General features: G+C 32.6%; 1 protein-coding gene across 1 annotated transcript; it reads right to left on the reverse strand.

Moving 5' to 3' along the window:
- Positions 1 to 4,551: 4,551 nt before the first annotated feature.
- Positions 4,552 to 57,989, reverse strand: LOC139494400 (uncharacterized). Its single transcript, XM_071282563.1, has 17 exons — positions 57,919 to 57,989; positions 56,714 to 56,758; positions 55,883 to 55,965; positions 54,628 to 54,699; positions 53,876 to 53,990; positions 52,992 to 53,089; positions 21,484 to 21,555; positions 20,652 to 20,814; positions 18,498 to 18,580; positions 16,928 to 16,999; positions 15,267 to 15,372; positions 13,074 to 13,171; positions 12,015 to 12,086; positions 9,471 to 9,624; positions 8,823 to 9,035; positions 7,635 to 7,756; positions 4,552 to 4,707 (listed from the first exon to the last, which is right to left on the reverse strand). Exons 1-17 carry the CDS (start codon positions 57,926 to 57,928, stop codon positions 4,552 to 4,554), a joined length of 1,734 nt encoding a protein of 577 aa, XP_071138664.1. The 5' UTR covers positions 57,929 to 57,989.
- Between the last annotated feature and the right edge of the window lie 2,959 nt (positions 57,990 to 60,948).

The raw sequence follows: 60,948 nt of genomic DNA on the forward strand, positions 1-60,948 counted from the left end.
TCTACGTTGGCCATTCTTTTTTATGAAGCAAAGTAATACCAACTCTTTCAATTTGTCTTTTAGTTTGGAATGTGGAATACTTGTGTAAAGAGTAGAAAAGTCAAATGTTTTAATACTGTTACAAGATGAAAGAGAGTTAGATTGTATGTACTCTAAAAGATCTTTGGAATTTTTAAGTATCAACATCTGATTCACGCAACCTCTAGAATAGGCAGTTTCACAATAACTTTGAAGCCCGTTCAATAGATGTTAATAATTTAGAAAGAGGTTTCGTGGAGCACTTGGAAGACCCAACATACATAACTCATGTACCAAAACCAAATTATAGGCATTCACATTTCAGTATAACTTTCGATCAGGCTGAAACATATAGTCTTGTTTCCTGCTGCTGTGCAGAAAAATATGGTATGTGGGAAAATTATTATTTTTTTTTCATTTTATTTCTTTTCTTTTTTTTCAAAGATAGACTTCTGTCTATATAATAATATGACAGGTCAATAAAGTTATGTCACGCTAATATTCACTGCCGTTTAAGTTTAGGAATAAATGTAATTCCAAGGGTAAAGTAATGTCTTCAAAAGGCACCAGTCAGGGTTATGTCAGGAAAACGTTAGTATCTTCATTTATGAAGTTTTACGGCCGGCATCAGTAAATGCTTATCCGTCACAATGTAACAGTGACACAAATGCTACGAGACATGCTTCCATCGTCATAAATATGGCTTGTTTCTCTCCTGATTGTGACACACTGAATTGACTTTGTTTTAAATCAGAAGGGTGCAGTTGACAGATCAGGAACTGCTTACCTTTCCGAAACACATGAGTTCACTGCTGGTTTTAAGAGCAGGTCGTGTGGTCCATGTTTGTTTAGGTTTCAGTGTTTCTTGTTTTGTTCTCTGTCCTTGTGTGTTTGTTTTCCGTGGTTTGTCTGTTCCTTCGATTTATTTTTGTGTTGATTACTCTCTTCGTATGTTTGTCATTATTATATATTTTAGTTGTTTTCAAAAATTAGAGAACACAAATAATGACATCCATAACAACAGTGAGCCGTTGCTCAAGTTACAGTTTAAGAAAGCCAGAGTGGTTCCCAAAGTTTTAAGAAGAATAACCCGATAAGGTCAATATATGTTGTGTACATTTTATTATTTTGTACAGGTTATTACTTGTACAAAAACTTTGTACGAGTAATTACTTGTATGATGCCATTTTGTACAGTTATTACTTGTACAAGTATAATTGTACCAATAATTACTTGTACAATCTTTTTACAGAAAAAGATAATAACTTCTTTAAGTTACAGTGAATATCACTTCTAACCTATCATTAGAACCGTCAGAATAATCTGGCATGAGCTGTTCTTAACTGTCCTAGAACAGTTCTACCCTAGAACTGTTAAAAAAAACCTCTCAGAATCAATTTTAGGTAAATCTGATCAAATCAGTTATAGGTAGAACTGTCTAAAACTGTTCTAGGTAGAACTTCTAAATCAGTTCTAACCGTAGAAGTGTCAACAGAACTAACTAAATCAGTTCTAACCCTGGAACTGTCAGCAGAACTGTCTAAAACTGTTCTAGACCAAACATTTCAGGATTGTAGAACAATTATAAATGACGTCCAATTGGAATGTGCTGTTCAAATCAAGTTCATCAACTGTAAAATATTAAATGAAAAACGTCTACTTTGCCAATGATTTTTATTTTAATTTCTGCTTTATTCAAAACACAATACTGCCGTAAGAAATATTTCGAAGTGCTTAATTTGGCTTCCTTTACACTAATAAAAGAGGGGCCAGAGGAACAGTCAAAAACATAAATCGAAAAACCACTGAAAACGCCATGGCTTAGAATGAAAAAGACAAACAGGCAAATAATAGTACACAAGAAACGATATAGAAAACAAACTAGAGGTTCTAAAGAGCCTGTGTCGCTCACCTGTATTTACTGATGCTTTGGACATCATGTAAAATAAGGTTAAAATCATTATTTATAGTATAAGATATCATTAGATACTATAATTATATCTAAGATAATAGCAAAATTACCATAAAATTACTAACTTAGGGCAGCAACCCAACAACTGGTAGTCCGATTTGTCTGAAAATTTCAGGACAGATATATCTAAATCTGATAAACATTTTTGCTACCAGTCAAATTTGCTTTAAAAGAGGGACGAAAGATACCAAAGGGACAGTCAAACTCATTAATCTAAAATAATCTGACAACGGCATGGCTGAAAAGGAAAAAGACAAACAGACAAACAGTAGTACACATGACATAACATAGAAAACTAAAGAATAAGCAACACGAACCCCAATGCTCTAAATGCTTCAGATTCAGAGATATAAACCAAAAACTGCATTTTACCCTATGTACTATTTTTAGCCATGTCTGCCATCTTGGTTTGCAGGCAGGGTTATGGGACACATTTTTAAACTAAATACTCTTATGAGGATTGTGTACAAGTTTTGTTACATTTTGTCTTAGTAGTTTCAGAGGAGAAGATTTTTGTAAAAGATTACAAAAGCAAACGATATACAGACAATTAATATATAACACTTACAGTACTTGCAATCTTACTGTTTGACGTGAACTTGACTGATCGGTGAATGATCGGTGACGGATGCTTGACTGATCGATGAGTGATCGGTGAGTGGTGACCCATAGGATCCGTCAGATTAGTCAAATAACCTATGTGAGAGTTACACTGACAACTGTCACCGATCGATAAGTAAATTGAATTTATGCACGGATCAGACGAATACGTATATATTTAAATTCTTATGTAAACCGAACTCGACAGTGTTTACAATCGATAAACGCGTACCTCTACGAAAACACCCTAATTTACACCTTAATTTGTAATAACAGTAGTTTCAATAAAAAAGTGAAAATAGTATAACAGAATAAGACGCTTAAAGCGTTAAATTGATTGTGTTGATTAATAGTTTTGCAATAAATATTGTTAACATCAGAGACATTTAATACATAATTGTATTATATGACTCTGTTAACAAACTTATTCCTACGAAAATGGTTATTAATGACCGCAATTGGATTTTTGAACTTTTTAAAGTTTCGAATAGGTTGTTTTTAAAAGAAATTAAAAGAATGTCAATAAAGTAATATTAACATTTTGTTCTAATTGTTTAGAATTACCAATTATATCTAAGATAATAGCAAAAAACTGCAAAATTACCATAGAATTACTAACTGAGGGCAGCAACCCAACAACTGGTAGTCCGATTTGTCTGAAAAGTTCAGGACAGATATATCTAAATCTGATAAACATTTTTGCTACCAGTCAAATTTGCTTTAAAAGAGGGACGAAAGATACCAAAGGGACAGTCAAACTCATTAATCTAAAATAAACTGACAACGCCATGGCTGAAAAGGAAAAAGACAAATAGACAAACATTAGTACACATGACACAACATAGAAAACTAAAGAATAAGCAACACGAACCCCAATGCTCTAAATGCTTCAGATTCAGAGATATCAACCAAAAACTACAGTTTACCCTATGTACTATTTTTAGCCATGTCTGCCATCTTGGTTTGCAGGCAGGGTTATGTTACACATTTTTAAACTAAATACTCTTATGAGGTTTGTGGACAAGTTTTGTTACATTTTGTCTTAGTAGTTTCAGAGGAGAAAATGTTTGTAAAAGATTACAAAAAATTGAAGAAAAAATGGTAAAATTGACTATGAAGGGCAATAACTCCTGAAGTAAAATCGTCTTCGGACCAGGTGAGTTTAAAATGAGCAACTCGAACCCTTCCAAAAAATGGGGATGATTTCAGGTGCTCCGGAAGGGTAAGCAGATCCTGCTTCACATGTTGCACCCATCTTTTTGATAATATTATTACAAACCCGGTAAATAGTCTTAATTCGGTAGGTCACATTCATACTTAAAAATTGAACACAACACGTTTAATAATTCTATGCGTCCGGAGCGCTTTCTGGATTTATCTTCATCAGGAACGCTCAAAGCCAAACATTTGAAATCCGAAGATGTATACGTACTGAAACCGTTGAAGAGCTATATGACAAAAATATCTAAAACAAATAGCCAAATTCATCTAAAGTCAACTTTGCCTGAGGAAGTTGAAACCATAGTTTCTTAATAATTTTCTCTCTGTATCTAACGCATGTGAATACCGAATTGCTAGAAAATCAAGTTAATCATTTCATCATAATTATTTTTTTGGCTTAACTGTTTTGCTTCTTTACAACTTAGTTTTGACTTTTTTTAGTAATTGGTCATATAGTTGTTATACAAAAAGTACACATATGTTAAAAGTTTATACCTTTAGGTCTAAGTCATCAATTAATTGTATTATATTTGATTAAAGAGAAACGATTAGTTGGGAACATCAAATAGTCCAAGGTAGAATAATGATTTGTACAAGTGATTATCTTTTTCTCAGTAAAAATTGTACTAGTAATTACTTGTACAATGGACTGTGTACAGGTTATAACTTGTATAAGAGCCAATAAAAGTAAGTGGAAAAGTAATCAAATATCACTTCATTAATTTCACTTAATCTAAGTATTAAGTATGTCCTTGTATGTGGATATCTTTATGAACATCACCCAATAAGTTTGAAGCGATACATCTGTAATCTCTGACATCATAAGGTGAAAAGTTCGATATTGTAAGAAGGTGTGTTGTGGGATCTACATGCACATTAGCTCCCAATCGTCTACCCTGCAATTAATAAAAAAAAAGTATGTAAAACACGTTAGAATAGTATAAAAGAGAATTTAGTACAGTAAGCATTGACTTTCTATGAGTTTAAATGTCCGTCTGGTATCTTTCGCACCTTTTTTATTTTTAACTTAATCATTAAAAGAGAGGCAAAAGATTTCAAAGGGGCATTCAAACTCGTAAGTGGAAAAATTAACTGATAGCGTCATGCATAAATGCAAACGATATACAGACAATTAATATATAACACTTACAGTACTTGCAATCTTACTGTTTGACGTGAACTTGACTGATCGGTGAATGATCGGTGACGGATGTTTGACTGATCGATGAGTGATCGGTGAGTGGTGACCCATAGGATCCGTCAGATTAGTCAAATAACCTATGTGAGAGTTACCCTGACAACTGTCACCGATCGATAAGTAAATTGAATTTATGCACGGATCGGACGAATACGTATATATTTAAATTCTTATGTAAACCGAACTCGACAGTGTTTACAATCGATAAACGCGTACCTCTACGAAAACACCTTAATTTACACCTTAATTTGTAATAACAGTAGTTTCAATAAAAAAGTGAAAATAGTATAACAGAATAAGACGCTTAAAGCGTTAAATTGATTGTGTTGATTAATAGTTTTGCATTAAATATTGTTAACATCAGAGACATATAATACATAATTGTATTATATGACTCTGTTAACAAACTTATTCCTACGAAAATGGTTATTAATAAACGCAATTGGATTTTGAACTTTTTAAAGTTTCGAATAGGTTGTTTTTAAAAGAAATTAAAAGAATGTCAATAAAGCAATATTAAAATTTTGTTCGCATTGTTTAGAATTACCAAAATTAATTATCCTTTTTTTCATCAAACATTATACTATATTATTTGAAATCAGTGATTTTTACTATCTTCAGAAAAGTCTGCAATTAGAATTGCACCTTCTGGCCAGGTGAGCGAAAAATAGACTACATTTTTTCAATAACTGATCCTTTCATTTTGTTTTTTTCCGAGTATGTTTGGAAAATAATAAAATCAAAATCACGATGTAGACACCGTTATAATAATAAACAAAATGTAATATTGAACGCTCGATTTTCATGAGTCGCCATTTTAATTTAATTAATCGAAACTAAGATTCCGTAATTTGTATTAGTTTATCATTTAACGTATTAAAGTTTAGTCCGTCATCAAAGTCGATCGGCACTATCCGTCCTATCAGTCCGATCAGTCAATTACTTTTACTATAAGTCTGATGGATGGCTCACGTGAGTTTGGCGCGAACTTAACTGATAGGTGACTGATCGATGACCGCTGATTGATCGCTGAAATAGTTACGCATAAGGTTGCAAGTACTGTACAACCACTTCGTTGTATTGTGCAATAAAATGAAGAATGAACAACAACACGACCAAAAAGTAAAATACAGACGAAGGCCAACACATCGAGAAAATCCCGCACCTGAAGCGGAATTCAGCTGGCACTTAAAATGTGTAAGTTCGGTGAAAATGGACGTCATAATTTCCGAAACATATAAATGAACTAATTAGAAAGAACAAACAAACTTAACGAAGACAGAAGTCTCCAGATTTTGTCCGAGCATAAAGTTGATGATTTTTCCAAAGGAAACGATGCTACGACTATTTATCTAAGATCAACACCAAAAAATATCAAAGTTGCACATTCAATGTAATGTAGCACTATAATGGTACTAAATTACATTGAGCTTAATTTATTTGATACATGAACATGATTCACATTTGATGAAAAACAATTATTTATCATGGATGGGACAGCAGTCTGCTCTATGGTCGGGTTGTTGTCTCTTTGACACATTTCCTATTTCCATTCTAAATTTTAATTAAAAACAAATCATATATTGTAGTTCATTAACAATTTTTTTTTATTAATGTAAATACTTAAAGTTAACATGCAACTATGTTAAAATTGATTTAAAAGCACAATATCATTTGACATATTTGTTTCATGTAAACCAGTCTGAATTGAAAACAAAGTCCAAACCTATGCCTACTTTGGATCACACCGCAATTTGTATACATGTGGATGCAACGGTATTTGAAAGGCAATATAATTTACCTCAATTTAGGATGGATTTTGAGGAGTCGATATAGAATGAACAAATCATATTAACCCGTAGGCAAATAAGAATCAAACCCAAATGAAAACAAAATAACCAAGTCTTAATTGAATTCAACATTGAGACCTATAATTGCGTTGGGTAAAAACCACAATAGTGTACATCTGATACTTGTGCATGCAAAACAAATTGCTTTGCAGCACAAACAATATTTTCCAAAAGACTAAGAAAAAGTGAAAAAGTATATTTTAACAAAATCCATTTGACTAGCAGGTCAAACAACGGACGATGCTAACCCTGCTGACTGTCTTTGGTTTTTGCAAAGAAAATGGACCACTAGATGGAACAAAATAGATCTTAATGATTAATTGAATACCAAACAGAAAACGATACACTTGTGGAAAAAAATATATACCTCATGTATTTGTATATATATACGACGCAAAATTCATTAGTTCTTTCAGAAATGTGAGTTTTAAAGTGCTATGATTATTTTCCATATTTTGTGCTCTTTTCCCTCAAAAAGTGAATTAAAATACTAAAAATCACATCATTGTATTTGAATCAACAGTTTTAAGGACGTGATCGGCCATTTACAACATTTTGTGTATGCTTTTAAAAATATTACATAAACAAATCAATCTACAATATTTTATCATTCTTCAAGTAATCAATCAAGCATTATTTGAAATTGCCAATCTTATGCTTTTACAAATCTGCTGTCAAACAATATTCTCTTAAATATTTAAAAAGACATTATGACACTCGATACACAAGTCTTTTTATGTATGTGTAATTGAGATAAAAGACAAACATTGTTTACCTTAACTAAGAAATCTATTGCTGGCTTAGGATTTCCTGTTGCAATGCATTGGATCGTAACGGTATCGCCATATTTAATATTCGTTGGTTGAATAACAGTTTGTGTAATAATTGGGGCCGTCACTGAAAAAATAAATAAATAAACATATGAAAGATCATGAAATGTCAACATGAGTAACAAGAAAAATGTTTTTTTTCTATTAAGATGCATATTTATTAACTCCTCGTCTTTCTTGATCTTATTTTCGATAATGATTCATGTCCCAAATTTGCTTATTTCTATAATGTGACGTCATTTAAATGGCGAATATGATGTGTGACGAATGATATTTGGAATCTATATGATTAAGGATAAGTAACAATTAAAGATCAATATTGCCTAGACATTGTCAATAAATTATCAAAGAATTTGTAGCAAAAATATACTTTTCCCGACTGGTTAGTTTTTGTTAATTGTTTTTATAATCATCGAATTATTATCGAATTCTCAATTCTTCACAAAATTAAAATTTGATGATGAAATCACATTTTTAGCTTCTCTTAAGGATTTACTTAGGTGAAATTAAAAAACTAAACTTGATTTTAAAAGAGGTTTGTGTCATGATTAAGCATTTTATAGGAAGGATGAGTATAATTTGTTTAGCATGGTGTAGATCCAGGGCCGCAACGCCAAAAGGATTCAACTTATATCGAATACTATCAAAAATTTCATTTCATTAAATACCATTGCTATATTTTGTGGTGTAAATTTGCTTTGTATGAAATTGTTATTCGAAACACAAGACATCGGAATGACTGAGACGCATATAGTACAATTTAATTTTTTTTATATTGTTATGCACTCGCTTATCTGACCAATTTGATTCCATCATGAAAGGATGAGTCTTTTGTTGACAAACCGTGCGTCAAGAGTACACACTCTTAACCCAGATATCTTTAATTCTGATAAAATAGGGGTGAAAGATATCAGAGCGACACTCAAACTCACAGATCGTAAAATAAACTGACAATGTCACGGCTTAAAAGGGAAAAGACAAACAGACAAATAATAGTAAACAAGACACAACATAGAAAACTAAAGACTAAGCAACACGACCCCACTAAAATCTGGGGATGATTTCAGCTAACTTCCTACTGTTGAAATCAATGCGCCACTGATGAGTCTTGTGTAGCAAGACGCAGGGCATACCAAATCGAACAGCCTGGTACCTTTGATGAACTATTTCAAATACTACTAACGAGGAATAGGCGTTGTTGGCGCCATACTTGTAGTAGTTGTGGTTGTAGGAGGAGCTATTGTTAATTTGATGGTACTTGCTAGGAATAGGCGTTGTTGGCGCCATAATTGTAGTAGTTATAGTAGTTGCGGTTGGAGGAGGAGCTTTTAATGATTTGATGGTTCCTACGGAGAATAGGCGTTGTTGGCGCCATAGTTATGGTAGTTGTTATAGTTGTGATAGAAGGAGTTGCTATTGTTAAATTGATGGTACTTACGCGGAATAGGTTTTGTTTGTGCCATAGTTGTAGTAGTTGTAGTAGTTGTGATTGAAAAAGGAGCTATTAATCATTTGTTGGTACTTGCAAGGAAAAGGCGTTGTTGGCGCCATAGTTGTAGTAGTTGTAGTAGTTGTGGTTGAATGAGAAGCTATTGTTGGTTTGATGGTACTTACGAGGACTAGGCGTTGTTGCAGCCATAGTTGTAGTAGTTGTGGTTGTAGGAGGAGCTATTTTTGATTTGATGGTACTTACGAGGAATAGGCGTTGTTGGTGCAATGGTAGTAGTAGATATAGCGGTTGTATTTGGAGGATGAGCTATTGTTCATTTGATGGTACTTACGAGTAATAGGCGTTGTTGGCGCCATAGTTGTAGTAGTTGTGGTTGGAGGAGGAGCTATTGTCGATCTGATTGTACAGTTACGGTTACATAATTCTGTGTCACAACAAAATGAACAGATTCCCTGGGGATTGCTTTGCGCAATTGTTGCACATTGCTGAAAAATAAAATTGTTTTAAGTTTAGTGTGATATATGTGCAGCAAAAAATTGAACCTTTAGTTTTTCATTACAAATTTTATTTATTACACTATTAGTTATTACTTTATGATATGGTAAAAAAATCAACCCCAAAAAATCGATTCGGTTTAGCCCCAGATGACGTTTAAAATGTTCATATCATTGAAAAAGCTCCAAATTATCTCCCTTTGGTGCAAAAATGCCATTTTTTGGCATTAAATTTGAAATATATTTTTTAACTCATCGGTGACCTATATTCTTATTGTTTTCATATAAGCTGTACATAAACTAAATATTTGTAAAATTTAAGCGATTTCTGTAATTAGGTTATTTTTTTATTTCGATATTACCTCTATATCTCCTATTAGTTCAACAGAAAAAAGGACATTAACAAAAATGTATGCTTCTTTCAGAGGCATATTGTGAGCTTAAATGAACAGTGACCCATTTTTTTATTTCATTTTTCTTTTAAGTATATGAAAGTACAATTCTTGGTGTTTATTGTCATTTACAATTTCATTTGTTTGTTTTTAAATACCCTTAATAATTATATCTAATACTTATCATCATCATGATGTTTGGGGTAACCAGGGTACCTAATAAGCTATCAAGAGACTTCTCAGTATTGTTGTAATATACAATGTACAGTATCTACTCAGTCTTTCAACCACAGGAACATCGATAATGAAAACATGCCACAAAACAGCGGTACACACTTTTAAAACATGCTTGTGTAATTTTACATGGTGTATTGTTTTGAATTTTAAACGATTGGTATTTGTAAAATTAAAAATAAGCCTTCGCACAATTTACTCAATTCTTACAGAAGTCAATTCGCGGCATGTTGCAAGAATTGTTTCTTTCTCTATATATCCCATATACCATCAGTGTCAACTGACATTAAACATTTCCCGACTTTAGTTAGGTTTGCGTTATTTTGAGCGAGTCATAGTTCATAAAATATTTGGATAGCAAATTCATGTCCATAACATCGAGAGTGTTACTTGTATAAAAAAATAATGTTGTTACTTTTTCAAAATAAATATATATGTGAAACATATGCATATAGACTTTTAAATTGTACGAAATTATATGTACATGTTTTTGTAAGTATTAAAAAACAGGAATTGCTATTTAAAAATAAAATAACATAAAAGTTCACGCTGACTAGGCTAAATTTAAATGGCTTTATTTATGAGGTATATATTCACATTCTCACCCTAGTGATAGTAACATACATCTTCATGTGCCCATTGAAAGTCAGTATGTTTACAAAGTTTCTTTAATTAACAGTAAGCATATTATAATGAACATCAAGGAGTATATTACAGTATTTGTTAGATTTCTTTGCCAAGTAAAAGTTATAATGTGTTGATATTACAGCGAGACTGTACTCCTCAATTTACAAGTGTAGCCAGATTGACATATTGCAAAACTGTTGGCTAATAAAGGCAACAGTAGTATACCGCTGTTCAAATTCGTAAATCGATAGAGAAACAACAAATCCGGGTTACAAACTAAAACTGAGGGAAACGTATCAAATATAAGAGAACTGCATCACAACAGAAACACAACACCACAATGTACACACAAAAACGAATTATAAGGTAAGAATGGCAATTTTTCTGACTTGGCACAGGGCATTTTATGAAAAATAGTGGGTTTTAACATTAAAATGACAACATTACACGACAGGGCTACAATAAATAAATGTGAGAAAATATAGGACAGAGTTCGAGAAACAAACGAATAATAGCCATCAAAAGGTGCCAGGCTAAAAATATGTATATGCCAGACGTGCGTTACGTCCACACACAACTATGCTCAGATGAAAAAAGTTTGAAAGTCAAAACAAGTACAAAATTGAAGATCGACGAGGACCAAAAGTTCCGAAAAGTTGTGACCAATACGGCCAGAGTTATCCGCCTGGGACAAAAACATCATTATTATCAAGAATACTACATAGTTTTACAAACAATTAATTTTATAAAATAACTTTATAATATACATGATTAAACTGAAGTGGTGACTAGTATATAATAAATACGAATACATTACAAAATCACAGCCGTGTTAGCTAAAGCCATTACAATGCCAAAAGTGACTTCACACTTGAATTGCTAAAACGTGTTCCGAAAATTAAGAAAGAATTTGGATGAAATCCAAGATAAGATTTGTATTCTTATCCGGTGTTAGGGACCTTAACCTTGTTTTTGTTTCATGTTGATACCCTCACTGTACGTTTTAGATAACAGCATAATCATTGTTCCTTTTTCTTTCTTGTGATCTTGTATGAAGAACTAATGCATTGGTATATATATATTTTTTTTCTCAAAATCTTCATTAAAACCTTTCTACATGCAACATACCGTTTTCTCTGAACAGCCATGACTCCAACGTGGTTTACCAATCAAATTTTGTGTTTGTTTTATAGAGCATGCCTGTAATGTTATTAAAAATGGAAAACATAAATTAATATATTCTAATTACAAACAGTCCGTTCTATATTTATTTATGCTGTCATCTGCTCTTTCTTTTTATTACTTTATTTTGTATCACCCATAAGGCTAACATGTTTTTGACATCTCACCATTTTGACCTTCATTCAGATGTGGTATATACATATAGCTATATAAATCAAACTAAAGAATGTTTACCGGGTTTGTGAGCAACACGACGGGTGCCACATGTGAGGCAGGATCTGCTTACACATTTGGAGCCCCTTGGATCATCTCAGGTTTTAGATAGATTCGTGCTTACTCTTTAATTTTCCATGTTGTGTTTTGTTAACTATTGTTTGTCTGTTTGTGTTTTTCTTATTTAGCCTTTGCGTTGTCAGTTTATTTTTGATATATAAGTTTGAAGGTCCCTCTTTTAGATATAGTTTATACCAATGCATTTAGATTTGGTATATTCCCTTTTACTTAAGATGTGCGTATACCTATAAATTTGGGAGATATGGGTACATGTAATACCTTGATTTAATGTATTCTCTAAAAATTAAGAAATGAGGTGTATGTCTTGGCCTATACGAGATAATTAAAAAATGTTGCAGTGTTTTCTTAGAACTTTAACAGATACAATGTACTCAAATGACCATTACAGATTCCGTGTACAAATGTGTAGTATGGCTTTTGGAACTTTTATTTCCGAGGATTGCAAAATGTCCCTTATAAATTTATAAAAAAAAATGAAGACATATTCAAATTGAGAATCAACCTGTGGTCCTCCAAAATGGTAAGACCTATTGCTTTGAATTTCATTAATCAATTCCGTCTTTGAATGTAAGTTTTGGAAAATTACCATTTATGAATTTGTTATGAAATGCTGAATTAATCATTTCTGGGTCTCTTTCGATAAAATTTACCAAACTTAGTTATTAAACGAACAAATAACAAAATACGTCTTGTTATTCAGTCATACATTACCGAATCTCGGTCACAAAGTGTAATGTGATTGCATTTATTAGCATCCATCGCCAAAGGGCAGGAATAACATATGGTTGATCCTACGGGAAGATTAACACCTGTAACAGAATAAATATAATTTAATATTTATCATACTATTTGGTATTATAGGATACACACGACGGGTGCCACATGTGGTGCAAAATCTGCTTACCCTTCCGGAGCTCATGAGATCACCCCAAAGTTTTGATGGGGTTCGTGTTGCTCAGTCTTTAGTGTTCTTTGTTGTTTTTTGTGTACTAGTACTTGTCTGTTTGTCTTTTTCATTTTTAGCCATGGCGTTGTCAGTTTATTTTCGATTTATGTGTTTGACTTTTCCTCTTGTATCCTTCGCCCCTCCTAATACCTTTTATTTAAAGACATACATGTAACAGCACGTTGTGTGTTTCTTTACATATTGTTACAATAACCTTAAAACATATTCATTCGCAATTTTAGGTCCTTATTGTTCTTCAACTTCATACTTTATTAAGGCTTTTGAACTTTTTTGATTTGAATATCACCGATGAGTCGTTATATATAAGACTCGAGTATGGCGTGTAAAATTTAAATCATGGTATCTATAATGAATTTATTATCCGCATGCACATATCCTAACAAATAATGACAGATTTTGGCTGAATTTTTAATCATAATAATAAATTTATTACTAATTTAGATTATAACAATGTTGACTGCTGTACCAATATGCGTCACATTGTCACCTTTTATGTCTTATTATTTGCTTAAACATTGTTGTCAATATAATTGATTTTTTAACGACTGTCATATAAGCGAGAGGACTATAAAACTATGTTTAATCCACAATTTTCTATATAAAAAAGGACTTTCACAAGTCAGAATTATGAGAATTGTTATTCATTGATTTTGTCATTTAATTACGGATTTTTCGTTTTGTATTTACAAGGGAGTTTTGTGTTTTTGTTATATGACTTTTTGTTATGATTTTCATCTGAGAACCGATGCGTCGAATAAAACTTCAACCAAAATGATGATTGTGGGCGAGTATAAGGATACAAATTAACTCATCATAGATACCAGGACTAAATTTTGTATGCGCGTTTCGTCTACAAAAGACTCATCAGTGACGCTCGAATCCAAAAAAAGTTAAAAAGGCCAAATAAAGTACGAATACATTGAAACAATAAATCATAAACTTGTGTTTTGCATATAACTTAGATTTCAGGATATTGTGAGAAAAGTGATAGCACGCTTTTTTGTATATTTTGGATTAATTGTATCAATTTCTATGCATTTATGAAATTACAGTAGCATCAACATGAAATGTCTAAACTTAACCGACCACAGTCAATGTCCTTATTTATTCATCAACAATTTCAAAATTCATAGTACAATGATTTTTTTCAGTCTTTAATAATCATTTGTTTTTTTCTGTTATATTAGTGACATTAAATAGGTGAAATTAAAATTACAGATAATTACTAAACATTTTAGTAAATACCTGTATTTCAATCTTATAAGTAATTACATGTATTCAATTGTTGATTATCAATGATTACATTACCTGTAATTATTTGGTCATTTTTACAGCTATTTACTAACTTTATATTTTTGTTAGATTTTGATAATAAAACAACAAACAATATGAGAAAGTAAAGTGTTCGAATTGTGGGGCTCACGTTATGCTAAGGAATCCGATGTCTTTCAAGACTGCAAGCTCTTTATTTACAGTTTGTGTATTGAAACTGGCAAATGATTGTGTTATAATTTTTTAAACTCGCCGAAAATAATATACATTATGCAAGACAATGATCGAAATCAATCGAATGACTTTAATAATTCATGAATTATCGCATCCAAACATGAATATTGTAGCAAATTAACACACAATGAATGCCTACCTTCACAATGAATGTAAAATATATAATACAGGTTTTCATTGACAATTGAGTCTTAATTATTTGCTTGTTTTGATGTTGAATTATTTAGTAAATACAATTCGTTAAGAAGAAGGGCTACCGTTGGTTCCCATTGGAAGATTTCTAATTGACAATGAACGGTAAAGACTTGAACTATTTCCGTCTTTAAAAGCTTGACAAGGAGCAATATTGACTTGAAATGTGATCCTCTCTTAAAACTTGACAATCAACGGTAAATACTTGAAATGTTTTTGTCTCTTAAAGCTTAACATACGTGCACCACATTGGTTCATATTGCATAAATCTTTATCATCACAGCAATGACGGCAAATAAACGTTTCATCTCCTTTGCCTGGACCTAGTGGGTTTGCTATACATAACTGGAAAAGAAAAAATAAATAAAAACAAAGAATGTTGTTTGCAGTCAAATCTTAACATAAATGTCAACATCAAACCATAGGTATCGTAGAAACTGTCATCATGATGGAACTTACCTTTAAATTGAGGTTAACAATACTATATGGATTGATACAGCTGAACAAAGAGAGGATGACGTAAGAGGTCAAACTTTCAATTAACAGCGATATAGTCTGGTATATACTTCCTTGAGTATCTTTATCACAATAATTTTAATTTTTGATGTAACGCTTCTGCTGATTGGCTGAAGTTATTATGTTTATCAGCTCATAGACATATTTTTTGTCATGTGACCCTTACGTCATCAATATTTTTCCATGGTTTAATCCGGTTTAAAGTGGAATTTAGATTTAAATTATGAGAAATTACTGTGATATTTTTTTGTCTATTCGAAATAATATTAAAAATGTGGTGCACAATTTTAAATTACACGCTACGCGGGTTATTCAGTGTGCACCACATTTTTTATGTCATTTTTCATAGACAGAAATAATATTACAGTCATTCCTTGAATAATGTACATATTACAATAATTGCAAATATTTTGTGAATGTTATTAGGAACCTGTATAGCTAACTGTTTGCCAATGCTCCGTGTTGAAGACCGTACTTTGACTTATAATGGCTGTGACTTGGATGGAGAGTTGTCTCATTTTTCACATTTTTTCTTCTTCAGATAAGTTTTGATTATTAATATCTACAAGTAGATATTGAAATCTTATATGCTCCACTTCAAGTTGAAGGTTCGATTAGATATGTAAAATGATATGGTGGAATGCTGCTAAAAGCATGTTTTTGTTTAATAAACACTACATGTTATTTGCTTTATCGAAACCATCCCTGTTGTTACGCAACACAACACATGAGAAAATACCGTAACAATTATGTGTGTAACCTTTTCAAGCATGATCAATACAAGGCATCCATTTCGTATCTAGCTTTCCATGAGTTATCAATGCGCTTATTATGGTTAACAAGCCTACATATCGCATTATAATAAATCTTGTGTATGACATGAACAATAGTGTCTTTTATTAATTAATAATAAAATTAGAATGCTTGGTCTGACCATTTTAAAATGGAAAAGTATCATATTGTATTAAACTGCAGAATGTGTCAAGTAGATTAATTGAAGTATCCAAAACCTTTAATAAAAAAGGACACTACCAAAGAATTTCAAAATCGAACGGATATAACTAGTATTTATTTGTCAAACCTGATGTTGCGTATATTTTTTATGGGAATGAGTAAAGGAAAATTTTAGATTTTGTGTGAAATAGAGATAGATATACAGGCAGACAGATAACGATACAGTATAATTGAAAAAGTCTTTTAGACTACACATATGATTATTTACACAAACGAGATATATGCCCTACCCAATACTAAAAAAATCACATAAACTGCATCTTAATTAAAGGTGTGAAACTGCAAAGCATTCCAAAGTTTCCTAGAAAGCTACAACTTCTAATGGATTAAACTTGGTAAAATGTTTGTGACAGATATAGTGTGCAGTTACCTGACGGTCTTTGCATCCTACGTTGTAAAAAATGATACCATCATTTGTTACGTATCTCTCCACTGCACAGACCTATATAAAGACAAATAAGATTTATAATTACTCCTCTTTTTAAAAGTTGCACTTTGTAAATACAGTGTTTCACAAACCAAGCCTCTTTTGTTGAGATATATAATATTCAAAGGTATTTTGTTTTGTTAACGTCCTGCTTCCTAGACATTATCGCTAAGTTTACTCTCAAAAAGACATAACCTTGAAATGATACAAGTATCAATATAAACGAATAGCGGCCAAGTTTAATTTTGAAAATGGCCGAATGTGAATGGAGGAGTAGTAGAGTATTTTAGTATAAGTTTAAAGTCTTAAAATTTCTGGGCATAAACATGATAAAGATGTTAAAATTATGCCGCACAGCCCAATTTAGATTCTAAAGAAGACCCAAAGGAAAAGGAAGGATAGTACAGAGGTTGAATTTAAACTCTTAGAAGTTCAGGGCATATATAAGTTATAAATATGCCGCACTGCCCCATATTGTGATCGATGAAAAAAATAGAAGTGTATATGAACTCTCCGTTCTAGGATATATTGTTTTACGAAACTTCATAGTAAAAGTGGTACAGTTGTAGCCCTAATGGAGTTTGTTTGGGAGATAAGTCAGTATAGTTTGATCTAATTTCCTTGGTATGTGAACTTTATGTCGTGGTTGAAGACAAAACTGCTATGTCGAGGGTGTTTGATTTTAAATTTGTAGTTTCATGAAAGTTTCATAACATATTATTTTTAGACTGTTTTACGCTCTTTTATGGGGTCACACATAATGATAATACTATGTTTCCACAATTCTGGAAGTTCGTACCCACGAAAACAGTTATGTATACAACAGTCAAGTGATACGCACAAAGAAATTCCATAAGACTAACAGAGCTGCATCGTGGAAATTTGTTTTGTAAAACATAAAACATATAGAAATTGACAGAATATGAATATGTTGCTCTGTCTTTAATTTTCTATTTTGTGTTTTGTAAATTGTTGTTTTTCTTTTGTTTTGCCTTGGCGTTGTCATTTGCTGTCTCTGTTTTTTAGTTTGAATATGACCCCCTTATTATCTTTTGGCTCTCTTTCATAGTGAATAAATTAATCTCTTGTTTAATATTCAATTGGTCAAGTGTAGTTTTGGATTCTCCAAATCATTTCCTTGTTGGATTTGAATTCAAAATAGATCAGATACAGTTTAAACAATAATGATACTAATTTTCTATTCAGCAAATTCACCATGCTCGTGATAAAAACATTTGGAAGAAGGTGCAACAACAACTGGGGAAGGAATAAGATCTTCGAATGAGGAAGACTCATTTTTTAAATAAAAAGTATTTAAAAAAGTTTGTAACAGCATTTTAAATGACACAATATCCATATTTTGTTGTTTTGTGCCGGTGATAAACTAGGGAACTAACAGTCCACCAGCAGATGCTTAATGACACCATTTGTTTTTACACCAGATGCGCATTTGGATAATAAATGTCCTCAGTGATGTTCAAGGTCAAAGTATTCAAAACTCCAATACATTTACCTCATGGTCGCCACATTCTGTAACAATAGTAGTATCAAGTGGCGACGTTAAACGAACACCTTCAAGGCATCGTATTTTAGCATCTGCAAATATAAATGACAAAAATGATGATAATGCAATTCGTGTGTAACAATTATATTTATTGGACGTTGACAAATATTTTGAAGGGTTAGATTCCACGTTCTACAACTCCGGACTTTTAATTCTAAATTTGTTTGGTATGGAAGTACAAAAAAAAAACTAAACCCAACACATTTTGTGCCTCAGAATTTCCTGTTTATCAACATTGAACCCATTTAAATTCGTACAAAAAGTATGATTACGTGTAGTGTTTATTTTTTACAGTTCCACGGACTTTTTCATTGATGGTCTTTTTTAAACCGAAATATTTATCAAATGGAATTTATGTTTAAACGTTGCATTAGAATGAAGATAACTGTATTGTATTTTAAGATCTGCCTTCGTGAAACTATTCTATTGTCGCAAATATACGTTTGCCTAGCCTCTCTACGCGTCGCTAGGTAAACTCGATTTGCGACAGTAAAATATACGTTACAGTCATCTCCAATCTCCAAGCAAACCCATTCATTGTATATAACAATAGCAATAATTTTTTTCAAATGTTGTACGTAACATCACACACATATAAACATATTTTTTTAAGATAAGTAGACTACAGCTTCTCAAATCAGGGGAAGCTATTGTTGATCTGATGGTACTTACGATGAATAGGTGTTGTTGGCACCAGAGTTGTTGTAGTTGTAGTAGTTGGGTTGTAGGAGGAGATATTGTTGATATGACGGTACTTACGAGGAATAGGTGTTGTTGGCGCCAGAGTAGTTGTAGTTGTAGTAGTTGGGTTGTAGGAGGAGCAATTGTTGATATGATGGTACTTACGAGTAATAGGTGTTGTTGGCGCCAGAGTTGTAGTAGTTGTAGTAGTTGTGGTTGGGGGAGAAGCTATTGTTGATGTGATGGTACTTACGGGGAATAGGTGTTGTTGGCGCCACAGTTGTAATAGTTTTAGTTGGAGGAGGAGCTATGGCTGATTTGATGGTACTGACGAGGAACAGGCGTTGCTGGCGCCACAGTTTTAGTAGGTGTGGTTTGGGGAGAAGCTATTGTTGATTTGATGGTACTTACGAAGAATAGGCGTTGTTGGCGCCATAGTTGTAGTAGTTGTAGTAGTTGTGGTTGGAGGAGGAGCTATTATTGATTTGATGGTACTGATGAGGAATATGGGTTTTTGAAGCCATTATTGTAGTAGTTGTGGTTGTAGGAGGAGCTATTGTTGATTTGATAGTACCTACAAGGAATAGGCGTTGTTGGCGCCATAGTTGTAATAGATGTGGTTGTAGGAGGAGCTATTCTTGATTTGATGGTACTCACGAGGAAAAGGTGTAGTTGGAGCCATTGTTGTAGTAGTTGTAGTGGTAGTGATTGGAGGAGGAGTTATAGCTGATGTAATGGTACTTACGAGGAAAAGGTGTAGTTTGAGCCATTGTTGTATTAGTTGTAGTAGTTGTAGTTGGAGGAGAAGCCATTGTTGATTTAATGGTACTTATGAGGAATAGGAGTTGTTGGCGCCATTATTGTAGTAGTTGTAGTAGTTGTTATTGGAGGAGGAGCTATTGTTGATTTGATGGTACTTACCAGGAATGGGCGTTGTTGGCGCCATATTTGTAGTAGTTGGGGTTCTAGGAGGAGCTATTGTTGATATGCTGGTACTCACGAGGAAAATGTGTAGTTGGAGCCATACTTGTAGTAGTTGTAGTAGAAGTGGGTAAAGGAGGAGCTTTTGCTGATATGATGATACTTATGACGAAAAGGTGTAGTTTGAGCCATAGTTGTAGTAGTTGTAGATGTTATGGTTGGAGGAGGAGCTAATGTTGATTCGACGGTACTTACGAGGAATAGGCGTTGTTGGCGCCATAGTTGTAGTAGTTGTAGTAGTTGTGGTTGGAGGAGGAGCTATTGATGATTTGATGGTACTTACGAGGAATAGGCGTTTTTGAAGCCATATTTGTAGTAGTTGTGGTTAGAGGAGGAGCTATTGTTGATTGTGATGGTACTTACAAGGAATAGGTGTTGTTGGCTCCATAGTTGTAGTAGTTGGGTTGTAGGAGGAGCTATTGTTGATATGATGGTACTTACGACGAATAGGCGTTGTTGGCGCCATAGTTGTAGTAGCTGTAGTAGGTGTGGATGGGGGAGTAGCTACTGTTGATTTGATGGTACAGTTACGGTTACATAATTCCGTGTCACAACAAAATGAACAGATTCCCTGGGGATTAATGTGTGCAATTGTTGAACATTGCTGAAAAATCATTTGTTTTATGTTAAGTGTAATATAAATTTTCCCATATAGCCCGAATAGTATCAATATAGTTTTTCTGGATGAAATCAGAGTACTGCATACTTAACAAAGTGACGTCTTGATTTTATTGTATGCGTAAAGAAGGTTGAGTATTCAAAATATTTGTGTTCTTCTACAGTGATCATGAATAAGTGCACCAAAAAGCGCTGCTTTGTTGATTACACGTGGCAAGTATTACATAATCAAGGAACAAGATATACTAACACCTAGAAATCTATTTATGCTGAAATGTATTTATTTTGAATGATAGCTATTTCGATCAGTTGAGTTAAACAATGTAACATTTAAGTTGAACTATGACTTTGAGATTTTTAAATGAAATAGGAACATGCCATCCTTATTTTGGGTGTTATATTGTGTCACTAACTTTTTGATACATACATGTAGCTATCATATTAGTTCCTTGTCACTTTATTCCTTGAAATATTTCTACTGTGGACACATTTACTGCGTAGATGTTAAGTTAACAGGTTTTTTGAATTCTTGATACCAGCCTTCAGATAACTTGTCATTTGTTGAATTTTTAATTCAGTGGTTCACCTGTATCCACGGAATCCACGCAAATGGCATTCAACGAACAATAATGAATATACAGTAGATGCAACATACCGATTTCTGTGAACAACCATGCATCCAACGAGGTTCACCCAGCAGATTTCGTGTTTGTTTTATAGAGCATGCCTGTAATATGAAAAATGCAAATTTAAATTGAAAATTTCAGGTTTAAGGTAAGGGGTTTGTTTACATGAAAATATTCAAAATCTGTTAATTTCCATACCTTTACATTTATTTAATGTCATCGTGTTCTCTTTTCCTTTTTTTATTGGAATTTTCGTTATTTTTTGCAGATTCATGTTGTCTTTTTTCTAATTTTTTGAACGAAAGGAAATCTAACAGGTGTTTAGTTTTGCATCTGACTGTTAGCCTGGGGAAAAAAGGGGAGGGGGGCTTTTGAAGTTCACATTTGTGCATGTAAACTCCCCAAAAAACCTCGATAGTTTAACCATCAAGTATAACATAATCTTTTCCGGTTTTAGTTCATTGACCTTGTTTAGCAACAGGAAATATAATCAAAAGATCTCATTTAATCTAAAAAAAGTAATCTCCCCATAAACAAATAAATGGCTTATTTGAAAAAGTAATTCTAAAAGCACAAATAGTTGGTATTTGTAAAAACATTTTCGATAATACAATGACTAACCAAGTTTTCTTTATCTAAATAAACAGTGTAACCATTAAAATTGAAAATCTGTCTCGAAATTTGCAGATTTTTGTACTACCTTAATACAATTGAGAATGTAAATGGAGAATGTACATATAAAACGACAACAACCCGACCATAGAGCAGAAAACAGCCGAAAGCCACCAATAGGACTTCAAACCCGGAGGTTAAAGTCATATGAAACCTCAAATTAAAAAAAAATACGCATATAGTTTTAAAAACTAAATGGATAGTTTTCATTATACAACTTATGTACATATACATTTTTCTGAGGAAAATTCTTTAATTTGTCCACATTTAGAAGAAGTTTACTTATTTTTAATTGCTTGCTGCCAGGAAGCAATTCGCCGACATATTTTCCGTATGCATAGTGACCTAAGCGTAACCCTCCTCGTAAAAATCCGGTGATAGCAATACGCATGAATCTGTCATTAAAATAAACAATTACCTGATTGTATATGTTAAACACGTGCTAAATACCCATGCTTTTTGTTGATTATTTACTATAAGGTGACAATCGGTAAACTACGACTTCAAAACACGGCATTTAATGAGTAGCCATATTTGTTAAATCATAACAGACAGAGAGAAAAAAAAATTACGATTATACGATATGTTTGCGTAAAAAATGATAAAAATGTGCACAGAGGACTAAGTTTATGATATATACATGCATTGGTTCAAGAATTGGATAAACATTATTGTTCGCCAGTCACTCGTTTCTTTTGACTTTAAGTACATTTACCTTGTTTAGAAACTGCAAATCTTGTCATAAGACCTCATTTTTTTTATTTTTTTTTACCTACTATATATATCTTTTTCTTTAAAGGAATCAATAAATATACAAACAAACTTACCGAATCGCTGTCACATAATGTCAACTGGTTACAAGTGTTCGAACTTTTACTTAAAGGACAGTCATAGCATAAAGTTGATCCAAACGGCTTGGGAAAATCTAAAACATGTTTAAAAATGTATGAACTGTCTATATACAACTATCTCATTTGAGCTGTGGTGGAGAGTTGTTTCATTGGCAATCATAACTCGTCTCCGTATTTCATATAGACCTACCATAAATATTTTATAGCCTTAGATGGAAAAAACACATCATGCAACATGTGTACAAGGCTTGTTAATTTAAAAGTCTGACGCACTATTCGTCAACATATCTTTTCATCGAAACGGTGACATATATATAGCTGCTACTTATATGATTTATAATAACTGTTCAAATGTTACAGATATCAGTCATTCGAGCAACTAAATGTAAATTTGAAAGAAGAAAGCGACAACGATTGCTATAAAACCTCTCTAAAATTTAAACGGACAAAATCAATGTATCAACCAACGAAAAGAGTTTAAAACAACAACACACTCATATTTTTGCATTTGTACTGACATTTTTCATTGAAAATGGTGGGTTAAACCTGGATTATATCTATCCTAACCTAATATGTATTACCCTTGTTTGTAGTAAAATTCCCAAAATATGGTAAATATGTTAGTCTTGTATGATTTTTGATTTTAGTTTCTTGCGTATATTCGGAGTTTAGTATGACGTCCATTGTCACTGTACTAGTATACATATTTTTAAGGGGTCAGCTGAAAGACGCTTACGGGTGCGGGAGATTCTCACTACATTGACGACCCATTGGACGACTTCGGCTGTTGTCTACACTATGGTCGGGTTGTTGTCACTTGGACAAATTCCCCATTTCCTTTCTCAATTTTATTTTCAAGCAACCCAAACACACATTTTGAAGCAGACATTACGGTATGGGTTTTCAAATTGTCAAAGGCCGTAGCGGTAGTGTATATTTGCTTACATTTACTTCGTTTGAAATTACAATTATAATGGATAGTTGTCTCTTATCACACCTCCTTTTTTTGTTTTATTAAAGGTGAATGTAACACCTTTTGTATTGCAAACATACATCACAGTCGTGTTGAAAGACTAAAACAACTTCCTATTTTTTTTTTATAATTAACAATATAAAAAAGAAGATATGGTATGATTGCCAATGAGACAACTATCCACAAAAGACCAAAATTACACAGACATTAACAACTATAGGTCACCGTACGGCCTTCAACAATGAGCAAACCTCATACCGCATAGTCAGCAACATTTATTCCGATACGCACCCAAATGATTAACGATTGTTTGTTTGTTGCTATACGTTTATTGACCAACTTTTCGTAATCATTGAAGTTAACTATTTGACAATTTTGGTTTGATGTCTATATTTGTTTTGTTTAACTGATAATAATTAAATATTAAAATAGCCTACTTGCAGAACCACAGTGACCTTCCAAATTACAGATATTCCTGTCACTACAGCATTCATGACATGTGGTCGTATCTATGCTTTTTCTAGCACTCCGTTTTCCGACTACAGGTAAACGTGGGCCTGATGAGGTGCAACTCTTAAATGATGAATGGGAAAACAAAAATTACTCACAATAATATTTAACAGTAAAAAAATACGTGAATCTGGTTACAAACAATAATATGTCTTCCGATGTTGAATTTTTCTTCAATTATCACGTATTCAGTCTGTAAACAATACTCATGACATTGCAGAATTAAAAATGGTGTCATTCTGTTAAATTTTTAAGATTCTAAATGTATTCAAGGTTCAGCTGCCGATTGCATTGTATAACATGTATAATAAGCACAATGCGATTTTATATCTAAATGAGTAAAAGAATAAACATGATGTAGGATAAACAAAGGCAACAGTAGTATACCTCTTTTTAAATAGTAATATAATAAATTGATCGAGCGAATACAAATCCTGGTCACAAACTTCATAGGAGTAAAACATTTATAATCTACCAGTCAACAAAAGAAAAGATACAAGGCAATGTATTTTCCTTTCATAATGAAATTGGATTCACTGCACCGAAGTAAATATCTGTCCAATTGGTCTTATTTTACAAAGCGTTATTTTACGGTAAAACTCTTAATATAAAATGTTTTAATTTTTTAATTTCAAAAATCGTATTTTCATCCAAATATTAAAAAATCAATATAAGAACTTCAAACTTTAAAACGAAACCGTTACGTGGTTTATTTACAATTTGGAAAGCCTTTGCAGATATTTGAATACTTGAATCTCATCTTCGAAATTAAATGCCCACTTTTTCATCATTTTCGGCAAAGTAAATGTAACCCCTGTGTTCAATATAACTCTCTATTTTCTAACTTTTCAATTTTGTCAGATTATTTAATGCATTTGTGTTGTAAATGAATGTTAATTGAATAATATTACAGTTTGTCCTATTTATTACATTTTATGATAAGTTTGAGTCCAAAGTTGTGGATCGTTTCTTTGGTTGACTACTATACTTTAAGTGCTACACGTGTTCTTTACTAAATGATAATTATTTGTATTATGATTTAACCAGTTGATTTGCCGATTGATACTGATGGTTCTCTTGAAACTAGTGCCTTATTTCTAGATTGTCGGCAATTCCGAGCTTGACAAAAGTTGAATACTTATATACACCATGCACCGTATTGCAGACCGTACTTTGACCTATATTGGTTTATTTTACAAATTCTGTCTTGAATGTAAAGTTGTCTCATTGGCACTCATACCACATCTTCTTATATCTACATACATTGAACTATCAAATGTGTTCTGTGTGTTGTTGTGTTTCCGTCTTTATGAACTACACACCATATTAACCTTCTTGAAAAATCATTCACGACATAAAATAAATCATCCTATTATAAAACACAGTTACCTACTATATATAGTGAGTCATCATTTCATTATGATATGCAGCAAAAGAAAAAATCGAAGAAAGGCAAAAGTAGCAGTCGACATTAAAAAAAAACACATGAAAAGAACGTTTCAAAGAAACTCACATGTATAAAAACACATGTAATGTAGGTACGCTGGAAGGGTAAGCAGTCCAAAGTCCAAAAATATATCTTCAATGTTGAAATCATCATCTTTTAAATATGTGTTATTCTATGCCTCATTTCTGATTGAATACTTATGATATATAATACTTTGAATGTTCAATCAAATAAAATCTTTTATCTTTCTATATTTCTTTTTGGAATATTTGGTAATCATTGTCTTCCCGTCGATTACCAATCTGCAAACCCCTAAAGATGACATAACTTATCGCCGTGCTATTATATTCCCATACACGTGAGAGGTTTAGCTAGCTATAAAACCAGGTTTAAACTACTATTTTCGACATAAGAAATTTCCCGTACGAAGTCAGGAATATGACACCTGAAATCTATCTTATAATCATACATTTAAGCTAACATTGTTAAACGGTTACTTACATTGAGTGGTTTGCAACCAACATTGTATAAATGCCAAGTTTTTTGTCCGTTACTGGTTTCATATTTCTCTATATAACACACCTGAAACGTTGATACAATGGAAATGAAAAACTATTGTATTTTATTATCTTCATCTTTATCGTCAAAAATCGACATACATACCCATAAACGTTAGCAAAACTAATAGATCAGTAAGAAATGGCAATTCTATGCTACATGTTCATTTTAATACTTAAACCCTGTAAAATCGACTTAAAAACCAAATTAGGTATTAATGTTAACGACGCATTCCGCACCACAAATATGTTTCACGTTGGCGTATTTTAATATTTTAAATATCACAGTGCTATCTTTTGGGAATGAAAACTTGCATTATATTATTCAACTGTATGTACATTGTAACAGGTAACACTCATTTTTAAGACTTCTTCACATCCTGTAGAACAAAACTTAATAAGTATAACTTAAAAAGTGATATTATAGTATTTTTGTGTTCAAAACAAAATCGAATACATAATTAACTTTTGATAGGTACTGATTTTCATTGTTTATGTAATACGAAAACGGGTAAGCTTAAATATTTAAATTACAATTTCAAGTTAAGGAAATTGAAAAATGTAAAAGCAGTTGACCAAAGCATATTTCCTTGGCTGAGGAACATTTGCTCGCAATCTAAGGTAATATTTTTCTCTTACGATGCCCTCATGAAATATCATTTTCTTGGGTGAACATATCTTCCTCAGGCACTGTTTTGATGTGCATTAAATATTACAATTCGACTTATAACGACCAAAACTCCTGTAGTGCTTACAGATAATTGCATACTAGTATTGTTTATTGTTGATGAAAATTACTTCGCCTACAGACAAGTTGCCATAATTACAATCTATATGTTATGAATTAATCTGTAAAGTTTAGCAACCTATATCACACGAATCTTTTCTTAAAAAAATTAAGAATAAAAAGATGCTAAATAAATTAATATATTATTTGCGGTCATGAAGGTTTGAGCATTCTTATTGAAGGTAACTCCAAAAAGCGCTTTAGACGCATGCAAGTAATCAAGTGTTCTCAAATTTAACATGATTTATTAATAAAAAAAATAATGACATAATACCTCGTTTGTACTACACTCAGTAACAGTTGTACAGTCATATGGCTGTGGTATACGTCTACAGTCAAGACAAATTATTGCAACTGAAATAAAGAGTCATTTCACTGTCACTTTTACAGTCATTATTTATTGAATAAAATAATACATTATCATCGGAGACAAAACATTATACTGAAATAATTCTCGAAATTATGATCATAGCTTAATTGCAACAATTTTATTCGATCATTCGTAATGAACCTATCTTACATATTTATTGTCCGCAACCACTTTTGTGAATTTTAATCAGTTTGCATTAAATTTGACATTATTGGTTTAGTTGGGGCATAAGAAAACTCAGAGAACTCATGCTTTTCACAATTTCGGTGATCTGTATGTCACTTATTTCAACATGAATTCAAACATAAGGTTACTGTGAAAAAAACCCATAAAACTTAATAAGAAATTAGATCTCATCATCGTCCTGTTACTTTATAAATATTTTTATATGAGCGTCACTGTTGAGTCTTATATAGACGAAACGCGTGTCTAGCGTACTAAATTATAATCCTGGTACCTTTGATAACTAATTATACATCAAAATGACACCACTAAACGACAGATCTATAATACAAACAAATCGGAGAAAATACAGGACAGAGAAACATAAGGTACCAGGTTAAACATGTAATACGCCAGACGTACGTTACGTCTACACAAGAATAACCATTGACGCTCAGATGAAAATAAAACTTTGAATGCCAAAACAAGTACAAAGTTGAAAAGCACTGAGGATTAAAAATTCCAAAAAGTTGTGACCAATACGGCCAGGGTTATCAGCTTAGGACAAGAACATTCTTATTATATAGAATAATTCATACTTTTACAAACAGTTATATAAAAGATACACATGATTTAACTGCAGTGGTGACTGTACAAAAATAAATCCTTCTTTCAAAGGCAGATTGTCAGTTTAACTGAACGGCGACCCCATTTTTAATTTCATTTTTTTTATTAAGTATATGATAAAATACATTTATAAAAAAATATACCGAAATCCAATATTAAAAAAAAAATTATACCCGCGAGCCCCCTTAATAGCACGAAATTCCATAATATGAGGATGCAATCTAGATATAGAACAAACTAGTCATATGTAATTCAAAAACGAAAAGCTTAGTTCGTTGACAGAATAGACTAACACCAATAACTACAATACAATTATACTCACTGGATGATCTCACGACAAAGTAGATAATTATCAACAAACATATACCTATAGGGGTATAAAAATTACAATTACAGTAGGTACAACCACGATTTAAGGATGTTTGCTTGTCATGCTTTGGATTTTTTGTCAGATTTTCGGAATCCTCTGGTTTTAACCATTTAAATGCATAACAAAAATTGCCCATGAACCCCCATTTTTTTTATAAATCTTTTACATGTATAATTATAAGTAATTTGTAAAAGTCTTATAAAATCTTATTATTTTTCAATTGTATTTGAGAACATTAACTGGTTAATGAAAAAGCTATGAAAAATCAAGAGAAAACATTTTCCCGCCAAAGTTTCAAAGGCTTATATCTCGACAACAAGCACATTGACCCCTAGTTTTTTTTTTTTACGTTTTTGATTCCTCAATCTATTCCTTATTACTATATACTAGTTTTATGAAAAGTTACTTATTTTGAAACTGAGCAGCGAACATCCTGTAGGACAAAGCAACAATTCTCTACGAAAACAAAAAGAAGATTTTAACAAAATATCAAACAGATATGCATATCAATTGTTTATTTTTTGTTAAACGATATTCTAAAGTATGGCGCGATTGTATTGGTTATCTAACAAAGTGGGGAATGCTTTTGATAAAGGTACCATACTAAAGTTAGTTAAATGTTGATATCCAATGACGAAGGTTATTATATAGCAAGGAACATGTAAAATCCAAACAAGAACCGATGATTTACATGACTGTATATTTTTGTTTACGAAATAAACTGTAAATCTAAAGTCTTATCATAATTAATCATTTAAATTATTCAAACTAAAAATCATCCGAATCTGACATTATCAAGATGCTTTATTTCTTGATTGATAACATATTTGTTACGTTCAGAGAAAGTGTTTTCCAACAGGCTGTCGGAATTGCAGTGTGATTACAACTGATACAATTAAGTCGGCCTCATATTTTGAGTTACACCTGGAAATTTACAATGAAGGTCGATTGAAAACAAAACTTTTCGACAAAAAAGATGATTTCAGCTTTCCAATTGTGAACTTTCCTTAGAAAGGATGTCACCGGGGATAGTTTTAACATTTAAAGGTTAAAGGTTTACAATCAGCATACATTTTAAAGTACTTTTGTAAGATGTTTTTTTTTTCATTCCTTTCCAGAATATCAATCTAGAGGTGATGTTATTCACATTAGACAATTTGTAATATCCCCTATAAATATAGGGTTCGTTTTGCTCGGTCCTTAGTTTCCTATTTCATACTTCGAAGATCATGTTTTCGTCGTGTGTCATATTTTTGTTGTTATGGTACATAGTATAGTGGCGATTTTTTTCGAGAAGTATGTGGAGATGTGTGACAAAAAAGTTTTAATATTGCATTTAAGAATCGTTTGTCGAAAAATACAGAAAACTGAGTAAAAATAGTGTACAAATACTGTAAATTAAACAATGTACAATATTCTTTATATGAACATTACAAATAAACAGCAAAACATAATGGATGTTCAATCAGAAAAGGGGAAATCCTTAAAACATAATTAAAGACCCAAAATTATCCACGATACATAAGAAAAGTGCTGTACAAATCCAATAATATGACAGTTGTTATCAATTCATTTCATGTGTTTGGGATATGATTTTGACACATTATTACGAAGTACGAACTTTCTGTTTTGAAAGCTTCTTGGAATTTGGTATGTTTGTTATGTTTCTTTCTTTAGAACAAAACAGTCTTAAGGACAGCATTTTTACAAAATAATTCTTTTTAATACAATTGAGATTTGAAATGGAGAAAAATGTCAAAAAACAACCCGAACAAAGAACAGATTTTAGCCGAAGTTAACCGATAGAACTTCAACGCAACGATAAAATCCTATACCAGGAGGTAGGACAGAGCTGGTCTTTAAATAAAAATGTGTATCAATTCAGTTGAATGAACGTCATACAAAGGCCAGAGGCTCCGGACTTTGGCCAGGCGCAAAAATGCGGCGGGGTTAAACATATTAAGTGAAACCGCAGCACCTGCATACGGGGTATGTATCTCTCAATTGATACGATATTCCCGTGCTTGCATTTCCTATCATGAATTTCTTGATAGAGAGTTGCTGCTAACAAGGAAGCTATTAAACCAAGAGACCCTAATGGTGAAGTTGAAATCATTTCTTCGTAAATTTTACGGACGCCATCACGAGTTGGTTGACCGTTATTGAATATATAGAAAAGAAGATGTGGTATGATTGCCAATGAGACAACTATCCACAAAAGACCAAAATAACACAGACATTAACAACTATAGGTCATTGTACGACCTTCACCGAGCAAAGCCCATACTGCATAGTCAGCTGATATCGGATATGTTCCTTACGTCGTAACTGCAATCCCCTTCCCTTTCATGAATGTGACCTACCAATCTAAACTATTTACCGGATTTGTTATCACATAAGCAACACGACGGGTGCCATATGTGGAACAGGATCTGCTTACCCTTCCGGAGCACCTGAGATCACCCCTAGTTTTTTGGTGGGGTTCGTGTTGTTTATTCTGTAATTTTCTATGTTGTGTCATGTGTTCTGTTGTTTGTTTGTCTATTTCATTTTAAGCCATGGCGTTGTCAGTTTGTTTTAGATTTATGAGTTTGACTGTCCCTTTGGTATCTTTCGTTCCTCTTTTAAACATTCTAAATATAAACAACATGTTTTCTGATTGTGTTTAGCAATAATGGAAAAAGTATTATACCGCTGTACAAATCGATTGAGAGAAAACACATCCGTGTTACAAACTAAAACAAAGGTGAACACACCAACTACAAGAGGAAAACGACGAATGATCAGAAACACTGAAGTGCATCAACAAACCGAAACGACAATGCAACACATTTTTTCATTTATACAAACAATTGTGATTTACTTATTACATTGAAGATAGTTGCACATGTAAAAACAAGAGCTCTTTATAAAACGTTCAGACTTACGTGTCATTCTGTCTATCAGTTTATGAATTATGATAGCATTGGTCATAAGAAAAGTCAGGATAACTTAGATAAGACCAAAATCTATTATGATAACCATTAAAATAAAACTACTGCATATCGTTCTGTTAATTGGAACATATCAAACGAGAAAAAGAGCCGTCTGAAATAAGTCTTATTTAAAATAAGTTTACTTTAATTTATAAATTATTATCTGGATGAAGAGTTGTCTCGTTGACATTCACAACACCTCTTCCTATCTACTACTAATAAATAATGTAGTAAATGGATTGTTTTTTGACAAATGACAAATGTACCGAAACATAGACAGTATAGTATAGTAAAAGTGTGCACTTCCTACTACAATCAACTTACTTGGCACAAAGCTTTCTCTAATATTACTCTTTGATTTTCAGATAGGTAGGCATTTGAAAAAATGTCTTACTTTCGGTAAAATTTAAAATGGCGGAAAGTATACTTAAATCAGCCCAATATGGAAGGCTGGTATGTAAAAATATGTTATAATAATGATTTTACCATTATATTCGGCATAAACAATTGTTATGTGCTACTTTTTTTATATATTTGAATTTCATTTTTGATGGATTAAAAGTCTTTGAAAGCCCTACTTCCGGTAAAATCCAATATGGTAGACATTGTACTAATTAGCTTATTTATTTTGGAGGATAATTGAAATGGGCTTGAATGTATTGCTACTATTATCATATTGTACGGTAACCTTTCTTTTGTGCTTCTCATTGGTTTAGATTATTGTATACGAATGGATAGCAACTGGCATATTCCTGACTTGGTACAGGCATTTTCAAATTAGGAAATCGTGGATTGAACCTAGTTTTATAGCGCTTAACCTCTCACTTTTATGACAGTTGCATCAAATTCCGTTATTTTTACAACAATGCGTTAACAAAACGGACATAATCGGTAAAATAGTCAGAATACGGTTATATTTATGAATTTACTGTTTACAATTCTTTTAATTACTAAGGCGTTTCTACCTCAGGCATATTCCACCTTTGGCAAAAATTTTAGGAAGTTTGGTTCTCAGTGCTCTTCAACTTCGTACTTTATTTGTCCGTTTTAACATTTTGGGATTCGAGCGTCACTAATGAGTCTTTTGTAAACGAAACGCGCGTCTGGCGTATATACTCAATTAAGTCCTGGTATCTATGATGAGTTTATTTACAGCCTCTTGGTCGATGCCACTGCTGGTGGAGATTTATTTCCCAGAGGATATCACAAGCCAGGTAGTCAGCACGTTTTGTTCTGACATGAATGGTCATTGATACAGTTATATTTATAAATTTACTGTTTACAAATTTTTGAATGTTTTTAATTACTAAGGCTTTTCTACCTCAGGCATATTTCACCTAAGCTGTATTTGGCAAAACTTTTAGGAATTTTGGTTCTCAATGCTCTTCAACTTCGTACTTTATTTGTCCTTTTTAACTTTTTTGGATTAGAGCGTCACTGATGAGTGACAGTTGCTAAACATTTTTGTGACAACTACGTATATATCAGGTTGATGCATAAATATGAATGTCATGGATGTAATTTTGGCAAGATATATAATAATGCATGTATATATGTGTATATCCATTACCAATATGGCCACACAAAAAAGAATGTGTGTTTAGTGTCGCATGCTAAAACCGGAAGGTATAAAATGTAGTTTAGTTTTTTTGAAAAAAAGTTTATTATTTTTTTACATTGAATCATTTGTTAGCAACATTATGACTTTAACAGTGCTTATTCAAAAATGATTTAAAAAACGTAAAGATAGGGGATAAAAGTGAGGGGAGGTAGTGGTAATTTTAGCACATATACATTTTTGTGTGGCGTTGTTTCTCTGTCTATCTGTCCGTCCTTCGTCCTCCGTCAACATGTAGAACGGCTAAAAAAAAATCATTATTTTGAAAGAACCGTTAGGTAGTTGTTTTCATCGGTAATTCGTACATTTTCCCTTTTATCTTACTGCCTAATGTTTTCGAGTATCAACCTACTGGCTGTATCACTGAAAATATTAGGTAATACATTGTGTGACGTCATAATTACTGATAAACAGAATAATAGGTAGTTTCGTTTTTGATACTGACTATATCATGTGGAATATCTAAACTCGCTATAACGGGCTCGTCTAGATATTCCACATGATATAGTCAGTACCAAACACAAAACTACCTATTATTCTATATATAATTATTGATGGGAGTTCCCTTTTGATTTGTATTAAATTCAGAGTTTACGTAGTTTTTAGACAATAACTTACTTTTAAGTACTTTGTCTATATGCCTTTTTATGTTTCGTCGATACATATATGACTTGGCTCTGTACAAATACACCACGTCATTGTGTTGTACTTGGTTCATTTGTGTATAGTCTTGGCTTTAATATTTTACTAATATGCTTGTTCTTTGTGCTATTTTGTGCTTCTTTGTTACATGTTGTTTTTTTTTTCTTCATTTTGTGTGATAAGGATTATAACGCAATGTTGACGGCTGTATACGTGACATTTTTGCCTATTGTGTCTGTTTGTTTTGTTCGGGCATCGTTGTCAATATAACGGAATTTGATGCGACTTTGTCATGCAAGTTAGAGGTTTAGCTATCTAAAAAACAAGGTTCAATCCACTATTATCTACAAAAGAAAAATCCTGAACCAAGTCAGGAGTTCAGTTTTTTTGTGATTTTACTTTTTTTTCCAAAAATCGATTTAAGTTTTGCTGTTCATGTTGCTGATTTTATAGTTGGCTAAGTGATGTTACTTTTTTCAGATCTTTTAAATAAGTTCCCTTTAGTATTTGCCCATACATTTCTGATACGACATTGAGAAGTCATTGAAGTTATCGCAATTATTCATGGCGCAGCTGTTCATTTGTCTCTTACATCGCAAACATACATGACATATGTACCAAAACCCAATAATAGGCATTCACATTTCCCTATAACTTTCGATCAGACTGAAAAATATAGTCTTGTTTCCTGCTACTGACAAAAATAGGATAGGTGAGAAAATTATTATTTTATTTTCATTTTATTTCTTTTCTCTTTTTTTAAAGATAGACTGCCGTTTAGGTTTAGGAATAAATGCAGTTCCTAAAGTAAAGTAATGTCTTCAAAAGGCACCAGTCAGTTATGTCAGAAAAACTGTAGTATCTTCATTTTGAAAGTTTAACAGCCGGCATCAGTAAATGCTTATCCCTCACAGTGTAACAGTGACACAAATACCACGAGACATGCTTACATCGTCATGAATATGTCTTGTTCCTCTTCAGATTGTGACACACTGGATTGACTTTTTTTACCTCAGAAAGGTGCAGTTGACATATCAGGAGCTGCTTACCTTTCCGAAACACATGGGTTCACTGCTGGTTTTAAGAGCAGTTCGTGTGGTCCATTTTTGTTTAGGTTTCAATGTTTCTTGTGTTGTTCTCTGTCGTTGTGTGTTTGTTTTCCGTAGTTTGTCTGTTCCTTCGATTTATTTTTGTGTTGATTACACTCTTGGTATGTTTGTCATTTTTATATATTTTAGTTGTATTCAAAAATTAGAGAACAAAACAATGACATCCATGACAACAGTGAGACTTTGCCTAAGTTACAGTTTAAGAAAGCCAGAGTGGTTCCCAAAGTTTTAAGAAAAAATACTTGACAAGATCAATATATATATATACTTAAATATAAAACAACTACAAATTACCCCCCCCCCCCCCCCTTTTCAAGTTTTTCGCAATTAAATTGATTTAACTTAAATGTCTATAAATAACAAGACAGTATTATCTGTTATTTATATGGTCCGCAGTATTTCCCCCGCCAAAAGTGCACATAAGACAGGCATATTTGGTTGTTAACAAAACACAAACACAAATATGTCCTCAGGGAATTCAATTGATTTCTGAATAATACTGCTATTAATAATTAAGTTTAATTAAAGTTCAGGTACAGTAAAGTATTTATATTTCAAAAACGTTTACATACAATTTTTACTTTTTAAAAGCTGATTGGATATAGCCTTGTACAATGTAAATAAAGCAATCAGTTGTCAATGAACGTCCCTTGAGATTGCGGTTTTCACAGAATTAAGCACGGATTACGTTTAGGTCATCGGACCCAAATGAATTCCTGATTTGTCCTTTAAATCTTTAGGGTCGGGTAGAAGAAAACACGACTATATTTTGAATGGCCTCGATAGTTGTGCAAGATTTTTTTGAGAAAAAAAACTCAAGTACTTTACAATTAAATTCATAAAATATATAAAAGGAGAGTATGTCAGGGTATAACAGTCAGCAACTTCATGACTAAAGCTTACCAAATCAGAGACATTGATGATATATCCTTCGTATATATTGTCAACATGCTGATTACGATGCCAGGGGTAGTCGATGTATCATATATGCCAAGCTGTAAATTGTTCCTTATGTTTCGTTTGAAAACTTGAATACATTTAAAAGAAACCGTCAAAGTGGTTGTCGTTGTGTTTTGTCTGCTATATTTGTTTTCGGTTAATTGTTTTGTTATGCAAATATGCTGTTAGTTTTCTCGATTTACATTCTTTATTTTGGACTTTTATAACCAACAATTACGTATGAGTATATGCTTTTAATGATGATTGCCTGTTATTGCTTACTTTGTTGGATAGTTGTTTCATTGGCAACCATACAACATCGTCTTGTTATTTTTATTAAGATCTGTTAATGATGCCTAATTAAGGTCTTTCCTTTTACTAAAGGGAAAGACCTTACTGTATTTCTTCTGATTATTATTATTCTTCTTGTTCCGCCAAACTTTGACAAAATTTCCCTCCGTAACCGTAAGACGTGTCGCTTTCATGTTCACACTTTGTATCGGTGTCATGAATACCTATCCGGAACTCACCCTGTGAGTCGAAATATTTTGTCGGTTCGGAGTAATCCCTCCGAAACCCAAAAACCTTGTTATCGTTCCAACACCGTAACCGTAATAGGTAGAAAAAAAATGAAGGGTGAAATTTGTTCAGGACCAGAGCCCGGTTCTTCGTTACATTTGGATCGAAAAGATTCAACGACTCATTGGTAGGGTTATGCCCCTATGGAAATTAACCGGTGTCGGTTGGCCACCAAAACTCAGAAACCGTAAGTCGTAGACACATAGGATCTTCACCAATCATCATCATTTCATGTATCTTTAAAAAATACCTCAAGGTCAAATTTGTATGTTGACCTTGACCTTTGACCTAACACCTTGTTATGGGATAATCTCAGAAACCATTATACTTACAGAAGTTTTAAATGGTGGAAAATGTTTGGGTCATTATGGCGCAACTTTGTTACATTTTGACCAAAGAGATTTGACCTTTCTATAAGGGGCATAACCCCTGTTTTAGGTTTTTGAAAAGACAAAATCAGCTTTTACTATATAACCAAAGGTCCTAGACCCTTGGGGTCTTCAGTAATGGCATTGGGGACCAATGCCCTTGACAAAGGTCAAAAGGTCAAAGGTCAAGGTCATGTCCCAGATAGCGAATTTAGTGTTTTTAACCTTATTTAAAGGATTTTTAGTGTGTTTTCGAGCTTTTTAAGGATGACCTTGACCTTTTCAATACATTCTACGTCTGTTGGAACATATATTTTACATTAAAAAAGGAAAGACCTCTCAATTGTTCAAGAACAATTGACAGTTTAATTTTCAATTGTCAATGTTCTTGCCTGAAATGATTGATTTGACAATTGTTATGAAGTATTATCATGACAACTTCAATTAAAATGTTGTTGTGATCAGATGATTTTGTGCAGAGTTATATTATGGACCTTTGACTTGAATAATCAGTTTTACACTTTTTTTAAATTGGTAAATGCATGTATGTAGTTTTATAATGACACAAAATTACACATCAAGTACACATTTTGTTCCGTTCTGATTCAATCAAATAATCTAATTCGACACTTTTGTTTATCATGCAGCTGATGCTTGTAGATATATTGACCTGCTATATATTACAATACATTATGCCACGTTATATATTAACATTTTGCTCCAGTATAATTATATGTTAACCGGTAGGGGACTATGTATAGCCATGCATGATGCTATACTCTGTCACTCTCATTTTGTTTGTCATAATTGAAATTCATTATTAGTGCCAATAGAAAATACATATATTATTCCTATTATGATATTTACCTGTGTTCTGAGTAAAAAGGTGAAGTTGTATTGGCATTTCGAAATACATTGAGCCAATGAAAATAAGTGGAAAAGTAATCAAATATCACTTCATTCATTTTTAATTTATATTTATATGATACTAAAAATAAAAAAAAATAAAAATTTTGATACTTGAACTTACTTTGATAGTTTTCCTTCGCTTCAAAATTGCCAACCCGTGTCAAAAATAGCCGACTACCCAGAATGTGGTGTTCTAGACGGTGTTATTGTTTAAACTTTTTGTTTGGCGATCTCTTTGTAATTCAATTGTTAAACATAAATTAATCTTAGTACAGAAGTATTTACTACATGAACACAATAACCTTCAAGAACAACATTTTACTTTAAAAACATAGTTAAACACACGTTCCTGATATTTTATAAATCAACCAGCTAACAAATTCCCAAAGAGTAGAATCTGTTAAATTACCAGTTACTAACTACTGAAAACGCCTCAACGAAGACAAGTACACGAAATATCACTATTGTATGTATTTACATTTGTTGTAAGAAATAAGGTGTATTTGTATTGGCGTTTTGTAATACATTTAGCCAATGAAAGTAAGTGAAATATCACTTCATTTATTTTCAAACAACCAATCTAAGTATTAAGAATGTCCTTGTAGGTGGATATCCTTATGATCATCACCCAATAAGTTTGTAGCGATACATCGGTAATCTCCGTCATCATTAGGTAAAAAGTTCGATATTGTAAGAAGGTGTGTAGTGGGATCTACATGCACATTACTGCCCAATCCTCTACCCTGCAATTAATAACAAATATGTAAAACATATTAGAATAGTATATAAGAGTACTTAGTACAGTAAGCATCGAATTTATATGAGTTTGAATGTCCCTCTGGTATCTTTCGCACCTCTTTCTTTTTTTCTTAACTTAATCATTAAAAGAGAGGCGAGAGATTTCAAAGGGGCATTCAAACTCGTAAGTGGAAAAATTAACTGATAGCGTCATGCATAAAAAGCAAACGATACACAGACAATTACTAGTACACTTACAACCACTTCGTTGTATTGTACAATAAAATGAACAATGAACAACAACCCGACCAAAAAGTTAAATACAGACGAAGGCCACCAAGTGGTCCTAAACACATCGAGAAAATCCCGCACCCGAAGCGGACTTCAGCTGGCACTTAAAATGTGTAAAAGTTCGGTGAAAATGGACGTCATAATTTCCTAAACATATAAATGAACTAAGATCAAAGAACAAACAGAACTAACGAAGACAAGAGTCTCCTGATTTTGCCCATGCGTAAAATGGATGATTTTTCCAATGAACTCGATGCCACGACTATTTATCTAAGATCAACACAAAATATTATCAAAGTTGCACATTCAATATAATGTAGCACTTTAATAGTACTAAATTAAATAGAGCTTAGTTGTTTTGATACATAAACATGATTCACATTTGATGAAAAATGAAGTATTTATCATAGATGGGACAGCAGTCTGCTCTATGGTCGGGTTGTTGTCTCTTTGACACATTCCCCATTCCATTCTCAATTTTAATAAGAAAAAATTAAATACTGTAAATGTAGTACATCAACAATTTTTTTTTAAATAATGTAAATACTTAAAGTTAACATGCAAACATGTTAAAATTGATTTAAAAGCACAATATCATTTGACATATTTGTTTCATGTAAACAAGTCTGAATTGAAAACAACGTCCAAACCTATGATTGCTTTTGATAAAAACCGCAATTTTTATACATGTGGATGCAACGGTATTTGAAAGGCCATATAATTTACCTCAATTTAGAATGGATTTTTAGGAGTCGATATAGAATGAACGAATCATATTAACCCGTAGGCAAATAAAATTCAAACCCAAACGAAAAACAAAATAACCAAGTCTTTATTGAATTCAACGTTGAAACCTATAATTGCGTTGGCTAAAAACCACAATTGTTATACATCTAATATTTGTGCATGCAAAACAAATTGCTTTGCAAGAACAAACAGCATTTTCCAAAAGACCAAAAAAGTGAAAAAGTATATTTTAACAAAATCCATTTGACTAGCAGGTCGAACAACGGATGATACTAACCCTGCTGACTGCCTTTGGTGTTTGCAAAAAAAAATGGATCACTAGATGGAACAAAATAGATCTTAATGATTAATCAAATAAATACCAAACAGAAAGCAATACACTTGTGGAAAAAATTATAGACCTCATGTATTTGTATATATACGACGCAAAATTCATTAGTTATTTCAGAAATGTGAGTTTTAAAGGGCTATGATTAACTCAATATTTCGCGCTCTTTTCCCTCAAAACAATGAATTAAAATACTAAAAATCACATCATTGTATTAAAAATCAACAGTTTTAAGGACGTGATCGGCCATTCATAACATTTTGTGTATGCTTTAAAAAAATATTACATAAACAAATCAATCTACAATATTTTATCATTCTTCAAATATTCAACCAAGCATTATTTGAAAATGCCAATCTTATGCTTTTACACATCTGCTGTCAAACACAATTCTCTTAAATATTTAAAAAGAAATTATGACACGCGATACACAAGTATTTATATGTATGTGTAATTGAGATAAAGACAAACATTGTTTACCTTAACCATGAAATCTATTGTTGGCTTAGGATTTCCTGTGGCAATGCATTGGATCGTAACGGTATCGCCATATTTGATATTCGTTGGTCGAATAACAGTTTGTGTAATAATTGGGGCCGTCACTGAAAAAAGAAAAAAATAAACATATAAAAGATCATAAAAATGTCAACATGAGTAACAAGAAAAATGTTGTTTTTTCTATTAAGATGCATATATATTTATTAACTTTTCGTCTTTCTTGGTCTGATATTCTATAATGATACATGTCCCAAATATTCTTATCTATATTATTTCTATAATGTGAAGTCATTAAAATGGCGAATATTATATGTGACGAATGAGATTAGGAAGTTTATGTGAATAAGGATAAGTAACAATTAAAGATAAATATTGCCTAGACATTGTCAATAAATTATTAAAGAATTTGTAGCAAAAACAGACTTGTCTCGACTAGTTGGTTTTTGTTATTTGTTTTCATAATCAACGATTTATTTTCGAATTCTCAATTCTTCAAAAGTTAAAATTTGGTGATGAAATCACATTTTAAGCTTCTCTAAAGGATTTACTAACTAGGTGAAATTAAAAAAAATCTCAATTTTAAAAGAGGTTTGTGTCATGATTAAAGGGAAATTACACTATTGTTTATACGCATCGCTCTCGGCGCCGCCATAGTGTCGTAACTGTATTATGACGTCGCCGTTTTCGATTCCGCCGTAAAGATTGCTAATAAATTTATGAAAAAGCGAACGCTCGAAGGGATGTTCCACTAAAGCAGGAGAAATGATAATGGACATATCATATTTTTTACAACTGATATGTTGTACTAGCGAGTTTCTAGATTGTATTGGGGTTTACCTGCGGAATACAAAATAATGGGCAAATACTGCAGAATAAAAGGCAAAAAAAAAAAGATTGAATGATGAGGTGCTAAAATATAAAGAATAACAAATATTGGAAACACAAAATAAACATTAATAAATGAATGACCCACTTTCCAGACCATTATGATAAAAAGGATCTACCAATACAAAACACATAATCATCATGAATAATCAACACTAAGAACATTTGAATTTCATAGCATATTCAATGTAACTTAGTACCCTCTCCGACCATTTTCTCGATATAGAAGTTGGTGACATATAATATTTTTTTTAATTTTCTGATGTATATGTTCAATATCTAATTGAATTCTAAATTTCCAAAAATATTATGGACTCATCTTGACATTAAGTGCAAAAATGAAAATGCTACTTGAAGTGGACAAAATGTATGGCCAAAAAATAGCCGAAAGTGGTCATGAAATGGCACAACTTTGGCAGCGTATCGCTGCGATGCGGTAAGTAGGGTTCAGCGTATATTTTCGGTGGGGGGAGGTACATATAGACCAAGAGTACCAGCATGTTAGCGTATAGCTATCGGAATCTGTAGTTTTCTGTTCAAAAGAGGGTTGTAAATAAAAACAATGAGTTTCAACTTACAGTTTTCTCATATCACATGCATGCAACGTCATAACTATTATAGTCTTCTATACTACATGTATAAATAATTCGTCAAACATCTCATTTCATATAAGTATTTATCCGGCTCACCCTGTCGGGTTTTTACAAAGCAGAGTCAAATTCATATGTTCTAGTTCTGAATATGCATTTAACTTGCCACTGGACGTAAATTTGTGAAGTACTATTTGAAATCGTTATTTATTTCACATGTGACGACAGAAATGATCTAAGTGTCGTCCATCTTTCCCAAATGTTCCTTTGATATCTAACGCCTCTGAACCCTGAACAGTTGGGGCAAGTTTGGATACAATATTAAAGCTTGATACGGTCTAAATTTGGATTGTAATAAACATTTTGACATAATATAGGTTTCTGACACAAATAAATGTGGTCAAAGGTATTTAAAATCTATTGTGCAATACTGTGCAATTGGAGATTTCTTTTTGAGATGTTTCGAAAAATTTGCAAAAAAAAATGAAACGCCAACCCCTCCCCTCTTGGAGTAATTACTACCAAACTCAATCCCAGCCTTCCCTGTGTGGTATAGAACTTTGTAGTACAATTTTAGATAGATCCATAACGCAAGTTATTGTTAAATAGTAATTTTAGTAAAATGCTTGTTTGTGGCCCCTAATTCCTGAACGTTTTGAGCAATTACATGTACCCCTTAAATCAATTTCAGCCTTTCATTTGTGATATGGAACCTTGTGGTACAATTTCAGAAAGATTCATTACTTCTCAATGTCATATTAGAAATTTATGAAAATCAAAAGGGTATTTACATCAACAAATATAAACAATTTATCAAAGTTGTATCAAAATTGATGAAAGCGATATTGAGTTATAATTGTTCGAAAACTGGAAAATCCCCCCTTTTTAATAGATAACTCAGAAACGTAAAATCAAAATTTATAAAAAAAAAAAAAAAAAGGGAGCCCACGTCAATAGATATAAACAATTTCTTTAAAGTTTTATGTCAATTGGTTAAAGCGTTTTTGAGTTATTGTCCGACATGTTGACGACGGACGGACGGACAGATGTATACCATAATACGGCCCGTAACCGGGCGTATACTAATTCAACACGTACTATACATTTGGCTTTACCAGTCTCCATCAAGAAAAATATTTAACACACACACACACACACACATATGTATTTATGTAGAGATATACACATGTCTCACAGAGTACTGCTTAACTGTAACAAGCACATTAATGGTCTGGTGAAAGAATATTCCACTCATATAGACAAATGTTTTGTGCTGATTTTCATGTAATATTTGCCACTGAAAGTTTTGCAAAAATCAAGAAAACAATGGTAAAAAAAATAATAAATAGTAATAAAAGTTCAGATGTAGGTTCGAGTTTAGATCACTCAATGTGATCACTGTCGACAGTGACAAAGGGATATTGTCAGAAACCTTGAATGAAAAGGACATCCAGTTTTTTTACTCTTTATTCTTTGGTTCTTTAATATAAAAAATAGCCAACATGATATATCAGAGAGAATATTGGCACACAAATTCAATTAATTATTTTCAAATTAGCTTTCATTAATGAGGGGTTGGGGGGTCAGAAGGGTCCTGATCCCGAAATCGCGGGCTTAACAACACTTGATCCCGACGTCCCGAGAAAGGTCCTGCCCCCCTCATTAATCAGTATTGGCAAACATAGGTGCATTTACCACAATGAAAGATAAATGTGATAAAAGAATATACATTCAAACAAAAAGAGGTGCACCAACAGAAAATAGAAACCACCTTCTTTCTCTTAATTTCATCGGATCTTAATATTTAAACTCTTACCAGAATTTTTACTCTATCTAACAGTATAACACAAGAAGTGTAACTCGAGCTTAAACTAAAAATCTTACTGGAAAAAAATATTCGAAATCAAAATAAAACTGGAACTCGAACTTAATTTGTCTCGATTATGGAGCGTTGTGTAATAACAAAAATGTTAGCCAATTTTCAATTTCTTCCGAAAACGGTGTCCATTGAGGGCTTTTTTTCAAAGTGCCGAGTTTGTGGCTTTTAAAACATGGCATTTCGGGTTTTATCTTCCCGGTGCAATGGACAAGTTAGTGAATTTATTCTGTTTGTAGTCTAAATGGAACGTGTTACTTTTCAGCCCAGATACCCTCAATCTTCCGAAGTAGAAGATTCTAAATCTGCAAGCCGTACATTAATTCTACTATAGCGGATTTAAAACATCGATGACCGCCCTTTTTTATTAATGCTTTTAAAATCTCCCCTGAAGCTGCAACTAATGCAGAAGTTTGAAGGAAAAAACATTAGTAGATTTTTTTTATTTCAAGAAAAATCTATAATAAACGGCAATTAAAAATGGCGGGAAATGTAAAAAGGCCTTAAAAAATAAGGAAAAAGTAAAAACACAAAAATACTGAACTCCGAGGAAAATTCAAAAAGGAAAATCAAAAATCAAAAGGCAAAATCAAAAGTCCAAACACATCAAACGAATGGATAACAACTGTCATATTCCTGACTTGGAACAGGCATTTTCTAATGTAGAAAATGGTGGATTGAACCTGGTTTTATAGCTAGCTAAACCTCTCACTTGTATGACAGTCGCATCAAATTCCATTACATTGTCAACGATGCATGAACAAAACAGACATACTCAAAGAGTAAAAATGTCAAAAATAGGGGTACAACAGTCAATATTGTGTTATCATCTTAATATCACTACATAAACAACAAATGTAACAAAGTAGCACAAAAAGGCATACATCAAATTTAACATTCTCATTTTGCTTTTCTTATACGGCTGAATTTATCTAGTATGTAAAGTCTACCCATAAATGAAAGAAGGTTTTCATTTCTGGTGTAAAATTGAGCGTTTGAAATTCGCACAGGTAGACATAAAAATAATTTTGTCGTATGACGGCATACATAATTGCAGACTCACGTAAAGTAGATATAACAAAAAACAGACTTACAGTAAAAATAAGAAATAAAATAATGGGAAACTGAGAAAAATAAATTTGTATAAAATAAAAGTTACAATTGACTGTTTTAGTTAAACCAGTTAAACATCGTTTTTCAATAATTTTGCCTTCTTTTAGCATTTTTGAGCGCTATTTCTATATTACGGTATAACGCAATTCTTTACTTTTTGATGACGTCATATCTCGAAAACAACATCGGTGACCCCAATTTTTTTTTCGCCTAAAATATTGAAATAAGTATGATCTGTCTAAATGCAAAATTTCAATGAATTATTATTAGTAGTTTAAATAGTGTGATTTTCCTTTAAGCATTTTTAGTAAGGCTGAGTATAATTTTTTTAGCATGGTGTAAAAACCAGAGCCGCCACGCCAAAAGGATTCTACTTATATCGTATACTATCAAAAATTTCATTACATGAAATACCATTGCTATATGTTGTGGTGTAAATTTGCTTTGTTTGAAATTGTTATTCGAAACACAAGACATCGGATTGCCTAAGACGCATATAGTACATTTTCAAAATTTTATTTTTGTTATGCACTCGCTTAACAAAATATCTGACCAATTTGATTCCATCATGAAAGGATGAGTCTTTTGTGGACAAACCGTGCGTCTAAAGTACACACTCTTAACCCTGGTATCTTAAATTATGATAAAATAGGAGCGAAAAATATCAGAGGGACACTCAAACTCACAGATCGTAATATGAACTGACAACGCCATGGCTTAAAAGGTAAAAGAGAAACAGACAAATAATAGTACACAAGACACAACATAGATAACTAAAGACTAAGCAACACGACGCCACTAATATCTGGGGGGATTTCAGCTAACTTCCTACTGTTGAAATCAATGTGCCACTGATGTGTTGTTGCAGCCATAGTTGTAGTAGTTGTGGTTGTAGGAAGAGTTATTGTTGATTTGATGGTACTTACTTGGAATAGGCGTTGTTGGCGCCATAGTTGTAGTAGTTGTAGTAGTTGTGGTTGGAGGAGGAGCTATTGTCGACCTGATTGTACAGTTACGGTTACATAGTTCCGTGTCACAACAAAATGAACAGATTCCCTGGGGATTACTTTGCGCAATTGTTGCACATTGCTGAAAAATAAAATTGTTTTTAGTTTAGTGTGATATTTATGTTTTCTATTAAGTACATTTCATTGTGTTCATTGTCATTTACAATATCTTTTGTTTGTTTAAACAACCTTAATAACTATATCCAATGCTTATCATCATCATGATGTTTGGGGGGACCAGGGTACCTCATAAGCTATCAAAAATCTTTTTAGTATTGTTGTAGTATACAATCTACACAGTCGTTTAACCACGGGTATATCGATAATGAAAACATGCCATAACACAGCGTTGCCCACTTAACATGCTTGTAAAACTTTACATGGTGTATTGTTTTGAATTTTAGACGGTTGGTATTTGTGAAATTGAAAATCAGCCTTCGCACAATTTACTCAATTCTTAAATATGTCTATACGCGGCACGTTGCACGGACTGTTTTCTCTATATATATATATATATATATATACCAAATACCATCAGTGTCAACTGACATTAAACATATATCAGCATTCATCCCGGTTGATCCAACTATTTATGTTTTGTTTATTTCTACTCGTCCTGAACCTGCATAGTTGTCATTGATTTATAATAAACCAACAATTGATCAAACATTTTGCCATCCCCACATAAAAGAGATTTGTACATCCATAAACATTAAATAACACATATCAGAATACTTTTACCTTTTTTTTTTTTTTTTATCCTGAACGCAATTAAGAATGTTCGATTTAACACATCTAACATCCAATGAATTTACTTAGTTAACAGCAGGGTTTCCCCTGGGTCAATTATTTTTTTCGCCACCTCTTTCGCCAAAATAATATATTTTTCGCCACTTTATTATTTTTTTCGCCAAGTAACATAAATGTATTTTTCGTTTAAAATTTACCTTTTTTTCTACCCCCCCCCCCCCCTTTTCCCTTAAATAAGATGATTTTGTGCCATAGTGGCTATGGTTATTCTCTCAAACTTATTTTAGAGTCTACATTTTAATGAATAAACACTAAACATTTACATCTGTTTGATACATTAGCATTGCATTTGGTCATGTGTTTTTATCTGACTGTTAATGAAGTCTGTTAACTTAACAGACTTCATTAACAGTCAGATAAAAACACATGACCAAATGCAATGCTAATGTATCAAACAGATCTAAATACAATGTTGACTTTGTAACAATTTCGAATAAATTGATTAAAAAGATTAATGAGTTTACCCGGATCTCAATGTTTATCTCGATGATAAACCGTCTTTTATAATGCACGTCTTATACCAATGAATATGGTCCTAGTGTTTCATCTAATGTTTTGTTTTATGTTTTATTTTATTTTTGTAATTAGAAGTTACTAACATGTTTCCTGATATATTTAGACTTGATATCAACTTTATTAAGGTTTTCGTTATTTTGAGCGAGTCTTTGTTCATAAAATATTTGGATAGGAAATCCATATCCATAATATCGAGAGTGTTACTTGTATTAAATAGTAATGTGGTTACTTTTTCAAAAATAAGCCGAATGCAAACAGTGAATTTAAAAAAATGTAAAAAAAGCCGAATTCAAACAGTGAATTTAAAAAATGCAAAATAAGCCGAATTCAAAAAGTGAATTTAAAAAATGTTCCCAATTATTTCAGAAAATTTATGAAGTTCGTAATCCTAATTACGGAATAAACAGACAAACCATATGTACCATTGTTGCCATGAAAAAGTTCACGATTCCATGTTCGTAACGTCCTTGCATCACCGGTAATTAATGTCATCCTGTGTGTTCGTAACGTCCTTGCATCACCGGTAATTAATGCTATCCTGTGTGTTCGTAACGTCCTTGCATCACCGGTAACTAATGCTATCCTGTGTGTTCGTAACGTCCTTGCATCACCGGTAATTAATGTTGTCCTGTATGTTCGTAACGTCCTTGCATCACCGGTAACTAATGCTATCCTGTGTGTTCGTAACGTCCTTGCATCACCGGTTATCAATGTTATCCTGTGTGTTCGTAACGTCCTTGCATCACCGGTAATTAATGTTATCCTGTGTGTTCGTAACGTCCTTGCATCACCGGTAATTAATGTTATCCTGTGTGTTCGTAACGTCCTTGCATCACCGGTAATTAATGCTATCCTGTGTGTTTGTAACGTCCTTGCATTACCGGTAATTAATGTTATCCTGTGTGTTCGTAACGTCCTTGCATCACCGGTAATTAATGTTATCCTGTGTGTTCGTAACGTCCTTGCATCACCGGTAATTTATGTTATCCTGTGTGTTCGTAACGTCCTTGCATCACCGGTAATTAATGTTATCCTGTGTGTTCGTAACGTCCTTGCATTACCGGTAATTAATGTTATCCTGTGTGTTCGTAACGTCCTTGCATCACCGGTAATTAATGTTATCCTGTGTGTTCGCAACGTCCTTGCATCACCGGTAATTAATGTTATCCTGTGTGTTCGTAACGTCCTTGCATCACCGGTAATTAATGTTATCATGTGTGTTCGTAACGTCCTTGCACCACCGGTAATTAATGTTATTCTGTGTGTTCGTAACGTCCTTGCATCACCGGTAATTAATGTTATCCTGTGTGCTCGTAACGTCCTTGCATCACCGGTAATTAATGTTATCCTGTGTGTTCGTAACGTCCTTGCATCACCGGTAATTAATGCTATCCTGTGTGTTCGTAACGTCCTTGCATCACCGGTAACTAATGCTATCCTGTGTGTTCGTAACGTCCTTGCATCACCGGTAATTAATGTTATCATGTGTGTTCGTAACGTCCTTGCATCACCGGTAATTAATGTTATTCTGTGTGTTCGTAACGTCCTTGCATCACCGGTAATTAATGTTATCCTGTGTGCTCGTAACGTCCTTGCATCACCGGTAATTAATGTTATCCTGTGTTCGTAACGTCCTTGCATCACCGGTAATTAATGCTATCCTGTGTGTTCGTAACGTCCTTGCATCACCGGTAACTAATGCTATCCTGTGTGTTCGTAACGTCCTTGCATCACCGTTAATTAATGTTATCCTGTGTGTTTGTGCTATTGTTCTGTCACGTAGTGTTATCTTTTTAGCGATATTTAAACAATGTCATATAAGCGACAGATTCGGCTAACCATTGAACCAGGTTAAACCCACGAATTTTTGTCTCTAAATGTTCTGTACCAAATCAGGAATATTGCAAATGGTATCAAGTAGTTAGTCTCTTTGCATGTTAGGGTTTGCGTTTGTTGCACTTGATCATGATCAGTGTTCCTGTTTCTCATTTGTTTCCCTCTTATAATGGATGTGTTTTCTTCAGTTTTAGTTTGTTACCCGGATTTGATTTTCACCCTAGTGATAGTAGCATACATCTTCATGTGCCCATTGAAAGTCAGTATGTTTACAAAGTTTCTTTAATTAACAGTAAGAATACTAGTATTATAATGAATATCGAGTAGTATATTACAGTATTTGTAAGATTTCTTTGCCAAATAAAAGTTATAATGTGTTGATATTACAGCGAGACTGTACTCCTCAATTTACAACTGTAGCTAGATTGACACATTGTAAAACTATTGCTTAATAAAGGCAACAGTAGTATACCAATGTTCGAAATTCATAAATCGATAGAGAAACAACAAATCCGGGTTACAATCTAAAACTGAGGGAAACGTATCAGCCGAATATTTGAACTACGTCACAACAGAAACACAACACCAAAATGTACACACAAAAACGAACTATAATTTAACAATGGCCATTTTCCTGAATTGGTTCAGGACATTTTATGAAAAAAAATAGTGGGTTGAACCGTGTTTTGTGGCATGCAAAACATCCCGCGTTAGTGGCGATGTTAATTATAACATTAAAATGACAACATTACACAACAGGGCTACAATAAATAAATGTGAGAAAATATAGGACAGAGCTCGAAAAACAAACGAATAATAACCATCAAAAGGTGCCATGCTAAAAATGTTTATACGCCAGACGTGCGTTACGTCCACACAAAACGTTGCTCAGATGAAAAAAGTTTGAAAGCCAAAACAAGTACAAAGTTGAAGATCGACAAGGACCAAATGCTCCAAAAAGTTGTGACCAATACGGCCAGGGTTATCTGCCTAAGACAAAAACATCATTATTATCAAGAATAATACATAGTTTTACAAACAATACATTTTATAAAGTAACTTTATAATAGATATACATGAACTGAAGTGGTGACTAGTATAGAATAAAAACGAATACATTACAAAATCACAGCCGTGTTAGCTAAAGCCATTGCAATGCCCAAAGTTACGTCACATTTGAATTGCTAAAACGTGTTCCGAAAATTAAAAAAGAATTTGGAAGAAATTCAAAATTAGATTTGTATTCTTCACCGGTGTTAGGGACTTTCTGTCTTTACCTTGTTTTTGTTTCATGTTGAAACCCTCACTGTACGTTTTAGATAACAGCATAACCATTGTTCCTTTTTCTTTCTTGTGATTATGTATGAAGAACTAATGCATTGGTATATATATTTTTTTCTTAAAAGCTTCATTAAAACCTTTCTACATGCAACATACCGTTTTCTCTGAACAACCATGACTCCAACGTGGTTTACCAATCAAATTTTGTGTTTGTTTTATAGAGCATTCCTGTAATGTAATTAAAAAATGGAAAACATAAATTAATATATTCTTAAGACAAACAGTCCGGACTATATTTATTTTATGCTGTCATCTGCTCTTTCCCTTTATTATTTGATTGTGTATCACATCATATATTCATGTGTATTGTCGTTGTCATGTATATTTGACCAATAAGGCTAACATGTTTTGACATCTCACCATTTTAGCCTTCATACATTCAGATGTGGTGTATACATATGGCTATATCAATCAAACTCAAGAATCTTCACCGGGTTTGTGAGCATCACCACGGGTGCCACATGTGAGGCAGGATCTGCTTACACATTTGGAGCCCCTTTGATCATCTCAGGTTTTAGTTAGGTTCGTGCTTACTCTTTAATTTTCCATGTTGTGTTTTGTTAACTATTGTTTGTCTGTTTGTGTTTTTCTTATTTAGCCTTTGACTTGTCAGTTTATTTTTGATATATAAGTTTGAATGTCCCTCTTTTAGATATAGTTTATACCAATGCTTGTAGATTTGGTATATTCCCTCTTACTTAAGATGTGCGTATACCTATAAATTTTGGAGATATGGGTACATGTAATACCTTGATTAAATGTATTCCCTACAAAAATAAGAAATGAGGTGTTAGTCTTGGCCTATACGAGATAATTAAAAAATGTTGCAGCGTTTTCTTAGAACTTTAACAGATACAATGTACTCAAATGACCATTACTGGTTCCGTGTACAAATATATCGTATGACTTATTAACATATTAACATTTTGGAAATTTTATTTCCGAGGATTGCAAAATGTCCCTTATACATTTATAAAAAATACTGAAGACATTTTCAAATTGAGAATCAACCTGTGGTCCTTCAAAAAAATAAGACCAATTACTTTGAATTTCATTAATCAATCCCATCTTTGAAAGTAAACTTTGGAAAATTACCATTTACTAATTGGTTGTGAAATGCTGAATTGATTATTTCTGGGTCTCTTTCGATTAAATTTACCAAACTTAGTTATTAAACTAACAAATAACAAAATATATCTTGTGATTCAGTCATACATTACCGAATCTTGGTCACAAAGTGCAATGTGATTGCATTTATCAGCATCCATTGCCGAAGGGCACAAAACAAGGAGGTAATCGTTCAGTAAATTTTATTTGTGCGAAACGCATTTCTTAATTTACCTTCATCAGGAACGCTAAAAGGAGAATATTTAAAAGCTAAGGATGTATAAGAACCGTAAGAGTCAAAGACCGTCATTGTACATGACTACATAAATTCATTTTGTATTGACGTCAGTCGCGCCTTTCGTCTACAAAAGACTCATCAGTGACCCTCGAATCCAAAAAAGTTAAAAAGGCCAAATAAAGTACGAAGTTGAAGAGCATTTAGAACCAAAATTCCTTAAAATGTACAGCTAAGGTAATCTTTTCCTGAGGTAGACAAGCCTTAGTATTTCAAAAATTCAAAGGACCTAAAACAGCCATTTCTATCAGAGGTCAACTTTGCCTGAAGGAACTGAAACCTAAGATTATTTCAAATTTCCAAATGTATAAACGGACAATTGTAGAAAGTTAGTTTTAAATCATGTCAGAACCAAAGTACTGACTACAGAACGAATGATACCCTTGGGGACTGACAGTCCACCAGCAGCGGTATCAACTCGGTGTGATAACAAGAAAACAACTTTATAAATTGCATGCGTTTCAAACGTTTTTCTGTATTCACCTTCATCAGGGAAATGCAAAAGCCAAATATTTAAAATCCTAGAATGTATTAGAAACAAAGTGTTTGATCAGCTATATGAAAAAAAAACCCTAAAAGAGCAAAATCTATCAAACATACATCTACCTTTGATTTCTCTCTAGATTAAGTGTATATTATTAATTGTCGTCATAATATGCAAAACACTACATAATATTAACAATCAGATATATGAAGTAGGAAACTGGATTCTTATTTGTTTTACTTTGTTTAAGTTCTTATTAAAATGTTCATGGTTAAGCATTTTTTTACCGGATATTAGCGTTTAGGGACTTTAATTTCCAAGGATTGCACTAGTCCCTTATAAATTAATAAAAAAAAATGAAGACATTGTCACATTGCAAACATACCTGTGCTCCGAATTCCTCCAAAAAATATAAAAATTTGGCGGAGTACCAATAGCTTAGAATTTTGTAATCAATATCATCTTTGAGTGTAAGTTTTGGGAAATTACCAATTACGAATTGGATTATGAAATGCAGAATTATCTTTGGGTCACTTTCGATTAAATTTACCAAACCTAGATATTAAACTAACAATAACAAAATACGTCTTGTTATTCAGTCATACATTACCGAATCTCGGTCACAAAGTGTAATGTGATTGCATTTATTAGCATCCATTGCCAGAGGACATTTATAACATATGGTTGATCCTACGGGAAGATTAACACCTGTAACAGAATAAATATAATTTAATATTGATCATACTATTTCATGTATTTGGTATTAAAAGATGCACACGACAGGTGCCTCATGTGGTGCAGAATCTGCTTACTTTTCCGGAGCACCTGAGATCATCCCAAAGTTTTTGGTGGGGTCGTATTGCTCAGTCTTTAGTTTTCTATGTTGTTTCTTGTGTACTTTTATTTGTTTATGTGTCGTTTTCATTTTAAGCCATGCTGTTTTCAGTTTATTCTCGATTAATGAGTTTGACTGTTCCTCTGATGTCTTTCACTTCTCCTAATATCATTTTTATTTATTTTAAGACATACATGTAACAGCACGTTGTTCGTTTCTTAATATATCGTTATGATTACCGTAAAAATATCCATTCGGAATTTTGGGTCCTCATTGTGCTTCAAAATACAAAATAAACAGTCTACAGACTTTTCAAAAGGAAACTCAAAATTAAGCAAAACTAACCACACAAAAAGCTAAGGGTAAATTTCAGATTCTACGAACAGATGAGCAGATATATTTGTTTATTTCTATAGGAATTTACCATATGTTTGACATTTTTACTTATCATTTCTGTTTTCGTCTCTAAAAGTTTGACAATGACATTAAATGAACAGTAAAGCCTTGAATGTTTTACAAGTAACAATACAGACTTGAAATGTTTTCGTCTCTAAAAGCTTGACTAGGAACAATAAAGACTTGGAATGTTTTTGTCTCTAAAAGCTTAACAAAGAACAATAAAGACTTCAAATGTGTTTGACTCTAAAAGCTTAACATACGTGCACCACATTGGTTCATGTTGCATAAATCTTTATCCTCACAGCAATGGCGGCAAATGACAGTTTCGGCACGTTTGCCTACGCCAAGTTTGCCTAGTGGGTTTGCTATACAATACTGAAATAGGAGAAATATATAAAAACTAAAGGATAACAGTTTCATCACGTTTGCCTATGCCTAATGGGTTTGCTATACAATACTATAATAGGTGAAGTAAATAAAATTTAAAGGATGTTGTTTACAGTCTAATCAAGATACAGAGGTCAACATCGAACCATAGAAATCGTAGAAACTGACATCATAAGACAACTGACTTTTGAAATGGGGTTATTTACAATGCAGATGAATTCATACAGCTGAACAAGAGGATAAAGTGATAGGTCAAACTTTCAATTAACAGCGATATTCATTATTTTTCGTTCGATACCAATTTTCGTGGATTTTGAGGGTATAGGTGAACCACGAAATCAAATGTTCAACGAATGACAAATTTCAGGGTTGTATGCAAACTTCGGCAAAACCACAAAATTAAATATCTATGAACACGCAAGTTTTCCTTAATCCATGAAAATTGCTTTTTCGAAATCATTTATTTTGGTCCACTACTCATATGGTCTTGAACATATACATAAAGGAGATATATAACCCTACCCGATACTCTAAGAAATCAAATTCACATTATCTTATTTAAACTTGTAACGCATTTGACTTGGTAAAATATGTGTAACATACATAGTGTACCAATAGCAGTTACCTGACGGTCTTTACATCCAACGTTGTACAGTATGATACCATCATTTGTTACGTATCTCTCCACAGAACAGATCTATATAAAGAAAGATAAGATTTATATTTTTCTCCTCTGTATGATGCAATTTGTAAATATAGCTGTTTCACAAACCACGCATCTTTTGTTCAGACATATATATAATATTTCATGGTATTTCGTTTTTTCAAATACTGGTTCCATGATATGATCTCTATGTTTCATCTCATAAAAACATAACTTTGTATATTACCGTAAAAATACATACAAAAAGCGGCCAAGTAGAATTCTGAAGAAGATCATCGTTGAAGAGAGGAGTGGTACAGTATTTTAGTATAAGTTTAAAGTCTTAGAACTCTGGAGATATAGATGCTGGGAAATGACAATGGAAATATGAGATTTGAACTCGTTATTGATAAAAGTGACATTAAGAGCAATGCATTTCACTTTCATCAGTTACGGGTTTACTCCTCTAACTTCCACATTGGCATTGTGGAAAGGATATGTTTCTTAAAAACATAATGTCCCTTTATGTCTTAGTTCAAAGTGCTAAGGTACACATTTATCTCTCAAAAAAATCCATTACAAGTGTGTTGGCCATTTTGGAATATGTTACACACATGACGACGGATATGTTTCGATTGTTGTTACTGCAATCTCGTCATCTTTCCCTCGAATGTGACCTACCGTATAAGACTTATCACCGAGTTTAGTTACATAAGCATCACAACAGGTGCCCTTTGTTGAACAGAATATGCTTATACTTCATAAACACCTTTTTTCAAGGTTGCTTAATCTTTTTTTTTCTATGTTGCCTCTCTTTTCGTGCCTTAAAAGAAGTGAGTAAGTTGGTTTTATCTCTTGTGTAACAATCGATTGCTTACAAGTTTTGTGATTCTCCAAATCCTGTCCTTGTTCGATTCGATTTTTAAAATAAGTCAGTTACACTTGAACCATTAACGATATCAATTTTCTATGCACCTGATGCATTCGATAATTGATTATTTTCCATGTGTTGCTCGTGGCCAAATTATTTGGTCCAACAGTATAACAAAAGCTGGGAAGGAAGTAAGTTCTTCGCGTGAAGGAGACACGATTTTTTATAAAAAAATCCACAATTTTGAAACAGCAAATTCAAATAACACAATGTCTATATTTTTCCTGTTTTCTGCAGCGCGTTTACGACAATAAATGTCCCTAGTGATGTTCAAAGTCAAACTATTAAAAACTCTATGAAATGTACCTCATGGTCGCCACATTCTGTAACAATAGTAGTATCTAGTGGTGATGTTAAACGAACACCTTCAAGACATCGTATTTTAGCATCTGCAAATATATGACAAAAAATATTAATAAAGCTATTCGTTGATTCATGGATTTTATGATTTACTCCATATGAAATATTGATTGATTGATAACTGTGAAACGCTCCATATAAGAGATTGATTGATTAATAACTGTGAAATGCCACTTTCAGTACTATCACTTTCTTCTTGGTGGTCATTTGTTGGAAGTCAGAGTACCCGGAGATAAATACCGACTTCCAGTAGGTGAACTGACCATCCTATTCAATAGTAATCTATTATATCTGCCATGCGCGGGTTTTTAACTCACAAGCTCTGTGTCCGCAGGGTAGTGGTGATACAATAGTTCAACTATTTCGACAACTAGGCTACTGAGGCCATGAATATACATATTATTGATTACGAATTCAAATGTCAGTTTTATTGCAAAGATTTAAACATAACTATATAACTCAGTTTTAGATGTAACACGTCTTCTGATTGGCTGACGTTTTTTTGTTTATAATCTCATAGACATAATTTAGTCACGTGACCTTGACTTCATCAAAGTTTTTTCATGGTTTTCTCCGGTTAAAATGTGATTTAGAAATAAAGTATAAGAAATAACTGCAATATTTTTTTCTTCTGTCTATTCGAAATAACATCAAAAATGTGGTGCACACTTTAAAATAACCCACTACGCGCGTTATCTAAAAGTGTGCACCACATTTGTTATGTTATTTCTTTATAGACAGAAAAAATAGTACAGCCATTCCTTAAATAAAACTCACTTGCTGATGTTATCACCAACAATACAGATAAAAACCAATACGTATCTGAAACAGAAACAAATATATCTTAAAACATGCAAAACTTCGGACGGTAGGAGAATTGATATTTGTACTTTTTAAATGATAATAAATAACAATAAAAAATAAAATTACAAAAAAACTCCGAGGAAATTCCCTAATCAAATGTTAAAATCAAATGATAAAACACATCAAAGGAATAGACAACAATTGTCATATTTCTAACTTGGAACAGGCATTTTCAAATGTAGAAAATGGTGGGTTGAACCTGGTTTTATAGCACTAAACCTCTCACTTGAAATCCAGTCGCATCACATTCCATTATATTTACAGTGATGCGTGAACAAAACAGACATAATAGTTAAAAATGAGAGAATAAATGCAACTTTTTACATTCAGCTATATATTGGTATTAGTGCCAATGAGACAATTCGCCACCCAAGTCACAATTTGCAAAAGTAAACGATTATCAAAGTACGGTCATCAATACGGAGCCGTTTATGGTATATAACAGTGTAAATAATGATGTGGTTGACGACTGGAACCTGTACATATGTAATAACTTTGCAGATTGGGTTTTTTGTTAACCCGTCATTGAAATATTTCATCTGATTGTAGGTTTCAACTGTGAAATGAACTAATGCATTAGGGGTTATCGTGTATTACTTCATACCATATTTGTTTTTCGTGTATTTCTTTGTTACCGCTGTTGGTTTCATCGTTTGATTTTTTTACATGTTTTATTTCGAGGCATTTATAATAGCTTGTTATGTAGTATGGGTTTTGCTCATTGTTGAAGGTCGTACAGCGATTTATAGTTGTTAACTTCTACGTTATTTTGGTTTCTGGTGGAGAGTAAAAAAAAAAAAAAAAAAGCTGAAAAATATAGCTTTTATTGCTGTTCGTCATATCATACAGTATGTCTACTTATATGCAAATTCGTAATTTTGAAAATAAGTCTTGAATATCAATGATTCACAAGTTATTACAATAGCTCTACATTTCTCCTGTACGGAACTTTCGATCGTTATCTTATATACATACATGATATACATATCTGCCCGAATGGCTACATAAATAATTTTTTTATTTAAATAAAGCATTAATTTTGCAGTATTGAGTCGTAAAAGGAACATAAAAGCTCGGAAATTAAATATTTATGAAATATTCATGAGTTTCTATCTTACCTCGGATCATATTGAAGGAAAAGATGAGTGCTCGTCAAGGGTTGATCCGTACTGTCTTATCTTTACACTCTGTATTTACAAATTGACACATTGACCTTGTCCCAATACCTTCCATTTAGTTATCTGTTATATATCATGTACATATGCATATGACGTATTTTTGAAAAACTAAGGCTTTTCTACCTCAGGCATAGATTACCTTAGCTGTATTTAGCATAACTTTTAGGAATTTTGATCCTTAATGCTCTTCAACTTCGTACTTTATTTGGCCTTTTTAACTTTTTTGGATTCGAGCGTCACTGATGAGTCTTTTGTAGACGAAACGCGCGTCTGGCGTATATACATCAATTAGTCCTGGTATCTATGATTAGTTCATTTATAAACTTTTGAGTGACATTTTCCCGATACGTTTCGTACAATTGCCTGTTATAAATGACATATATAAACTGTCGAATGAAAATGGATCACTTGGGTGATACATTAAGTAAAATGCTTAATGGAACACCCATGTGGAAAATATCATAAAAAATTAATATAAACATTTGAATGTACAGGATAAGTAGGAACTTAGAAAAGCTTTACCTGACTTTTATTAAACCGCTACTCGAATATACATGTGAAGTTTGGGATAATATTGGTGTGGATTATTGTAAAAAAATTAGAACAGCTGTAGCTTGAGGCATCCATAATTGTAACAGGTCTTCCAATTTTTACAAGTAATAGAAATATTTATGATGAGATTGGTTGGGAAACTCTAGCTGAATGAATAGAAAGAAGGACGTTGCAATTATTCTATAATATTCAACATAATAATGCACCAGCCTATCTTTGCAATTCAATTCCACTAACAATGTAAAGTACAGCTGTTTATCCATTACGTAATGGGAATGATATAATATACCCTTTTTGTATACTTTCATTAACCCAAGAATCCTTCATACCTTCAACAGTACGACTGTGGAATAATCTTAATGTGGTGACACGCAACATTGACTCTTTAGGTAAATTTAAAATCTAACTAAAAAATCTTAAATTAAATCTTAAATTGAATTCAAAAGCCCAAGTACCAAAACATTATGACTTTGGCAATCGTAAACTCAATATTATTTTGACACAACATAGGTGCTCAGCTTCTTTATTGAATGATCTTAGCAGAGTCAACATTAATTCAGAACCGTCTTGTAGTTGTGGTGCTAAGTGCGAAGATTCACGTCACTTCTTTTTTTATTGTCCTAATTCTTCGAATATAAGAACCAAATTATTTAATAATCTACATTGGTTACCAGATAACTCTCTTCTAAATTTGAACATTTTAACCTCCGGCGATACGTCTTTAACTAATATTGAAAATGAAAGAATTGTAAATAATGTATTTGAATTTATTAAAGAGTCTAAGAGGTTTCTAATTGTGTAATATAGCACATTATAAAGTGTAAATACATGCATATACTTAAAACTTTTACTAAATTCTTTCATAGATACAAAGATTTGATTAGAAAATTTGGCTGTACCTGTAGAAAACTTATTAAAAATGGTATTTCACATCTTAAATTTTATGGTAATATTGTACTTAAAGCGAGGAAATCACTATGTAACCCGTGAAAACTTCCATTATAAAGGCTATCGTACCAATATTGTAATTAGATCTCTGAATATAGTTTACATTGGCACTAATATCGATTTTGTCATTAGCAAATTAAAACATAACTAAATTGTGTCTTCTTTTGAGGCGGGATGTATAGAGACACAGACACGTTGATTTTTGTCTCTGTAGAAATCGCTCCTCGCTATCCTACTGCCTGTCGATACATTTATTTGTGGCATTGCACAAGTCATGTCTTCTCTGACTGTTTATGACGTTGAAATGCTAAATCCCTGTTATGTGTTGTAGTTGATTTTAGTTTCTGATGCATGATTTTCTCTTATTAATTGTTTTTGGCTTTTAACTAGCTGTCAGTAACTGCGAGTACTCTCTAATCGTATTTTCTTGTTAATTCGACCTGTTGATACTGTTTCTAATGCCTTTTTGTTATTTTATTTAATGAATGGCTGTTATTTATTTTGAATTTATTGAACCATAAAATTAATTTTTGACTCTTCACATTGAATAATCCGCGAAACGGATTATGTTAAATGTGAAAAGTCAAAAATTAATTTTATGGTTCAATAAATTCAAAATAAATTATTGCCATTCATTATAAATAAATTCCTATGAAAAATAAGGCTCAAAGATGTATATTTTAAAATACGAATAACAACGTACACAGATGTTTGCGTATAAATACACAACGTTAGAGTGGGCGTGTCGCCATAAAAATTGATAGCATTGAAAATAAAGTTAATTCTTTTAACCAATCAGAAAACAGTAAATACACCAAATTTATTTATATTAATATGGAACATGTCTATATACCATTTTTTCAAATGTGATAATTTCCGTAGGGTTAAATATTTCGCAGTGGTGTCTTGCCATGGCTTTGTTTGGACTTATTTTTTTGCTTTTTCGCCTTGAAGGTTTTTCCCTAATATTTAATTAACTGTGCATTTACATTCAGATATCGTAGATCAAATTTATTCGTTCATAGTGTATTAATTTACGTTTTTTGATTGAGTTAAGCCTGCCAATGGATATTTATCGTATGTTTTTCTATGTTGTGATGTTATGCTATTGTTTCAGAAAAAGGGAAAGGTTTGGTACCATTAAAACTTTTAATCCCGCTGCAAATGTTTGCACCTGTCCTAAGTCAGGAATCTGATGTACAGTAGTTGTCGTTTGTTTATGTAATTTATACGTGTTTCTCGTTTCTCGTTTTTTTCATATAGATTAGACCGTTGGTTTTCCCGTTTGAATGGTTTTACACTAGTAATTTTGGGGCCCTTTATAGCTTGTTGTTCGGTGTGAGCCAAGGCTCCGTGTTGAAGGCCGTACATTGACTATATACATTGTATTGTGTATAACCATTCACATCATCACACACCATCTCTACTAAGTTCAAATATTTTGTATATATATATAATGTATAATTATTT

The sequence above is a fragment of the Mytilus edulis genome, chromosome 11, assembly GCF_963676685.1.
Source record: "Mytilus edulis chromosome 11, xbMytEdul2.2, whole genome shotgun sequence".
Classification (NCBI taxonomy): domain Eukaryota; kingdom Metazoa; phylum Mollusca; class Bivalvia; order Mytilida; family Mytilidae; genus Mytilus; species Mytilus edulis.

What these genes read in the sequence shown, in the direction of transcription:
- LOC139494400 (XM_071282563.1), bottom strand. An exon ending in CAGAATGTGGCGACCATGAG is followed by an intron (nt 17,000 to 18,497) that starts GTAAATGTATTG and finishes GTCTTTATATAG; the next exon opens with GTCTGTGCAGTGGAGAGATA. An exon ending in TAGGATGCAAAGACCGTCAG is followed by an intron (nt 15,373 to 16,927) that starts GTAACTGCACAC and finishes TTTCTTTTCCAG; the next exon opens with TTATGTATAGCAAACCCACT.